We start from the raw sequence: 72089 nt of genomic DNA, 5'->3' as shown, positions 1-72089 counted from the left end.
TTTTGGGGTTCATACCAGCTGCGTCCGCGGCGCGAACCCTGAGTAACTCTGAATGCTGGTAGGGCCAGATATATTAGGTGTTTAACTTAATTTTGGTCTTTTTTTGTCAAAAAAATTGTTATATTATAAAATATATAAATACTAGATCAATCCTCGAAATATCGTCCATGGTTTTCGATAACCTTGAGCTATCGATCGGACAACATACGAATGCCATCGCGAATAAAACTTGCAGGCTTTGAGGCGATGAAGTCATGGACGAATTTTTGTATATCGTCCAGAGTTTGGAAGCGGCTTTCCTCAAAGGCGTGCTGCATGGACCGGAACTGATGGTAATCGGAAGAAGCCAAGTCCGGTGAATAAGCCGCGTGCGGGACAACCTCCAAGCCCAAGCTGAAAATCGTTTTCTAAGTCGCGCGAGCAACATGAGGTCGAGCGTTATCATAAAGCAACATGACTTTCCAGCTTTCTTGCCCAGTAAATGGCCTCTTCTCATCAAGTACCTCGCTCAATTTGTTCAATTGTCATCTGTAGCGTACTGTAGTAAGTGTCTGACCCGTTTCCAAAAGTTCGTAATAGAGTATACCCTTCATATCCCACCAGATCCAGAGGAGAACCTTCTTCATGTGAATTTTTTGTTGGGGAGTGGGTGTCGATGGTTGTCCGGGATCCACCCATGACTTTTTCCGTTTGGGATCAGCCAAAAAAATATATTTTTCATCTACCGTCACAATTTTTGACAAAATTTTGTTTTTGACACTTGGCGAGCAGCGAAAAACAAGTGCTGATGGGTTGACCGATGGTGGATTCAGTCAGTTCGTGTGAAACCCATCTTCCTACCTTTTGTATTTTTCCCGTTGCGTGTAATCGTTTAGAGACTGCTGCTTGAGTAACTCCTAGCTGAGCTGCAAGCTCTTTTTGGGTTTGCGTTGAGTCTTTGTCGAGTAATTCTTGCAATACAGCATCTTCAAATTTCAGAGGCTATCCAGAACGCTCTCGATCACTGAGATCAAAATCACTTTCTTTAAAGCGTCTATACCAATATTTACATGTATTATAAGACACAGTATCCTTTCCGAGAGTAGAACAAATCGATTCGTGGGCTGCAGTTGCATTCTTTTCTTGTTGGAACTCGTACAGAATACAGTGCCGAATGTGCTGCGTATCGGTCGCCATCGTATATACTACTCTTTTGTGAAGTTATGCAGCTCTTCCAGACATAATATATATCGTATTAAAAACTGTAAGGTTCACTCTTCAAAATCGGAAACGGGCGCGTAAATATTTAAATGTTAAATAAGATAACCCACTCAATGAAAAAAAAGCTCAAGATTAAGTTATACACCTAATACACGCCTTACCACTGAAAACATTAAATTTTGTCTTATGGAGGGAGGTGTCGAATGGGGAGTCCCGTACATGTATGTGAACATCTATATTAATATGAGTTGATTCAAAGAGATTTAAGTTTATTAGCCGATTGCTCAGCCACAATTTTACAATAAATTAATTAAAGGCCGTGGTTGTATACTGAAACCAAGATGATTGAGCAGGGAAAACTCGAACGCCAAATAATGATAAGGAATTATAAGAAAATGATAAAAATAGCTCCTACTATAATGTAACCGGTTCGTTGTTTGAAAGAAGCAGTGCATTTCACCAGTCTACCATGGTAGAAAAAATTATTTAATTTAAGATGTTTCTTTCTTGGAACGAGTATTATATACTTCAACCAATTTCAAATAAATAAGATCTTGCGGTGACTATTAATCATTTTTTCTTGAGATGCATTTACTTAAATCAAATAAAACAGTCCTCGGCGTCAAGTCACATATATTCACCACAAAAATGGAAAAGTTCTATTTTTTTAAACGTAATATAATCTCCAGTCGAGAAATTTTCTACTTTCATGAATTGATCGAAAATTCGTACCTAGGAGATGATTACATTGAGGAATGCATTGAATGTTGTTTTCTCGAATGAAGCCGATGTTTAAATTGAGCTTTCCGTACATCATATTGAACGAATTTTGTGATATCCAAGTTTATTGTAAACTAATGCAATTTTTAACTTTTGACTAGAAAGAAATCAAGCACTCTCATTATTGCGACAAATAGAAGGAACTTCAATTCTAGAGAATTCCGATTTCTCCTAATCCTATGTATCTCAAGAAGAGATAACTGGTATTCACCATGAAAATATGCTTATTTGAAAATTAACAACCAAATGATGGTTAGTTCAAATAAAATTCTCTTGATAAAATTAATTTTTTCTGTCAGTGTGCTTGAGAGAAGCGCTGCATTTCACTAGCTTATCCATCTACTTATTCCGATTCATCCAGTTCAATGACTTGATTCATTGATTCACAAATAATAACTATCCCTATATGGGGATTTAGATATAAATGAGTTTCAAAAGCTTGTCAGTATTGATTAAATTTTTTACACTTTTTCCAACGATATTTTGGGAGTTAAAATATATATTGATCTATGCCATGCAGGGTTTTCTTTCCACAGAAACCAATCTAAAGTTAATTGAGTAGGTATATTCCATTAGAGAAAGGTGGGACAAAGTGGAACATTTTTAATCGACTGAAAAGCCCATTATCTTCCTTTATAAACAGAGATATCAAGAATGGAGCAGGGATAGCCAAATTTGTAATATTTTATTACGGTTAACATTGCAGTCCTTAATTAGATAACATCACTCTTGAAATTTTTTGAGTAATTAAGTATCATCAATTCAAATAGTCAAATTTTTAACTACTTTATCAATCAACTAGGCAATCATGCACGCTGTCGCGCACGACTACCTTCAAGTGAGCGCTGTAACACACAACATCCTCGTAATCATGGAAATCATTGATTGATCCATTAACCAATCGTAAGGCGAATAAAAAGTTGACAATCAAAACAATCATTCATTGTCAATCAACTTTATGAAAAAGGATAATTGAGGTAGGAAGATTGACAATTACTTGTGTAATTGAAAATCCCCTTTCAAGAAATTTGAATTATTCACTTAGTAGTAAATTTACAGTTTCCCGAGTCGAGGATTTGGTTCTGATTGGACGTACACAGGTCTTTCAAGATCTCTCCAGACCTAGATTGACCTGGTAAGTCCTAATCAGTCTGCGACGTAGTTTTCCGGAGACCTTTCGAATTCTCAGTTCTTTTCGGCCCTGAGAAGTCCTCTATATACTACCGAGACCGCGGGATTTCACGAAGGGGTGGAGGGGAAGGCATGTATGCGGAGGGTTGAAATTTGTAGCCAACGAGGAGAGAGGGTTGCAGAATATATTTTAGCCACCCTCATCTCTCCGTTTGCAGGCTGTGTTTACATAAAAAATAGTGAAGGATGATTCTGTATTTATTGACCCCCTGATGCCAATGAAACCCTCGGAGGTGACAGAAAAGACGAAAAACAAATTTTTATTTTCACATGGGTCAAGGGTCAGGGTGAAAGCTGATTTTCGCCAAAATTGAATTTTTTCGCCGAGTGAAAGTTGATTCAGTATTTTCAAACGATTCTGATGCCTATGAAATCCCCGGAGGCGCGACCAATGTCGAAATAAAATTTTTTTTTCCACCCGGAGCCAAAGGGTCAGATTTTCGGTTTTTCCAGGGGAAAAGTCGACTTTCGCCAAAACAGAATTTTTTAGCTCGGTGAACGTTGATTCCAAGAATTTAAGCGACAGGCTATTCAAAACTCTCAAAAGTATGTGGAAAAAGTGAAAACTGAAAAAAAATTTTTTTCACCCGGAGAGCCAAAGGGTCAGATCTTGAATTTTTCGAGGGGGAAAGTTGACTTTCGGCAAAATCAAATTTTTACGCCAAGTGAAGGTTGATTCCAATAATTTAAGCGATGGGCTATTCAAAACTCTCAAAAGTATGTGGAAAAAGTGAAAACTGAAAAACAAAATTTTTCACCGGGGGCCAAAGTGTCAGATCTTGGATTTTTCCCGGGGAAAAGTCGACTTTCGCCAAAATCGAATTTTTTCGCCAAGTGAATGTTGATTCCGTATTTATTGACTCCTCTAATGCCAATGATACCCTCCGAGGTGCCAGAAATGTCAAAATAAAAAACTTTCATTTTCACTTGGAACAAGGGCCAGATTTGTTAACAATTTCATTTTTTATTTAGACAACGCATGCAAGCGGAGGGACAAGGGTGGCTAGAATAGATTCTGCAACCTTCTTCCCTTGTTGAGTAAAAATCTCAAGCTTCCGCATACATGCGTCTCCCCTCCACCCTCTCGTGAAATGTCGATTTTCGAAATTAAAAAAAAGCACAATAATTGAATTTTTTATTTCAATAATGCATGCGTCAACAGGGATATGAACCCGGATTTAATATAGGCCCATCGAATTCTGGGGATCGACAAGGATTTGGAAAGTCTGCATACAAGCCCTGCTTACACCTAACGAGTGCTGAAATGGGACATAACCAGAGGTAGAAAGGTTTCGGAAGCACTTGGGAAGAGGCTTCCCAAGACCTATCCAGTTCTGGGAGTCTATTCTCGAGTCGGTGAGTGGCTGAGCGTATACGTTCGACTCGTACGATTACACACGGATCTCCATATGAGATCGTAGGAGTCAAACGTATACGCTCAGCCACTCACCGACTCGAGAATAGACTCCCTGAACGGAAAGACCTAAGTAGAGCTTGTCAGGTTCAATTATTCGATTCGGGTTCAGATTAACAAATTTTAAATACATCATTATTCGTAAAAAATCAGATTATCAATATTATATTATTTGAAAAATTGAATCAACACATTTTAAACCTTCATTGAAGTAAGGGTCAAATTCTTGTAATATTACAGAAATTTAATATTGATGGGGATCCCTGGAATGGCGGTAGATCACAAACGTTCCATTCTGCCCCACTCTCCCCTATCACTTACATTATTTTGACTAAAATACTACTTTCCATTTCTCAGTCATCACAATTGCTTCTTGTTTTCAGTTGTTTATCACTTTTCACAAGTATATCTGGATAAAACTTTCCTGATTCTTTGAAAGACGTATTTTCATGAATTCTTCTCTGGATTCTTCACTAGATTAATACTAAAAAAATCACTGATTCACCAACAAAAATGAAAGATTGGTCTGAAAAATAATTTAATGAGGCGTAAGAATCCAACTTGGAAGATATAAAAGAGTAAAGAAGAGTTCGCAGAGGTATACATAAAATACCTACGGAAAGTCTTTTCGCTATACAGCTCATTGGTGATTGATAGAGGGAGATTGACGGTTGCGTCGCAATTCCATTGTTCAATGGTGAAGTTACATACGCGGAGGCCCGCCATCGGTCCTCCGAGAGAGCCAACCAACAAGTGGAGCCGGCAAACTGAATGAGGAGACTTATAAGCTCCTTTTTTTCAACTTCTTCGGCTCCTCTTCGTGCCTCTCCTTCACTTATTCCTTTTAACCTCCTTTTTTCAAACTGATATAAATCAACTCTCTGAGTCTCGGAGACTTGCTACTGCGAGATTCAACGGCTACTAGCGAATTAGTGACGCTTCGATGATTTTGATAGTAACGGAGTGAATTTTCGATTCAGGTATCTCATCATTAGTTATTAATGAAATGATTAAATTCCTTGTATCGTTGCTAAATTACTTTCCGTTCTATCTGTCCTTCTCATTGTAAAACAAATGAAAGGACAAAATCCTGAAGGCATATTTTCAGCATAAATTTAGCTGAAAGTGACTGAGAAAATAACAATGGTTAAGAAATTCCTTTGATAATTTTCTCCTCGTTGGGTGCGAGTGCATTACTGCATGTCTGATGAGGACGATCTCCGCACCCTTCTTCAGCTCCATTTTGTATATAATAATGCAAGACCGATTGTCATGAGTGAAAGAGCAAAACAAAACAAAATCCTACGTTGCAAGGAGCCAAAAAGGGATTTTTTGGTTTATAAACAAACGTTTCTTTTCTGTCATTGGAAAAACAATGAAGACACAAGTGTTAGCTTGTTCTCGCGAAGAGAGAATAATGTAAGAAGGTGGTGGGGAGGTGTAGCACAAGGGAATGGAGAAAGAAGCAGCAATAGCCTCTTCTTCGAGATTTTGCTTATCGATTCAAATCGCGTGCGGTGCGTATGAATGAACGAGTGAGTGGGCGAGCCAGAGAGCCACCGGTTGAATGGGGGAACCCCAGCGGGCACCGACGAGCGCTGTGGTGCCCCTTATGCGTCCTCGGTAGCTGTATCCACCCTCACGTCCTCATTTCACGCTTCTTCATCACTCCATTAGATCATGTGTGCCAATCCTCTATTGAAGGAATAAATATGCAGTGTTCTTTCGCCAAGAATAATAATTTTTTCATACCTTCGAGTAGTGTAGTAAGTATCTTGAAACTCACCGAGATTATATAACCCGTCGTCATTGGTCGTTCACACAAATTTCCGAGTTCAAACACCCAAAAAAAGTCGGTCTGAATCAGACCGCAAAATCAGCCTAAATCAAGTCGGACTGAATCATGCCGAGAATTGACTTGTTTCATGTCGAATTGACGGCATGAATCAAGTCGGACTCGGACAGATGTAAACCAAAATATCGGTCTGATTCAAGTCGATTTTTCGACTTGCTTCAGGCCAACTTCGGCTTGATTCAGCTCGATTTTTCGGTTGGATTCAGGTCCATTTTTTGGTTTGACTCATGCCGATTTTTCAGTTTGATTTCAGTCGATATTGCAGTTTGATTCAAGCTCATTTTTCCGCAAATTCTGTGGGAGGGGGGGGGGCTGAATTCTCGATGTAATAGGAAATGATTGGTTGGGATTTGAATGAGGTAGATCCGAACTGTTGAAGGGAACCGGGATTATTCTCAATAAGAATAACCAAAAAATTTTTACTGAAAATAATGGATAGTCCCTATGGACTCCAGGGTGAGGGGGGGGGGTACTGAATTCTCGATGTACAACCCTCCCCTCCCCGGTTTGGGGTGGTTAGCGGGGACATATTAACCTTAATAAATTCTGAAAGCAGAGGATGATTGGAACTCGTTTGGTAAACAATGGTACACCAATACCATGGCCAATACCAGGCATCGATTAAATTCGAATGTACGTAATTAATAATTTTTTTTATATATTTCCTTTTGGAGACTCTCCACCAACTACGTCCACGTCGTGAGTCCTGGGTTACGCCAAGAGTTGGTGAGGATTGAATTCTTCACCAGGAAACTCCCGATTCCTTTAAGAACTTGGTTACCTCATTTGAAAGAAAAGAATTTTAATTCTCCAATAAATGAAGGTATTACCATATGAAATTATTTATTGTCGTAAGAAGGTGCGACGGAGTTAAAGAAAGAATACCTTATGTCCATTAAATTTAATTTAATAATAAACCAGATGGATATAATAAGAAAGGACCACAGCAACACTCCACTCAAGAACCCACAACTTACAGGGTTTTGCTTCAAAGGAGTACATAGTACCTTTGAAGATATTCGAATACTAATGCTATACCAATCATTACCAAACCATTATAACAATGGATTTGAATACTAGATGTGAAATAAATGAATTGAACCGGCTAGCGATGCTATACCCCCCTCCCCCCACCCATCCCGTAATCAACTTAGCTCATCGGTGAGTTTTGCAAGGATATCCCCGAAACTAAGGGAGATAGCGAATTTTTACCGAAACATCGGCTTGACACGTTTCTATTTGATATAAACCACTTNTGATTCTGTATTTATTGACCCCCTGATGCCAATGAAACCCTCGGAGGTGACAGAAAAGACGAAAAACAAATTTTTATTTTCACATGGGTCAAGGGTCAGGGTGAAAGCTGATTTTCGCCAAAATTGAATTTTTTCGCCAAGTGAAAGTTGATTCAGTATTTTCAAACGATTCTGATGCCTATGAAATCCCCGGAGGCGCGACCAATGTCGAAATAAAATTTTTTTTTTCACCCGGAGCCAAAGGGTCAGATTTTCGGTTTTTCCAGGGGAAAAGTCGACTTTCGCCAAAACAGAATTTTTTAGCTCGGTGAACGTTGATTCCAAGAATTTAAGCGACAGGCTATTCAAAACTCTCAAAAGTATGTGGAAAAAGTGAAAACTGAAAAAAAATTTTTTTCACCCGGAGAGCCAAAGGGTCAGATCTTGAATTTTTCGAGGGGGAAAGTTGACTTTCGGCAAAATCAAATTTTTACGCCAAGTGAAGGTTGATTCCAATAATTTAAGCGATGGGCTATTCAAAACTCTCAAAAGTATGTGGAAAAAGTGAAAACTGAAAAACAAAATTTTTCACCGGGGGCCAAAGTGTCAGATCTTGGATTTTTCCCGGGGAAAAGTCGACTTTCGCCAAAATCGAATTTTTTCGCCAAGTGAATGTTGATTCCGTATTTATTGACTCCTCTAATGCCAATGATACCCTCCGAGGTGCCAGAAATGTCAAAATAAAAAACTTTCATTTTCACTTGGAACAAGGGCCAGATTTGTTAACAATTTCATTTTTTATTTAGACAACGCATGCAAGCGGAGGGACAAGGGTGGCTAGAATAGATTCTGCAACCTTCTTCCCTTGTTGAGTAAAAATCTCAAGCTTCCGCATACATGCGTCTCCCCTCCACCCTCTCGTGAAATGTCGATTTTCGAAATTAAAAAAAAGCACAATAATTGAATTTTTTATTTCAATAATGCATGCGTCAACAGGGATATGAACCCGGATTTAATATAGGCCCATCGAATTCTGGGGATCGACAAGGATTTGGAAAGTCTGCATACAAGCCCTGCTTACACCTAACGAGTGCTGAAATGGGACATAACCAGAGGTAGAAAGGTTTCGGAAGCACTTGGGAAGAGGCTTCCCAAGACCTATCCAGTTCTGGGAGTCTATTCTCGAGTCGGTGAGTGGCTGAGCGTATACGTTCGACTCGTACGATTACACACGGATCTCCATATGAGATCGTAGGAGTCAAACGTATACGCTCAGCCACTCACCGACTCGAGAATAGACTCCCTGAACGGAAAGACCTAAGTAGAGCTTGTCAGGTTCAATTATTCGATTCGGGTTCAGATTAACAAATTTTAAATACATCATTATTCGTAAAAAATCAGATTATCAATATTATATTATTTGAAAAATTGAATCAACACATTTTAAACCTTCATTGAAGTAAGGGTCAAATTCTTGTAATATTACAGAAATTTAATATTGATGGGGATCCCTGGAATGGCGGTAGATCACAAACGTTCCATTCTGCCCCACTCTCCCCTATCACTTACATTATTTTGACTAAAATACTACTTTCCATTTCTCAGTCATCACAATTGCTTCTTGTTTTCAGTTGTTTATCACTTTTCACAAGTATATCTGGATAAAACTTTCCTGATTCTTTGAAAGACGTATTTTCATGAATTCTTCTCTGGATTCTTCACTAGATTAATACTAAAAAAATCACTGATTCACCAACAAAAATGAAAGATTGGTCTGAAAAATAATTTAATGAGGCGTAAGAATCCAACTTGGAAGATATAAAAGAGTAAAGAAGAGTTCGCAGAGGTATACATAAAATACCTACGGAAAGTCTTTTCGCTATACAGCTCATTGGTGATTGATAGAGGGAGATTGACGGTTGCGTCGCAATTCCATTGTTCAATGGTGAAGTTACATACGCGGAGGCCCGCCATCGGTCCTCCGAGAGAGCCAACCAACAAGTGGAGCCGGCAAACTGAATGAGGAGACTTATAAGCTCCTTTTTTTCAACTTCTTCGGCTCCTCTTCGTGCCTCTCCTTCACTTATTCCTTTTAACCTCCTTTTTTCAAACTGATATAAATCAACTCTCTGAGTCTCGGAGACTTGCTACTGCGAGATTCAACGGCTACTAGCGAATTAGTGACGCTTCGATGATTTTGATAGTAACGGAGTGAATTTTCGATTCAGGTATCTCATCATTAGTTATTAATGAAATGATTAAATTCCTTGTATCGTTGCTAAATTACTTTCCGTTCTATCTGTCCTTCTCATTGTAAAACAAATGAAAGGACAAAATCCTGAAGGCATATTTTCAGCATAAATTTAGCTGAAAGTGACTGAGAAAATAACAATGGTTAAGAAATTCCTTTGATAATTTTCTCCTCGTTGGGTGCGAGTGCATTACTGCATGTCTGATGAGGACGATCTCCGCACCCTTCTTCAGCTCCATTTTGTATATAATAATGCAAGACCGATTGTCATGAGTGAAAGAGCAAAACAAAACAAAATCCTACGTTGCAAGGAGCCAAAAAGGGATTTTTTGGTTTATAAACAAACGTTTCTTTTCTGTCATTGGAAAAACAATGAAGACACAAGTGTTAGCTTGTTCTCGCGAAGAGAGAATAATGTAAGAAGGTGGTGGGGAGGTGTAGCACAAGGGAATGGAGAAAGAAGCAGCAATAGCCTCTTCTTCGAGATTTTGCTTATCGATTCAAATCGCGTGCGGTGCGTATGAATGAACGAGTGAGTGGGCGAGCCAGAGAGCCACCGGTTGAATGGGGGAACCCCAGCGGGCACCGACGAGCGCTGTGGTGCCCCTTATGCGTCCTCGGTAGCTGTATCCACCCTCACGTCCTCATTTCACGCTTCTTCATCACTCCATTAGATCATGTGTGCCAATCCTCTATTGAAGGAATAAATATGCAGTGTTCTTTCGCCAAGAATAATAATTTTTTCATACCTTCGAGTAGTGTAGTAAGTATCTTGAAACTCACCGAGATTATATAACCCGTCGTCATTGGTCGTTCACACAAATTTCCGAGTTCAAACACCCAAAAAAAGTCGGTCTGAATCAGACCGCAAAATCAGCCTAAATCAAGTCGGACTGAATCATGCCGAGAATTGACTTGTTTCATGTCGAATTGACGGCATGAATCAAGTCGGACTCGGACAGATGTAAACCAAAATATCGGTCTGATTCAAGTCGATTTTTCGACTTGCTTCAGGCCAACTTCGGCTTGATTCAGCTCGATTTTTCGGTTGGATTCAGGTCCATTTTTTGGTTTGACTCATGCCGATTTTTCAGTTTGATTTCAGTCGATATTGCAGTTTGATTCAAGCTCATTTTTCCGCAAATTCTGTGGGAGGGGGGGGGGCTGAATTCTCGATGTAATAGGAAATGATTGGTTGGGATTTGAATGAGGTAGATCCGAACTGTTGAAGGGAACCGGGATTATTCTCAATAAGAATAACCAAAAAATTTTTACTGAAAATAATGGATAGTCCCTATGGACTCCAGGGTGAGGGGGGGGGGTACTGAATTCTCGATGTACAACCCTCCCCTCCCCGGTTTGGGGTGGTTAGCGGGGACATATTAACCTTAATAAATTCTGAAAGCAGAGGATGATTGGAACTCGTTTGGTAAACAATGGTACACCAATACCATGGCCAATACCAGGCATCGATTAAATTCGAATGTACGTAATTAATAATTTTTTTTATATATTTCCTTTTGGAGACTCTCCACCAACTACGTCCACGTCGTGAGTCCTGGGTTACGCCAAGAGTTGGTGAGGATTGAATTCTTCACCAGGAAACTCCCGATTCCTTTAAGAACTTGGTTACCTCATTTGAAAGAAAAGAATTTTAATTCTCCAATAAATGAAGGTATTACCATATGAAATTATTTATTGTCGTAAGAAGGTGCGACGGAGTTAAAGAAAGAATACCTTATGTCCATTAAATTTAATTTAATAATAAACCAGATGGATATAATAAGAAAGGACCACAGCAACACTCCACTCAAGAACCCACAACTTACAGGGTTTTGCTTCAAAGGAGTACATAGTACCTTTGAAGATATTCGAATACTAATGCTATACCAATCATTACCAAACCATTATAACAATGGATTTGAATACTAGATGTGAAATAAATGAATTGAACCGGCTAGCGATGCTATACCCCCCTCCCCCCACCCATCCCGTAATCAACTTAGCTCATCGGTGAGTTTTGCAAGGATATCCCCGAAACTAAGGGAGATAGCGAATTTTTACCGAAACATCGGCTTGACACGTTTCTATTTGATATAAACCACTTTTCGACTTATATCAGACCTGGAATCCGGATTGGTGTAGTCCGAGTCACTCGGCCTGAATCAAGTCGAAAATCGGTTAGTAATTATCTCGTAACTGCGTCTTAATGGCATTAAAACCAACATTTCAAGCTATGATGGAATTCATTTGAAGCATGATATTCAAAGATATTCCCGCAATTCTGATTTTCAAAAAATACCTTATTTTCAAATATGTCAAAATAAATATCAAAAGGACATACAAACAATTTTTTCAGGTCATCATTCAATCAATTCCGACCATTTTTTTCAAGTTATCGTGGAACAACCGATTTTCGAAAAAGTTCGAAAATTTAAATAACTAAGCGATGAATTAAATTTTAATTAATGGCGATTAATAGGGCTGAACAATACCTACATTAAAAAAAATCAATTCCATCCATTCATTAGCGAATAATTGAAGAAAAACTTTATTACATACGTATACTGAGAGAAAAATCTGAAGTTCGATTTACAATAAGAAAATAGTTGACGCATTTTGGTGAACGATACGATTTTTTTTGTATGCGGCACATAACATTATAGTAACTTCACAAGCGTAATTTTTGCAAATCAAAATGCAGTTAAACTAGCCAAAGTTCAAAAGTAACCACGACAAATCTATCGTGAGAAGAACTATAAAATAGTTGCAATGACTACATTCCATTGTAGTAATTACTTCTCCGGCCATAGTTACCGTAACCCACGAAAAATTATTCAGGACTTTTTGACTATAATTCGATGGTGATGGAATATACAGGGTGTCCTATGGGAATGTGTGAAAACTGTTTGATTATTTTTTTTTCACTGGAAACAGGGAAAAAGAGAAGGAACACAGTTCCTGATAGCGGAGAGTTGTCTTTTTTATTTCACCGTATATTCATTATTATTATTTTTTTTTTACGGCCTCGGAGTCCCTTTTTCGGGTCCCATTCGGCACTCTATCCAACCCTATGCATGCGGCTGTGGATTCTACACTGTACCGCATTCGCACTTCTATAGAACATAGAAGTAGCATGGGGAAACCACAGAAAACCCATGCCGGTACAGGCGGTCCCTCTATTAGCAACCTCTCACTCGCCGGAGCCTTCCGTTGAAAAATTCGGTTCCGCGGGGAATCGAACTCACAACCTTTCGCAAACTAGACGCGTCTAATTCACTCGGCCATCGACGTCGGTGTATATATATTCATTATTGAAACATGTAATTCACCCAACAAAGATAGTAGCTTACAAAAATTGTACGTGACAAATGCGATTAATAGTAAATGTTTTCGAAATGAGAGCCATCAACACTGGCGCAATAATCCAAACGTTTCCTAAAACCGTGGAATACACATTCTAATGTTTCCTGTGGAATACCATGAACAGTCTTTTTAATGTTGTTTATTAAATTTTCGATTGTTTTTGGCTTGCTTGCGTAACAAGAATCTTTTATGTAACCCCACAGGAAATAATCACACGGATTCAAATCTGGTGAATAGGGTGGCCAATCTATTCTCCCTCCACAAAATTTTGGATATTCCAAACCAAGAACTCGACCGCGATAAACTGTTTTTGAATTTAAAAAACTTCGTGAGTACGGTGGGGAGCTACTCCATCCTGCAGAAAATAAAACCCATTGACAACCCCTCTTTTTCTCGCATGAGGGAAGAATTTTGTTTCTAACATTCTTTTGTACTCATTTCCGGTTACGGTAGATTCGAAAAAATGTAGATAGACACCCTTCAGGGAGAGAGCAGCCCAAACAGTAACTTTCTGTGGATGAGCAGATTTCGTAACCAAAAAATTAGGTTTTTCAAATCCCCAAAACCTCAAATTATTTTTGTTCACGTAGTTGTCTAGCCAAAAGTGTGCCTCGTCAGAAAAAACAATTGCTGTTTCATGCAGCCCGTCATTTTCGAATATTTGTGTCATTCTTCCACAAAATTCATTTCGTCTTAGAATCGCCTTCTCTGTCAAACGCTGACACATCAATATTTTATGTGGATGAAGTTTCAAAAAAACGTGGAGGATGCGATGCAACGTTGATTTGGTCAATTTTTAATCTTGAGCGGCTCTCCGAATGGACGAGTTGGGTTACGATCATTCAAAGTGCCGTATTCCTCGAAATTGTCAATTATTCTAGAAAAAGAAGATTATCATGACTAGGAACCAACGGGATTTCTACGAAAATTTGTAATGTGTTTTGTTGTGTCACACAATTAATATGAAAAAAAATTTATTCTAACCTCCTCAAAGTGGTTTCGCTAGCAACTCGTTTGGATTCAAATTTAGTACGAAACCCCCTAAAAGCTTCACAGTATTTTTTCCCTCTCGAATAGAAGCACTCGATGAGATATCTTTTTTCTTAAATTGTCAAATCACTCATTACTGCTAACAAACTAAGGCTCCTGCAACAATTGGAATAAAACTGACTGGCCCCTAGTAAACGTAACACAAACGTAGAGAGTCAAGGTTATTTTGGATGAGTCGGTAGATGAGTTTAGTTTTCACACATTCCTATGGGACACCCTGTAGTGAGAAGAATTATATTTTTCTCTCAGTGTACACACATAAATACACATGTACGGACGAGGTTTAAAAATTGAGGTTTAAAAATAATTTTCGAACTTTTTGAATTATACTGGGTCGATATAGGGTGACCAGGCCAATTGCTGGACGGTTAAAGGAAATTCGAGTTTCGTGGTAGGATCTAAAATAAAAGAATCACCCAAATGGGGATATGATGGCTTCCATACCTTCAAGAATGTTTTAATTAGCAGAAAAAAATTGTTTAAAGTGAAAACAACAAAACAAAGAATAATTAAATTGAGAAATAGTTCAATGTAGCCGAAACCCCCAATTTGTGGGCGACTGGGTCATATTTTTTTTTATTTATTAAATGTTGATCAATAGAAGAAAATAATTGATCATATGATTATACACAAGGGATATTATGGAGAGGTAAAATAATTAATACAATTTTCATTTTATTTGTGGAATATTCAATGCAATTTGAAATCGTCCGGAAACTAACCCCCGTCCAGAAATTGACCGTTTACCCTAACACAAAAAATCCAAAACTTAATTTTGAACGATTACAATGCTTCCATTCGGAAGCAAAAATACAACTTTATGGTGGAACTGTAAAAAAGTTATTTGCAGATTGTAAAACGCTGTTTTACGAATAGTCTGATAAAACAAATCTACACCTGGCCCGGATTTTTTCGTATTGTATACGTGACCTATGCAAAACACTACTATTATCTGTAAACATATCGCGCCACATTAGGCCATGCAAATTAATTGATTTATTGAAAGATTCTATCATCAGGGGATTAATAAACAAAGCTGACAGTGCTAAAAGATACGGAAGTTTCATCCAGACAAATATGAAATTTTGTATTAGTACGAAAAGGCTTGGACTGTACGATTCGAACTGTCTCAATCAATTCGTCTTTGCGGCTCACTGTATTTGGCGTAATAAATTCCATTTCTCTCATATTATGTATTTTTTAGGACTCATAAAGAAAAAGTACAAGCTTCGGTAAAAAATAAAAGCCGCTTTTTCTTCCGTTCCTTTTTTTGACGAATAAAGTGAGAAAAGACGGTTTGAGTCACGACGAGGGCAGTGTTAAGAGGGGACTGATTTATGGGGCGTTATGAGCGGCCATAAACAGCATCAGTGCAAGGCGCGAGCCCCAGTTAACCAGAGACGGAAGTCAGGCTCGTTATTAACGTCGATTCGTCTTTTAGGGGGGCAACACAAGTTGATAACGAATATATAACATAGAGTCCTTTTAATGATTCGAATTGGCGAAATTTTTATACTTCTATTTTTAAAAACAGTGAATGACGACGCAATGGAAAAGTGGACAAATTAATTTAATTCATTTAATGATATTTTTATTAAGATTAAATAATAGGGAAATTGTTCGTTACAATAGAAATACTCTTTTCCATCAAATTGTGGTTCTTTTGAGATGGTTTACTCTTTCCCAACTAGGGGATGATGTAACTCCGTTTTAAGGTTGATTTACATAGAAAGACGAAACATCATCCACAGGTACACGGATAAAACAAATGATTTCTTTTTTTCTGCCAATCAAGTTTATATCAAATCAGAATTTATGCTGAAATTTTATGTAGAAATTTCGAGCACTGGTTTGTCTGAAACAAATTTGATTGGCAGAATTGTATTTTCTTCCCTGTTTAAGGGTAAAATATTGCCTTTTCGGGATAATCGACACCGAAAAAATGATAAATCAACCCTATTTGGTCCCCTAGATGGAATCCCTTCAAGAATGTGTCTATACTATTACATTTACACTCATCATTTTTGGTCTGTTATCTTTTGTTCTTATATACTTATTCTCTGAAAACCGCAGCACGTTACATTATGTTGGAACTACTTTTCACCAAAGACCTCAATCAAATGTCTTCTGATTCTGAAAGTTATTGCAAAAATTTGCTGGATTTTCAATGTAAATTTCATTGCAGAAAGTTGAAAAAGTGCTGAAAATTTATTCAATAACGTTTAATGTTTTTTTATACTTTCCCATGTGTACTATGAAATCCTCAAGTAAATTAAAAAAGTTGAATGATCATTGAATCGCCTGAATTAGTGTATCCACACGGAGAGAATTGAATAGCAAATATTGCCATGGCCACAGGAAAGATTACTATATGATAACATAGTAAACGGGTTTTCAACTGTCGCTACATGGGGTCCTTACTATGTCCCATGGTAATGCTTAGCATGTTCCATAGTAGGGCTTACCATGCTCCATAGTAGTGCTTACTATGTTCCATAGTAATGCTTACTAGGTTCCATAGTAATTCTCACTATGTTCCATAGTAATGCTTACCATGTCCCATGGTAATACTTATTATGTTCTATAGTAATGCTTACTATATCCCATGTTAATGGTTACTATGTTACATAGGAATGTCTACCATGTCCATAGAATAGGTTACCATGTGAATGGAAAATGGTCCTATGAACAATTGCCTCTTGATGCGTTTATAAACTCGAGATGCTTAAGGCTTAAACTCTATAAAAAATTAAACAAATTCAACTCTTCATTTGAAATTTTCCTATTAAATTTTACAATATTTTTCTTCAAAATTTATATATTTATTTAAATAATAAAGCTTCAATTATACGGAATCAATAGTGCATTCATTAGAAGTAGATAATCAATTAGAAATAAATAAACAATTTATTTGATTCAAACAGAGAATCATTACACGTCAATAAATTCTTTTCCTTCGCCATCTAAACAATGATTCCACATTCCTAACTAACAAAGTCTTTAAATGTATGAAGAAAACATTTGTTTATATTTCTAAAATTATTCATTTAATATGAATAAAATGCAACTGCAATGTTAATTTAGGTTTTAATGAGCTTTATTAGGAGCTTCCTAAATAAATCCCTTATTTCATTCAGAAACATAATCTTTTTTAGATAGTTCTTACAACAAGAAAATTCTCGTTCTTCAATTGATGATATTTCTGTGTCTAACATTGATGTACTCCTGTTTCATTCCTGGATGGTATTTAATTATTTTGAATAATTTCATTATGTGTTGTAGGATATTTTATGTAACATAGGGAGCTCTACTATGCAACATAGTAATTATTGCTATGTCCATAGTACCTATTACCATTGAGGAGCTTACTATGCCCCATAATAACCATTACGATGTTCCATGGTAGCCATTACCATGTCGATAGTAATACTTCCAAACATTGGTAACGTTTACTATACTGATAGAACGGTTTAGTCGAACCAAACGAGACTTTTCAACTATTACCAGAATTCGTGAACTATTAACGAATCGCGGTAACAGTTAAGAAGCCTCGTTTGGTGCAACTGAATATACGGATTGCGACATGGTAATCTTTACTATTTTATTTTCTCCTAGCAAGTGCCAAAAATTGGTATTCCTCTAATGTAGAGTTGACACTCTGGTTCAGTGGGATATATTCAATTTCGTCTGGACTATTCATTGGATTTTTCATTCCCTGTTTTTCTCGTCCAATGTTGATACGTCAAATGACATCCTTTCGAAGCCATAAAAATTTATTCTCACCGATTGGTCTCCCCGGTACGGCGATAATGCTGACTCTTATAATTTTAATTGACAAATAATTTTTTGCCCCCCATCCCACAAATATCTCAGCCTCCTCTCGTCTACTCCCTCGACGCTCTCACCTCCCTTTGTTTATCCTCTATATTCTTTCATTTGCCGGCGGAGTGATCGCGCTGTGGAAGTAAAATGCTGCTTTTCCGAAAATGGCAGTGGAATGAGGGACGGGTATAACGTTCAAGTATAAACGGACAGTGGATCGGTGCTCTCTCGCGCGCGCCACGGGATTCACAAACGAATACGCGGTACCATTCAATTTGGTATAGGATATTCTCTCTGTATCCGCCATCGCACTTCGCATGTATCCTTTACTTGTCTTTTTTTTCTCTGTGTCTCGTGTCTCTTCTGTCGATCAGAGACTACACGGGGACTCGTCTCACCGCATTTCACTTTAGTGACAAAAAGACGAAGAGGTACTAATAGCTCTGTCCTCCTCATTCCTCTTCCCCTCTTACCAATCTTTAATTGGTATTACATCGAGTTATTAAAGTACATAATTTTTTTTATCATGTTCATGTTTCTTAAATTTATGTTTCTATCTTGCTCCATTCAAAACGCTCCGCGAATTTTTAGTAGCAACTATTTTTTTTTAAATTGAGGCAAACACTCAAAGGGCTAGAGAATTCATTAATCCTTTAACATCCATTCATCTGTCAATTATGAGCAAATGGGTGGACTTCTACATGAAGAAATAATTGTGTGATAAGAAGAATCAACAAAAAAGATCGATGATAATTTTTCGAAGCTTTGTAGAAAAAATCATGTGCAAAAGTAATTGAACATTACAAGATTTAAAAATAAAAGTATTCCAGTATTAGCTCTCCGATTCATCTTTCAACCTTTAATTGCTACACACATTTGGTTGATTGAAGTACACATTTCTTCATGTAAAATGATCAGACTCCATGTTCATATTTCTTCATCATTTCGTCATTTTTAAACGTTCTCAGCAGTAAAAAATAAATGTATCAGCGTTAACCGTTTGAGTATCTCCGAGGGATGACAGAGAGGCCCTCTCCCTTCTCCTTATTCACCTGAAAGATAAAAGAAATGAAGAATGCATCAGAGTAGACGCGCGACGGACTCGATTAATCGGTACTGGAACTTTGATGAAGGATCCGTAGGGGGGACGTTTTACACGGAAGAAATTTCTTACGAGTCCATTCTTATTCTATTTTTGAATGGTTCCCTTATTTATTTATCCGCTTTTTTTTTTCATTCCTACGTTATTTTTTCCTACTACTAGGGTTTATTTCAAGTCGTTCCATTCTTCATTCTTACTTTGATTCAGGGCGACTTGCAATTAGTACGAATTGACTATTAATCCAAGTTGATGTTGAATGTTCTCCGCCTTTTATTTATAATCATTCTATGTCCAACCTTATATAGAGTCAAACTGCTAAACTCGATGTGCGCTCGTGGTGTTGGAGGTTCATACGTGGAACGAGCTAACGATTGAGAAAAGTCCACGCTCTCTGTATTTACGCCGCCCACTGAGAGGAATCAAGATGAGAGACAAAGAGTCACCGAGTGAGTTTAAACAGAATTGAGAACAAAGTAGAGTGATACCGATCTGTCCCCTTACTCGACGTGATTTTATAGTTCAACAATATTATTATTCCATTCAAAAATGAATTTCAAGTGGAACAAGAGAGTTCTTGGTAAAAACATGAGGAGACCAGTGGAAGGTAAAAGTCGGTGCAAATTCAGAGTTTTTAGAAGGCTACTGATGTAGCTCAAGTCTAGGTGGCGACTGGTTTACGGTTAAGGTGGTAGTTCTTGTGTAATTCGGTTATTTCATCATGAATTAGGAATGCCAGGTGACCTTTCACTTCAATTTGTACATTCAAGCGAAATTTTTTTCTAAACTGAGAAATCACCCAATTAATGAAATTGATTAATTTAATATTAAGAGTGTATAGTATTAGATCGATTCCTCTCAGATTAAAACTGACTCGTTACAAAAATTGTCTTGAGAAAGATGTCAAATGAGATTATGTCGATTGATTGGCATCGCCTACACCTGAGGTGAAGGAGAAATGAACCCTAAATGATTGACCGTTACAAATTACGAGAATTTGTCCCCTACAGAACAATCTGTGACAGTGAGGCTGGTCCTTTATCTGGTTTTCACGCTAATGTCTCTCTTCCTGTTTAATGAACTTTATATGTTTTACACTCATTCGAATGTCTATTACATAAGCTTTGAATTGACCTGTAGATGATTTCGTTCTGATCATTTTTTATCAAGTTATAGCACTTTTAGGCAGAAATTTGTTTTTCGTGCTTTTACTTTAAAATCAATTTTGGCTTGATTTTTCTATTTTGCGTCAAATTAATCGAAATATTCATATACCATCTTGAAGGGTGCTATTCGTTCTTCAAATTATGATATATTGAATGCCATTTTGTTAAATTTTCATAAAGTTATTGGAGATTGTTTCTCTTTTGAACACCATGTCACACCCTGAAATTCCCTCTTTCCATGCATTATTGGCTTTTTGCAATTGATCAATGAGGATGTATTTACACCAATTTGAAGATCTCAATAAGATGTTCAAAATGACATATGATCTTCCCCACTCCATCCACTTGATCAATTGTTATGGGTGATTATGTTTTGAATTTCGTATGTCACAAATTGAAAATTGTCATTTCTTTCACACATTTTGTCCTGATAAACTATCTTTTGGCTCAATTATCATTAGAACTTTCATATCAATTGTAGGGGAGGGTAGGGCAAAACGGACCGGGAGGGCAAAAAGAACCCCTAGGGCAAAACGGACCACTGACAGAAAATTGGTAATTTTTTTTTTCTTTCCTTCAAATGAGGAATACTCAATGTGTTGAATGAAAAGTGAGTTTCTTAGATCGTAACCGTCACTGGGGTTTTATAGACAACAAGTGTCATTGAACCGCAATTTGATCAGATTTGCTAATCACCTCAAACCACAAATGACTTTGAATTTGCTCCATTCGGAAGTACACTGATAGAAAAGGTGGAACGATTCAGTTGCACCAGTAATAGTTAAAAAGTCTCGTTTGGCTCGACTAAACCGTTCTATCAGTGCAAAAACAAAAATTACCAATTTTCTGTCAGTGGTCCGTTTTGCCCTAGGGGCCCGTTTTGCTCTGCGGTCCGTTTTGCCCTACCCTCCCCAATAGTTTATTGAATAAACTTTAAATCGGGAGGTGAATCATTTAATTTCAACAATTTTTCACAAAGTTATGACTGTTCGTCAAAAATGGATTTTTTCATGTTTTATTCGAAAATTCAAATTTGGCTGTATTTTTCTATTCTTTTGAGTGAAATGAGCGGAAGATGAATATATCATTTTGAAGGGCACATTATTCGTTCTTTAAATTGTGATGTATTGAATACGATTTAGATAGATTTTCATGAAGCTATTTTAGATCGTTTCTCGTTTGAACGTCATGTCATACCTTGAAATTCGGTATTTTCATCCATTATTAGATCTTTGCACTTGACCAATAAGGATTTATTATACACCAATTTGAAGATTCCAAGTAGATCTTTGAAATGACGTGTGATTTTTCTCACTAGATCCGCTTGATCAATTGTTATGGGTGGTTATGTGGCAATTCACGATTCCTTCAGCGTTTTAGTGATGGATTGTTGCCATTTCCGCCAATATTCAGTGGCATTAATGAAGTCAAGAATTAATCGAGTTTAAAAAACTGATTGAAGAATTAACTTCCCGCAAAAATGTAAAAAAAGTCCAGGAAATACTACCGGGGAAAGAAATTAATTAATAAAAAAAAGCAGGAATTTCGATAGTGACCCTTGTGAGGTTGGCCCGCAAAGTTGGAGGGAGGTGAACAAGTAGCATGACACAAGACAGCGACTTTTATTGTCGCCACGGGGTTTGGTACGTTAAGGGGGACAGGTCTCTTCCCCCACGCAAATAAAGATGGAGCATCCCCCGTGGCACGTTCCACGTCTCTCGTGCGGTAAGGTTTTCGCGAAGAGTGGGGAGGCAAAAACCGAAAGCGCGGAGAAATGTGGAATCGTGCGCAGTTGTTGGTTTGAGATCAACCCTCTTGCTTCGGTTTGTGGTGGGGGATGATCATAAGGGTTGGTTAGAACCGGCTCGGGGCCACGAGGCCAACACGCGACAACACAACATCACATTCGGCTGCTGTGCGTGCAGTCAAAAAGTTCTCTCCAATACATATATTTACTGAAATCGCACTAGCTAAATAAATAAATTGACTGAACAATGGCTATTTGTTTGTTCATTCTCATCAGAAAGTAGTTTCACGCTTTATTTTCCGAAAAAGAAAGTTTATGGATTTGTTGGTTATTTCATTTAAATTTTAGTGAAGTTATTGGAACTGATAATGAGTGAAGAAACAAGAATGACTTTCATTTGTTGATCATTATTCAACTAAAATATTGTTTTATTTTTGTGTTGAAGGGAAACATTAAAAATTTTGATAATTGTTCATTTTGAAAGAGATATGAATAGTGAATGAGAAAATAAACAAAAAATTGGGTTATTAAGACATGGACGTGGAGAGTTACAGCAGAATGTGGCAAACGACCGCGAACTTGTACAGCGCTTACAACCCGCATCCCGCAATTATGCAGCTGCAGGCGAGCAATAACGAATTTCATTCGTGGTTTCATTCTAGGAAGCCACCCATGGACGACGTGGGCAACCCAACATCCGTCAACGCACGGTGAGTAATTTTGCATAAATAAACAATCTCACAATGAAGAATAAATGAAGTCACCATAAACGTTTCAGTTTATGATGACGTACAACTTAACAATTTTTCTTAATTAAAACTATTAAACCCATTAAAACCATTAATTATTATAATTTCTTCGAATGAAATCTGAACAATAATTACTAATTACTAACCATAAAAAAATTAATTGACTTTTCCTTTTAATGGATGTAATTCATTGGTGGATATAATTGAAGGAAAAAATTAAATCATAGTAATTCGAAAATCATTGATGTAATGGTTTTTCGTTATTCGCGGCTGGCTTTAGATCGTAATCATGCCGTTTATGTGGTAAGAATGAGTCTCAGGCTGATGGGCAATAAGGATCTCCAAGTAAAGCGGTTCCCAAAGAAGCCCCTTATGATCCTATCTCTCTATATTCTACAGCGATTTCCTTTACTTTTTTTACTATTCTCTTCTCACCCACCTTCGTACTCCTCTTCGCCACTTTGGGGAGCGGCCTATCGTGCCGTCGTAACAATTGAACCGGTAATAGAATCACATTTATTCTTATTACCCGAGGAGGTCAACCGGCCGACTAAGCCAAGACCCTTGCCCTTTCTCATTGTCACTGTCTTTGTCTTTCTTTCCTACACTACTTGCTTTCTCCAACGAATGGAGCTTCCTCGATTTTCGATCGTTCCACCTTGCGACTTTCATGAATTTTCGATTACATTCGTGACGAATACTTCTTTTTATATCTGAACTTCTAGTTTGAAGAGAAATTGACAAGATTCAAAAGGGTTGATTTTAAGGCTTTCGGTAATTTATCTTTTGAGGGAGGCGTTTGGTATTAAATGTTAGTATGTATTAGGAGTATGCAAATTTACCCAAATTACACCATTATACCGTGGAGGCACCAGTACCCGAACGTATAAGAATTTTCCAGTAATAAAGTGCGTTTTTCTCATTATTCAGCGGCAGAATCGCCAAAAAAATTAATTCTTTGTAAACCTGAATATTATTTGCGTGGAAAACAATCAATTTGATATAAAATTCATGCGCCTGCGAATAATAGTACAAGAAAATTGACGAGTCTGTCGAAACGTCAGTACCCGAACGGTCGAATGGCTCTTGAATCAGTACCCGAATGACCAAAAGCCCTAAACCCGAACGATGCAGTTTCTTGTGCTCGTAAACCACGTTAAACGATTCTTCTGACGTGTCGAGTTAATTAAAGCCCTTACTCAATTAGTTATAAATACAATTGTTATATTTTTCTCATAAAGGGTCGTCTCTGGTATTTGGTAGTCCGCTCACTGCTCCTCAGCTTCGCCCAGTTTTTAGAGCTACCAGTGCGTTCTCCAACTCTTCTAAACTGTAATTTTACTCCTTTCTCTTTTTTAATTTTCCCCTGTGATAGATCAATCATTAAACAATAAATTTAATTCTCAAAACAATATTTTGATGAAGAAAAGGATTAATAAGGTGCGGGAAAATTTGTTTGACAGGTGAGGTCAAGTAGATCGTTCAAGTATAGTCACGTTCGAGTTTTCAATGCGTCAGTACCCAAACATCAATTTTTCTACGATTTCGCGAGTTTCTTTCCCTATTTTTGGATTTCAATCACTTAATTGACCCTTTTCTTCACCGTAAATAATGATTTTATTTAGTTATTGCCTACTTTTTCCACTTGACACACGCTACACCGACTAGCGACTCTAACCAACTCGGTTAAGAGATGGCGCCTGAAGGCATCGTGTCAGTGCAGTCTGTCACAAAATTGAAATTATAAAAAGATTCCTATTTGAAATCTAAAAAATTGCGCTTGGGTCCATCAGATTATAGTTTTCTATTTCTATCATAATTTAATTAAGAGTAAAAAACGGGAAGAAAACTGTATAAAAATTTAGAAATGAGTCATAATTAATAGTATGCGTTCGGGTACTCATACTCGCTCGGGTACGCCTACCTCGACGGTACCCGTGATTGTCAGTAAAAGAAATTTATTTTCTGATACCCGGGATAGTTCTCGTTCTGCACCCAGTGATTTTCCCCATTTTAATCAAATCCAAAATATTAAAGGAAACCTCCTCGCATTGAAAGATACTGTAACTTGCAGAATGAAAGAAATCAATATTTTGAAGAAAATTAACGCACTCATTGAAAACACTTTTTTCGTAACTAAGCAAAAAATACCGTGGCAAAGTTTGAAATAATTTATTCTTAATAAATTCAATTTGATTAATTGATGTTGAGCTTAATTTCATCATTCTTTTAGAGAGATCACATATTGAATTTTGCGCATGGCGATAAAAGTCAGATTTGTCGAGTCTCGAAAAACACCACCCAATGCTCATAAGTATAACCCCAGGGGGTGGACGCCACAAATCTTAGGAACTTATCCCCTGCACGAATATATAAAAGGAAAGGATTAAAATCCGATATTCGTATACATCTGTTATTCAACATTGGTAAATTTATAACATCATAATTTAAGAGTTCATATTCATTGCACGTGATTTAGTGTCAACCTAAAAAACACTTGTACTTGAATAATTCGTCATCAATTTATTGAGTTTTAAAAAGAGAGTCATAGCCAACCGGGCTTGCTGTTGAATTTTTTTCACTCTGTGAATATTCGGAAGAAAATTATTAGAGCAATAATAAAAACGGAAAAATACAAGTCCCAAAAAAGTATCTGCGGTCATTGTCTGGGATTAGAAGATAACGTGCCTGAGGCGAGGAACACGTGCCACGGTCCCTGAATTTATACCAGGGCTGTCGGGTGGAATTCCTAACGAGCAGGTTCCCTTCCACTGGTGCAGCACAATTCAGGAGCAAACCAACAGCCCTATAACGGACTCCGGTTCGTGACTGGACGAAACTGGGGTCTTTGCCACCTATGGTGAGACCTTTGCTAGATTTCGAACGTTTATACTTCACTTCGTTTCAAGTGTATGACGTCATTGGGTTCCTCGAGTGGTTGAGCATCAGCTGGATCACGTTCTCATTCGAGTGAATGATATAAGAAATTTTTTTCAACTAAATCATTTTTGTCTGAGAGTTTTAATTTGGGATTTTTTAAATGAACAATTGCAAATGGATTCATTGTCTCCTGAGAAGGAAGGTACGTCGAAACGCACAAGTGGTTATATTTTCATAGGAATATATCGTCTGTATTCTAGTTGAAAGAATCGGTTGATTGAATCAGCGACTTCTCGGAAGAATTTCTAACCTCTCTATGTAATTTAAACGGTATTGTCGTCAACTTTATGCTATGATTTTGAGTTTGACATTGTTTGACGTCACAGTCTCTCTCATTTAAAAGGGACATACGGTTTATGGCGTCTAATGATGCCGTGAGATGAGACCCTAAAAAAGATCGTAGATGGTTCTCTCGTTTCGTGTCATCTCCACATATGAGAGATGTTTCTTATCTCATCTCGTCGACTGTCAAAAGATTCTCCCGCAGTTTCCTGTTCCGTCTTGTACCACAAGGAAAAAATAATAGGAAAAATAAGGGTCAGAAAGTATGAAGGTTTCGTCTCTCATTCTCTCGACCAACTTTTCTCGTCTCATCTCGTCTGTTCATTTTTATCTCGAAACACTGTCTCCTCTCGTAATGCCTCTCGTCTCGTTTCTCTCGTTTCTCGCGGCATCACTAATGGCGTCATTTCTCGAAAGTTGTGTCACACAAATACCGAATTGATATCGCAAATATCTCGACAGCCTGTCGCCTCCTGCGTCTATTTTCACGTCATATAGAGGCGCGCGGGAACGCGCCGTCTGACTAGTATATTGAAAACAAACATGTAAGAGAGACCGGGGCAAAGCGGGGTAGCTAAGACAAAGTGGCGGGTGGCAGAGCTTCTATCATATTTATATTGCTTTTTAGTAATCACTATTCACATTCTAAAATTATCAACTCGCGTCTCCAACGTTTTACAGTTGGGGACACAGTGGGGTAGTGTCCAAAAACTTTAAAATAAAGTTTTAAAATGGGTTTAGCCAATTTCTCTATCTAAGTCTAGATCATTGTGAGAACTCAGTTTTAATCAAAATATCCAATATGGCAGAGTTCTTCCATTTAAAAAAATTATTCCTTACTATCATTGGAGTTTTTTTTAGCTTTTTTTGACTTCTTATTGATTCCTAATCGACCCTTCGCCAACCCCTTGGATTTCTCAATTTTGGCCATTTTTTTATGTACCCCACTATACCCCGGCCACCCCGCTTTGCCCCGGTCTCCCCTCAGCCCTCAGTCCGTTTCTACCTTGAAAAAATTTGATTCTTCCATGCAGCACTTTTCATATTGTGATCAATTTATTTAGTCCCCAGATTAATTCATTCAATAGTGGCTTTCCAAGGAATTTAATGTTAGAAATGTTTGGGCTTTAGTTTCTCATTCGTATTTGAAATAGCAGCGTGACACATGGAACTTCGGCCAGTCACACTGGTAACATTCAATTACAGAGGCGGGAAATTAAATCAGCTTTGCCTCTATTTACTGAGACCTCGACAGTGTGCCACATCATTCTAGCCGGTCTTTTATCTGGTCAACGCGGTCCATGGCCTTATGATTTCTTGCATTTTATTGATTATTTTCCATACCTGCATTGAAATGCTCTATGATTTTTCGGAGGATGGATGAAATTAATTTATTCCTGTTTTTTTATTCAAATGAAAAATTAATGAATGAAATACTTTTGCGTTTGCGGATTACAAAAATGTCAATAAAAGAAATTAGAAAAAAGTAGTTTCTGAGGGTAACGAGTGCCTAATGACGTACTTAATTCGCCGATAAATTCCGTGGGTTATCCGTTCCGCTTCGGAACTCGATCGGCACGAACCGAAGAGACGTGCGCAGGACAGTATTTATTCGTTTTTCATGGTCTCCCGCGTATTTCGAACACGCTGAAGAACATCACGTGGTCCAGTAGAGAGAACATCGTTTCCCCTTTCCTTTCTTTCCTCTTCTTCATCATTGCGAAAGATTCGCGATGTTTTTCCTGGTGTATACCACCCGGGTAAGTTCTCTCAACGTATATCTCCACTCGCTCTGGAATGCCCTTCGTCCCATTTCTCTTATTTTTATTCTCTCAATCTTTTTCTTCATGATGAAGAAAAAACAACATCATTCTAGTTTGCCTCCGATCTTCGATCCAGAACTAATGAAAATACCCATTATACTGGTCAATTCCTTGCAGGTGTTTTGCAGTAAAATATTTTTAAAACGAACGCTCCAGAAATTGCGCTCATCCTTGGAATTTCATTCTGTTGGGATTTTAAAGAATTCTACAATTTTGTATGCCAATTATTTTTGCTATTCAATTAAATTCTTCTTGAAACTTCTTCTCGAATTTCAATGGATTAATTGATCCAATATACGTGTATGAACTTTTGAGGAATTAAATTATGAAGATTCATTATTAGAATAAATTTAACATCCAACTTGATTTAAGTTCCCGGTTACCAACTAGTAGACAGGTTTGCATGTTATTGAGTGAGACTCCATTCAAGCTGTTGATATCAGCATGAAATAAGTTGATTTTCGACATGATTCACTCCGACTCATATCCAACCAGATTCGTTAATTTCATTATTCAATTCAGCACTACCAATTCGTTGATTTCATTACTGAATGTGGTAGTGTGGATACGAGCGACACAACAGGCGATGATATTATGTACTACCGCTCGAGAATTTTAATTCTGTTGCCAGAATAATATTGTCAGGTACTGTTGTCAGAGTCGTCTGAGCAGGTGAAACCTAATCAAAACTTGGTGAAAAATTAATGTTTGAGCATTTTCGATTTTTTGTATATTTTTGCTTCCAAATGGAAGCTTTGTAATCGTTCAAAATTAAGTTTCCAATTTTTTGTGTCAAGGTAACTAAATATGGTCTAAAAAGTCTAAATATGCGATTTTTAGATGGTGTCTGTATGTTTGTATGTGTGTGTACTTTTTTTCAATTTTTTTTCTCGCAATTTTCTTCATAGGAGCTCGATGAAATTTCATGAATTTTTCGATGGATATAGACGTTAATAGGCTCTATTTATCAACACCAATTAAAGTTGAATTATTCATAGAGTTTGTGAAATATTGGTATTTTTTCAAAAATCAATTTTTCGACGCTCAGTCCAAGAATTATCAGAATGAAATGAATCATGGCTTAAAAAATTTGTATTGATTGCCTCTTGATTCTATCAGAATATGATGCGGATTGCATCTATCACTGTTGAGCTACAGCATACAGTTTGTGAAATTTCTTTTCATTTTTTTCATGATAAACTGGAAAAATTAACAGTCATATCAATGAAATCATGACTCAAAAAGATTGTTTTGATGCTTTCTCGATGCAGTGCAAAGATGATGAAAACAGCATAACTATTTATTAAGCTGCATAGTAGCAATATGAAGCTTTAGGTCATATGAAGGTCATATGAGGGTCATATATGAGTTATATGGAGGTTATATGTGGCAATATGACGGTCATATAGGTGTCAGTATTCAAAACAATAAAAAATAAGAGTAATAAATTTCAAAAATAGGGAATCCATGTGGAAGCATATTGCTAATTTGTTAGCAACATAAACTATACCCATATACAGAAAATGCGATTATCCACTTGTTTTTCTTCATTTTAGTGGTATAATTCAGGAAATTTGGATAGTTTGGAGTGTGCAGTACTTTAAGTACTTGATTACTTTACAATTTATTTAGATTCTTTCTTTCAATGCATAAACTCAATGATTGAATGAACTTTTATGTGAGGTAACTTCGGTTTTCACGTGTTAATTAAAAGGAAAACTAATTTTTTCTATGACCCACATGAACAAAAAAATCGCTTGTGACGTGAGAGGTTTTCTACCTCCCTTAATTGAGTCACCAGTCGACTCAAAAACTTTTGCTCAACTAGCTACGGTCAGAGCTCACGCGGATTTCTCTCAAGATTTAACGTGACGCAACTAGGATAGGATTTGATTAGGTATTCTTCGTATAAAACAATCGAGCACCACTGTTACATTAATAATTGACAGTATATTGAATAGATAGGTAAAGTATAAAATCAACTGTTAAATGGGTTCGGTTTCGACGCGGATCTACTATAGATTTTTGGCTAGGAGAGGACGTCAGTCCATCTTCAACTCCTGCCGTACTCTGCCCTATTCCAGAGCTTCAAAGTCGTTGCTGGCCGAAAATGCTAAATAAGTGTTCTCACGGTTTTTCTAACTAACACGGCCATATGTCCATCACTGACAATGGCTAAGACAATCAAACAGCTCCATTCTGAGAAGCTGGACTCAGGTGTCACCGTGAGACTGCTTATTGAGCATTTGGGACTTTTTCTATCTAGAAAATATTAATTGAATAAAATCGACGTGTGAATATCTCCACACGTCACACTCCCACAATTAAATTCTTCTTACTCCTGTAAGAAAGTCTCCAATGTGTTCCACACGAAGCAAAACTACGCGATTTTACTTCACTTCACATTACAAATTTAAATCTACGACAGAAAAATGTCTTCAAAAATTGATTTTGCACATGGAAATCGTAACATTTATACTGACATTTAAAACTTTATGAGCCATGACATATTTAACTTATCTTAAACCCTGACGACCGAACCCTTACAAATGAAATGAACATATTTGGTAGTTTAATAGGATAAAAACAGATTAACTATGTAGTCTCTCAAAACNAAAATATTAATTGAATAAAATCGACGTGTGAATATCTCCACACGTCACACGCTCTACGCCCCGATAGAGATATGTTAATAGTAATACATGTATTTCAGTAGTGTGAGGTTAAAAAAAATGATCAATTTTTTTGTTGGAACAAAGTCTCAAAATTTCAAAATCTTGAAATTTATAACATTCTACAGGCTTGATTTAACATTATATTTTTGCTAATATAATTGAGACTTTTCTTTAATAATATTGTTACGTTCATCTGAACAGGTGAAACCTGATCAAAATCTGTTCAAAAACTGATTCAGTGTTTCAAAGATCAGACAGCTTGAAATCACTTTGATCGAATTCGGATTTGGTCACCCTGATTTCAATTTGAGCAGGGCATACTGTCGCACTGATCATTCCTCTACGCGTAATTTTTTTCTTTTTAATTTCTACCAATTACATTGGCAATAAACGTCGGAATGGATCGAAAGCTATATTTTTAGTTAGTATAAAGTGGGGAAAAATAGGATTAGGAAGTACACGTAAAATATTATTTCATTTTATCCGACTTTTGTACTTTTTATCTATTCATTACTTTACTTTAACTAATTCATATATTCTATAACTAATTTAGATTCCAGTGTACTCATGTGGCTATGTCCGTATTGTCTCCCCCTTTTTTCAATAGAATTTTGATCAGTACATATGACAAGGTTAAAGTCAAGATCATGACTATACTTTATGCAATGAACTTTCAAATCCTTCTTCTGTGTAAAACATAATTTCGGCCAAGAGAATTGCACCATGAGGTCATGAGTCAAACTTGACGACTTCATTTGTATGCAGGGAACCTTGAGGAAAATGCCCGATTAATTTTGAAGCTCGTGTGGTATTCGGGGGATTATTTTTCCAACCCACATGTCGGGCAATATAATTCGACCATGAGACGAAACTCACAATTGAGAAACGAAAGTTGTGCAATTAACACAACGACACAATTGAATTCAATCTGTCAGTTTGACGAGATGTTTTGTTTTTTATATAGTAACTACCAGAGAAAATTATCAAAAAATTATCAGTTGAAAATCCTGCAGCTTGTACCACGTGATTTCGAATGGGCCAATTATATTGCCCGATATTTGTATAATACCCCAAGACCTTCAAAATTATCGGATATTTTCCGAATGTTTTGTTGCATAGCAGGGAGAGGGATCAGCAAGTGACGGTTATATTTTAGAAATATCTGAAGGTTCTCCCCTGTATAAATTCTGTATTCATTCAATATGAAAGTCTCCGACCAATGATTCACTGAATCGAAGCTTTTACTATGTTTGGTAGTTTTCTCATCTTTTAATACGAAATAAACGATTTCTTGTGGCAAGAAAGTGTCACTTTATTGCCGAGTGTTCGTGTTCAAGTCATTTTACAGGATTCTTACACGGTTTGACTCATTATGCGGAATTCTTATCCCAAGCTTTTTATCCTTAAGAGAAGAGATGAGAGATTTGACGCAAGAAATTAACGTTGTGACATTATGTCAATAGTTCTCTCCGTGTGGTGGAGTCACTGGACTTGAAATAGGTTGAAAATCGGCTAGAATCAAATTGATGTCAACTTGAATCACTGATGGTGCTTGCCTCTACGATCGGTAGAGGATATAACCATATCGAACAGAAGAAGAAGCCTTGAATCAGTACTTTTATTGGGGTATTACATGACTTCAGTAGCGAAGTGGTCAAACGGTTTAAGTCGACTGAGCTCTTAGCTGTGTTTTCGAGGAATATCTCCAAATTAAGGAAGATAGTGAAATTTTCGCCAACATATTTTTTAAAGCTCTCACTGTCCTCTACCGAAAAGGTCATAACAGAAATTTTGCTATCTGCCTTAGATTGCGAGATCTCCATTGAAAACTCACGAATAGTCAAAATCGACTTAAACCGTTTGACCACTTCGCTACTGACTTTTATTCGGAAGCAAAAATAATAAAAACTAAAAAATGGATTTAGAACACCTGTAAAATCATCTTGAGTACCCCCGACGTTGCTCTTCCGTTCCTGCTCTGTTTGTAATTGTAATTGACCATTTGTAATTGTTGAAATATAGTCCGTGCTTTTCTACCTCACTCAGTTTCTCTATATCTCTTTGAGTTTTAATTCTCATTTTTTATTTTTCCCTTTTTGAATCAGTCAATTCGTAACTTCATCGTCAACGGTCTTCAATTTTATTGAGAGAGTTTGTAATTAATTTGTAAGCAATTTTTTGCCACTCACATTGTGCAAATAGAACGAATTTGATACAAAAAAAAATAATTACTTCACTTTCGTTCTCATCACTGCAAATGGTGTGTAATAGTTATAAAAAATGCTTCTGAAAGCCGTAGCGCAATCTTGTTATGATCGTTTTTTCATGGTACGTCCTAAAAATTCCCTCTCTGTCCAATTTTACGTTCGGTAAATTCACCATACTCGTTATATGTATAGCCGTCTTTCTCTTACACCAAATTGCTTATTAGACTTTGGAAAAGTTGATCCACCCAGGCACTATAATGCGGGGGCCCCCGGCTTCAAAATTAGGCCTATATTCCTGGTAGAGGGATAGCCCTCTTGATAATCTCTCTTTGGTCCATCTTACGTAGAAATTTCAACCTTTTTTTTATAAATATGCCTGATGAGACGCAACTGTATCTCTGTCATCTACCTTCCCATCATAACCAATAATTTGTTTATGTTTTCATTCTCATTTCATCCAGGGAACCTTTATTTTCTGTTTTTTTTTTCTAAAAAATATTTGTTTTGCGTTCACTCCACTTGATTGGCTTTCTTATAGCGTCTTTCTTTACGTGTTTATCTTGAAAATAATGAAGATGAGTTTTTATCAATCGACTTGTTTCAGACTAAATTATGACATTTTTCTTAAACAATTGAATGTCAACTGACAGAGCGTTGAGGGGTTTCCTTGCTTGAACAAGATGTCAGTACCCAAAAAAAATTTCAAAATCAGATCTGAAACAAGTTAATTGAAAGAAACACAACTTTATTATTTTCAGAATACACTAAAACGGTACTAATTTGAATTGCAATAATAAACGACACATTATCACACCTGCATTTGAGAAAAAAATTCGACCAATAGAACTTTTTTGAGAATTCCATGAGTGACGAAGATGAATGTTTATGTGTTACAGATTTGAGGAGAGGCACTACGCTTTCGAAAGGTAGGCCAAAAAATTTAAGATTTAGTTGATGCCCAGATGGAAAAAAAGCTCGAATAACAACGAAAATATCAAATGATTAGAGTTATGCTGTATAAAATTAATTAATAAATATTTAAATTTATATTTTTTTCTCTCTGCATTGAATGCAAAGAGGGAAGGCTTAATCTCATCCAAAATTGAGTAAGGAAAATCTCCTCTTAAATATATGGGTGGATATGATTTTTGAATATAACAAAAAATAAATAAATAAAAATGGGGGTGGGAGGATACCGCAGGATGCATCGCTTGGCAATTCTGCCGGGTTGCATCCAAAGTAATTATTGCGCCACACGTCGATTAACTTTTTGTCTGGGAGCCCCACACGGCTGAACAGCTTCTACTCTATGATTTCGTGCCCAGGGAGAGGAGTGCGCATCGCGAAAAATATAATGACGTTCGGATTCTCAACATGGTATACCCAGGGACGGGAATTCTCTCCCTCTCCTTCACTTACTTTCTTTTTATTGTTTATGCATCTTCCTTTCCAACTCTGTTATGGTATCATGGCTTCACTTCCACCAATGTTTTAACATCCAAACAACATTTCAGGGCCTCGCCCAATAATAATTCTATTAAGAATGCAAATGAGACAAAATTTCGTGGGTAGACAAATATAATCGTTGAGGCAACGGCGAAGATAATAATTTCGTGATTATTGCTGTAACGAAATAGTTTTCTTGCGCACCGTAATTTGTTCATCATTTCGTTGCTTTATGACGGTTATTATTGATTTTGCGAATATTCATATCATTTTTAACCCTTTCTCTGAATTTAAAAGCTGCCAGTATACGATTTTCATTCTTCATTTCATAATGAGAACTCGTAACAAAGTGGAAACATTTTCAGGCAGTGAGTTTCTTCGATGAATAAATATTGTCATTGAGACAGGCCGTTTATTTTAAAATGAATAATCGATGGTATAAATGTAAATTTCACTGCAATAAATGAATTGACTGAAGGCCAATTCTACACCTAGCGCAGCCTGGGTCAATAAGGGCTGCCAGGGCTTAAGAAAATTCCTTAGTTCACAAATTTATTCGATAGGAACCTCAAAAATGTTCTCGGGAATCGACTCGTTTCCACACAATATAAAATAAGTAGAAAAACAATGCAAAATATGAATTAAAATACGAAGTATAACCACACGGTATAACTGCCGGGCGTATAGAGTGTCAAGCTGGCGACTTGTTGCCTATTCCCAGGCGCAGGCGTTAGCAAAAATCGATACTTTAGGGCATGAACCCATAGTGACGACCCAATCACGCCGGACCACCTTCTCAGGTGTCGACGAAATTCAAATTAAAACACGTGAATGACAAATTGAATGAATCACCATAATCACCTGTGATAAATTAATATTCGACATATAGCTTGAAATAATTTCCTAAAGCAGCTCGCGAGATCCCAAGAATAGTAAATCGTACCGACGTGAACATGGAGAAAAAAATTCCATAAAAATTACCAGAAAAAAAAAGTGAAAATTACGTTTCGAAACGTAATCCGCGAGAGAAGTAAAATTCAATAAAAAGTGTGAGTCAGAACTGAAAATGTACGAATCGCCACGTAAATTCTACGAATTGTTCCGTAAAAATTAACCATCCGTCTGATGACTCACCGCTGTGGGGACAACAAGTCGTTCTGTAATTTTTCCCCAACAATTGAGAAATTTTACGGAACGGAACATAGAAATAACTCACCAGCTTCATAAAAATTGTTGAACGTTCAAGAATTTTTGATTTTGGAGGCATAATAAGTCGACAAGTTTCTGTAAGATTTTACTTCTTCGGGAAAAATTACGTGACAATTTCGTACTTTATTCGGTGATGAATCTGAAAATTCACTGAACGTTTTAGATTTCTTCTCTTCCATTCCTATAAAAATTGCCGGAAAACGATTCCCCATTGCGGATTACATGAATTGTTCCGTAATTTTTGCTGAATATTTCTTTCCGTGAAGGGAAAAATAATACCTCCTCTCACATCATGATGCAGGCCAAAGTTTTCTTCTTAGCAGGAGAATTAAATGGAGCGAAAACTGAATGGAACGAATCGCAGTTAGCTACTTCTTGAACTTTTTATCAACAAATTTTGCATACGAAAATGGTGAAATTCTCAAATAACCATTTCTCTATATTCTCATTACATTGAATCATATATGTGACCATCTACATGAAGAGGGCGCACTCGGTCAATATAGAGTTTTCAGGCCCGATGCCGAAAAATGTCGAATCGATCGATGTCCATAATAGTATATTTCGTAACGAGTGCGAAAACATTTTTTCACGAGTGACGAACAATATTTTTCATCACAATGTGGCGGAAATTGGACTTTTAGGCACGCGGACCGTGCCGAAAAGTTCACTTTTCGTCACAGCGTGATGAAAAAAATTTTTCTGCCTCATATGATTACAGAAAAAATCAAAATCAAAATCAAATGTATCTTAAAAAGAGATAACTCGTATTCACTATAAAATCATATTTATTTGAAAATTAACAACCAAATGATAGTTGGTTCAAATCAAATTCTCTTGATAAAATTAATTTTTCATCATGCTGTGACGAAAAGTGAACTTTTCGGCATGCTCCGCGTGCCTAAAAGTCCAATTTCCGCCACATTGTGATGAAAAATATTGTTCGTAATTCGTGAAAAAATGTTTTTTACCTCGTGGGATTATATCACTCGCCTTCGGCTCGTGATATAAACCTCCCACTCGCCAAAAAACACTTTTTTGCACTCGTTACGAAATATACTATTTTCTGTCAGTGTAGAATCCACAAAGTGGGTCCTGTTCATATGGACGTCCACATATGATTGCCATTTCACTGATTTTTTTTCACATTCACAAAGTATAAAAAGTTATCCATACAGAATGGATAAAATTCACTGTGGAATGATTTAATCTGGAAAGTGTCACTAGAGGTACTCATGCCGTGTGTTTTCTTGCATTCCAGTGTAATGCCCCCATAATTACACATAAATATTAATCAACTCGTGTTCATTGCCAAGTGAAAAGGACCTCCGGTGACAGCTTGTAAAGAAAAAATTAAAAACTCGTGGGTACAAGAAAAAGAAAAAAATGGAAGAATTTTTTAGTGATCTCTTTTGTTATATTGTAATAAGAGCTGTCCTTTTGTTTTTCAAATGAGCACTCTTTCGAGGGCCCCCTTACCTCCTGGACATCAGAGAGACATAGAAAAAACTAAAAAGATGAAAGGAGGAGAGGTGGTATAGCTTTCCGGTGGGTCGACGAACCCGTTTATTTCTCCGGAACCATTACCAACGAGTTGAGACGAGAGCTTCCGAGGATCATCGGCCTGATCTGGATCACCCGACGGGTCCTGGAATCGATTGAACGTTTATTGTTCATTGATCTTGTTTCACAAGATCGTCTGTCAATCGATACTTCATTTTTTATCTGCTTTTTTCCCCCAGTAATGATACTATTTAAATTCTACACTGATGCGACATTGTCCAGTGAAAAATGGGTTTGGAGTATAAAAGAACACAAAACATCTTGATTTTGCAATTGGCTTGGTTCGAAATAGAATTCTCTTTTCCATTTAGAAAATACGAGATAAGAAATATCATATCATTAGAATGAACATTTCTCTAAATTTTGTGAGGAGAAAAAATTTGAATAGAAAACTAGTGAATTTTCATAATTAAATGAAGGTTCGAATAGATTGTCTTTCGAAAATTTGTTCTGAAAAAAAAAAATTTGAAAAACTTACAGGGAAGATTTTTTAAATCGTGACTGGAAAAAATTGCTTCAGCTAAATGTAGTTTTTTTTCCTTGTTGCGAGCGGCAAATGAAATAAACCCCCAGCTACCATTCAAAAGGCATTTTAAATCTCTGCTTGAAGAAAGAATTTCTCAAACAGTGTATAAAGGAATTCCCCCTCTGCCTTCCGATTCCATTCAGAGTATTTCCACTCTCCACCGAGTCCATTTGTCTTTCCATGTGGATCGATGAGAATTCGAATAGACAGAACTCTCAAACGTCACTTTATTCGGGGAAAAGAAGATTTGGTTTACGTTATTTATTTGTAAATTAATCCGATTTTTTTTATGTCGATTGAGCGGGAATGTTTGAGGAGAGGGGAGTTTAAAGGTGAATCCCAATATTGTCGGCTTATCGGATCTCGGATTTGCGGTTACATAGGACTCGTCGCCTACAGCCATTTGACGACCCCCAGTCTACTCCCTTTCACTATCACATTATCTCCCTCCGTTTTTTTATTCTCTTTTTCAAACACTTCCCGATCTCCTTCAATTCCCTTTATACTCCATGCGAAATCCGGAGCATCCGAACATTTCATTCTTCATTTTCCATCACATTTGTTTTCCCACGCAGATCAATGTTGTACTTCTAGAAATTTGTTGAATATTTTGATTAAACGAAAAAGTGATATTTGTGCATTTCGAATCAATATATGACAATATATTTGTGGCAAATTGTGAATTTTTTCCCAAGATATGAAAGTATTGTATACTAGGGGGATGTACTTAGAGGCCCCCTGCTTGCTCCGCTCGCCAACCCCCATATCACCCCCATCATCCTTATTCTGACCCTTGTGACCTTAATTCTGACCCTCATTATACCCCTCGTGACCCTTAATCAGTTCCATATGACTTTTAAGCTAACCCTTCTGACCCTTAATCTGTCCTGGTGACCCTTATGCTGACCCCTGTGACCTTTATTCTGACAGTCATGACCCTTATTTGACTCTCATGACCCTTATTCGGACTCTTGTAACTCTTATTCCGACTCTCGTGACCTTTATTCTGACCATTATAACCCTCATTCTGACCCTCATGACCATTATTTTGACCCTTGTGACCCTTAAACTGACCCTCGTGACCCGCATTCTGACCATCATTATACTTCTCGTGACCCTTAATCTGACCCATATGACACTTAACCTAAGCCTTATTTTGACTTTTAAGCTAACCCTTCTGACCCTTAATCTGTCCTGGTGACCCTTATGCTGACCCCTGTGACCTTTATTCTGACAGTCATGACCCTTATTTGACTCTCATGACCCTTATTCGGACTCTTGTAACTCTTATTCCGCCTCCGTGACCTTTATTCTGACCATTATAACCCTCATTCTGACCCTCATGACCATTATTTTGACCCTTGTGACCCTTAAACTGACCCTCGTGACCCGCATTCTGACCATCATTATACTTCTCGTGACCCTTAATCTGACCCATATGACACTTAACCTAAGCCTTATTTTGACTTTTAAGCTAACCCTTCTGACCCTTAATCTGTCCTGGTGACCCTTATGCTGACCCCTGTGACCTTTATTCTGACAGTCATGACCCTTATTTGACTCTCATGACCCTTATTCGGACTCTTGTAACTCTTATTCCGACTCTCGTGACCTTTATTCTGACCATTATAACCCTCATTCTGACCCTCATGACCATTATTTTGACCCTTGTGACCCTTAAACTGACCCTCGTGACCCGCATTCTGACCATCATTATACTTCTCGTGACCCTTAATCTGACCCATATGACACTTAACCTAAGCCTTATTTTGACTCTCCTAACCCTTAATCTGACTATCGTGATTGTTATCGTCACACTCGTGATCCTTATTCTGACCCCTATGATACTGATTTTGAACTTCATGACTCTTATTTTGACCTTAATGAACCTTGTTCCTTATGACCATTATTTTTACCCTTGTGACCCTTAGTTGTGGAGTTTTAATTCCGAGTACCAAATCTTCATCACCAGAAGTCGATTTGGATTTTTATAATATAAAGAGACATCGAATATCTATAATATTAAACCCCAGGGGTTGAAAATTAATCCCAGAGAGCCGGAAATGAATTCAGATTTAATCCCAACCTGCGGCCACAGCAGTTTCCTAAGCTTGATTGGTAACATATTCCTCATCATAAACATAAACAGTAAGTCTGGAGTTCAGATTTTCAGTAGGAAAAGCAATAAAGATGAATATTTGAATAAACTCATCTATCCAAATCTGTTGTTCCAGATGTTTGGGTAGAATCTTTCGGTCATCTGAGATTTAGAACATCCCCTTGACCAGATAGGGGTCCTTAGAGAGGGGTGCTTTGTATCCCCTACAAAATGAAAAATGTAGAAAAATCAGTGGAAGAAGAAAAACACCGACAGCCCAATACATTTTAAATGTGTTCCGGCGCATTTGTGGCCCTGCATTTTTTTTCTTTTCATTCCTTTTCTGTCATTTTGGTAAAGGGGAGTCCCGCGTGTGGCACAAAGTCAGCCCCAATATGCCCCGTTATTTATCGCCAGATTTATGGAATAAGTATAGCAAAAGGAAGAGCTCACCCCTTGAAAAAAAAAGTTGGAAAACCTGAAACACTTGTGTATGTGGTTTACATTCATTATTAATGCCTTTGGGTATACACAGGGGTGTCTTCCTTTGAATTTTAGGATTATTCTGATGGATACCACCGCATCTTCACACATGTACCGAAAAACTAAATAACAATAGCATAATAATAACATTTGGGGAAATTTAATAAATTAACACAATTTATTTGTATTGAAAAATGAAAAATCGAGTAGCGGAGGCAGATGAAAAAAATTCTGACAACCCTTTGTTAGGTTAATGATTGAAACGAAGTTTTACGCCGGGATAAAATTTTCTCGTTTTTCGAATAAAAAATATTTTTTTAATATTGTCATCATATTTAAAAAACTATTTCGAAAAAGAATACGTTGGAGATTTTTCAAAAGTTGATTTTTTGATTAGACAAAATTTGAATCTCTAATTTTTAGCGGTCGAAGACTAAATTTGACCTACAAAATCAAATCCCTGAGGAAAAATCACACGGAAAATAGTGGTTTGGAAGTTTTGTCTTCGAAAAACGCAAAAGTTTTTTCCCGAGGTGAACCTCCCCTGAATAAACTATTCAATAATTCAAAGAGTCAGTCATGCCCGTGAATTCGTGAAATTCCGTGAATGTATACAGTTTTGATTAAAATATTTTGTACCATAAGAGCAGAAAAACTTGTAAAAACTCTAAACTCAATCACCAAATGTGAAAAAAGTATAATCAAAATTATAATGGGAAGATTCTTGAAGAAATTTGAACTTATGAAGATATAGCCTCACTAATCTGCATCGGCAGATTGCTCTGAGAATTGACACGTGGGGAGACTTGGTTGAGCCTTCACTTCCATCTCCCCTGATTCCCCTCAATTTCTCACTGCTTATTCTCACTTGGTCTCTTCTTGAACCCTCGGCCATTCGCCTTCCTTACACCTTCGTGCCACAAGACACGAACTCGATGCATATATTAAATCCACTTTAATTGAGACGGCGCTCGCTCCCAAGACAATCAAAGTAGTAGCAAATGTAATTTTTTCGATGATAAGGTGGAAGAAAAAATTTATATTGATAGAATTTCTTCTCCATTTTCTGCTCCTCTACTAGAGATAGAAAAAAAAATAGGTGATCCGCTGTAATATGCAAATTCTAAATGAATCCCCTAGAGGAGGAAATAAATCGATGAGCCTTAACTGTGCTGCGTTTTAGTTTATCACTGTAGCAGTCCCGTGGGCCAATCTCCGTGTGTATACAGTTTCACTGTTTGGCTTATTTGGAAAACACTGAGACAGAGTCGTAAGTCTTATCGACTGTCGTCTTCATGGTTCACCGCTTCAGGCGCAATTGGGGAAAACTCCTTGGGTGAAAAAGATTAATGGTTATTAAAATACACGATTCGACGCATATTGAAGACTTGTACCACAATTTATGCTCCACAAATGTCATAAAAGTGAAATTGTCGAATGATTTTGTATTATATTTCGTGGGGGCACCAGTACCCGAACGTATAAGAATTTTCCAGTAATAAAATGCGTTTTTTTTCATTATTCAGATGTAGAATCGCCAACAAAATTAATTCTTTGTAAACCTCAATAAGATTCGCGTAGGAAAAAAAAACATTTTGATATAAAATTGATGCACCGGTGAATAATAGTACAAGAAAATTGACGAGTCGATCGAAACGTCGGTATCCGAACGACCAAAGGCCTTAAATCCGAACGGTGCAGTTTCTTGTGCTCGTATACTACGTTAAATGATTCTACTGACGTGTCGAGTTAATTCAAGCCATTAGTCAATTAGTTATATGTACAATTGTTATATTTTTCTGATAAACGGTCGTCTCTGTTGTTTGGAAGAGTCTGCTCACTGCTCCTAAGCTTTGTCCATTTTCAGAGCCTTCTCCAACTCCTCTACACTAATTTTGTTCATTTTTCTTTTTTAATTTTCCTCTGTGATAGATCAATCATTGAACAATAAATTTAATTCTCTAAATAATAGTTTAATGAAGAAAAGGAGCAGGAAAATAAAAACAATAACAACAGCATGTTTTTTTTATAAGGTGCAGGAAAATTTGTTTGACAGGTGAGGTTATGTGGATCATTTGAGTATAGCCACGTTCGAGTTTTCGATGCGTCAGTACCCGGACACCAATTTTTATACGATTTCGCGAGTTTCCTTCCCTATTTTCGAATTTCAATCACTCAATCGACTCTTTTCTTCACTGTAAATAATGATTTTACTTAGTTGTTCTCTACATTTTCCATTTGATACACGCTACACTGACCAGCGTCTCTAACCAACTCGGTTAAGAAATGGCGCCTGGAGGTGTCGTGTCAGTGTAGTCCGTCACAAAATTAAAATTATAAAAAAATTTCTGTTTTAAATCCGAAAAATTGAGCTTGGGTTGAGCAGATTATAGTCTTTTGTTTCCACCATAATTTAATTGAGAGTAAAAAAAGGGAAGTAAAATGTGTAAAAATTTAGAAATAAGTCATAATTAGTAGCATACGTTCGGGTACTTCTACCTTGACGGTAAAATGCGAATAGAGTGTATAAGTTGTCTCGCAATTTCGAGTATTCTAATGCACTGGTGGGAGTCAATTTATCAGGTGACCACAAAAAATACTAAAAGGTAGATTCTTCTTCCAATTTCATTAAAAGAAAAGATTTTTCACCCTCTTAATATTTTTGTACGATTTCCCTTGCCTCATTTTCTCAAGCATGTCAATGTTCGAGAAAAAATTACGAAACAAAGTGACGAGAAAGAATGAAAAGCGATAAACAAAGAGTCACGTTGAAAACTCTCCAGTAGTGAATTAATTTTCGGTAGCTGGAGAATACAGGACGTGAGAAATGGCCGAGACAAATGCGGAAGAAAAGAAAAGACGTCTGAAGTATATAAGTGTGTAAAGAGAGAAGGGGAGAGTGTGTGCGAGCAGAATAAGAGGGGAATTCCTTTCTTGCCTTTATTCTTTTTTTCGGTGTTGGCGCGCCACCGATCTCACGGCCATTGATAAGGAAATGCGGTACATGGACATGCTAATGCATGAAAATTCTTCGTTATTCCATAGTTGAAAAATCCATTCATTCTGTTCTTACGAAGAATGAAAAATCTCAGTGAAAAACCAACTCCATTCAATGTCTATTCGTTGCACTAATTTCACCAATAGACTTAACCAATTTTTTTCATCCGTTGTTCAATTTTGTTGGAACATTTTTCACAATATTTTTCATAAGAATTGATTGGAATGAAAAAAAATTCACCATGATGAACTTTGTTATTAAATAATTTAGGATTATCGAGAATAGATGGACGAAATGGAATATTCGGATCAATTAATTAATGCGCCCTATCATGGTCGTACATCAGGTTCGGTAATTAAACGAGTAATTATAGAATCTTGAGGCGTGGCTCACAAGAGGCTGGATTATCGCACGTCAGGGCATAAATATGGAGCCGGGCGTGAATTAAAAAACCCCCTCTTTTTTTCATCCTTCTTTTTCACCCCCGTCATACCCGTATTTAACGCAACATTTTTAATTACTCCCCGAAAATAGTCTGGAATTTTTATTTTCTTTTTTCCTTTACCTCCAACTATCTCTGTCTCTTTCTTAAAACTACTGAAAAAAGAAAGACACTGAACATCCTCTTTGGCATCCGAAGGGTGTACGGTGTTAATTAAACGCTCGCAGAAATTTACTGTTTATTTGCCCCACACCCCTGCAGAAACGAGAATATGCTACACTTTTCAAACCACCATGATACCCAATTTTTTCGCTCCTCAACACTGACAAAAAAAATAGTTTTATCAAGAGAATTTTGTTTGAACAAACAATCATTTGGTTGTTAATTTTCAAATAAACATGATTTCATAGTGAATACCAGTTATCTCTTTTTGAGATACATTTAATTGGGAGAAATCGAACTTCTCTAGAATTGAAGTTCCTATTATTTGTCACAATAATGAGAATATTTGATTTCTTTCTGGCCAAAAGTTCGCTAACTCTAGAAATTCGTTGGTTTACTCAAAAATCTAAATTATTCTCGTGACTAAATACGTTATTATCTCAATCACCACGATCCTACGTAGTTCCAAGTAAAATATAATGGAAGTGAGTATTTCGTATGTCGAATCAGGATGAATATTGTTACGCGCAAAAAGCTTAGAGATTGTAGTATGATGTCGTTGAGTTGAAAGAAGGTTATATTTCTTGACTTAAAAAAATCACATTAGTTTACAATAACAGAATCACAGATTACGGCAATTCTACACAAACTTGGATATCACAAATTCCGCTCAATGTGATGTACGGAAAGCTCAATTTAAACATCTGCTTCATTCGAGAAAACAACATTCAATTCATTCCTCAATGAAATCATTTCCTAGGTACAAATTTTTGATCAATTCATGAAAGTAGAAAATTTCTTGACTGGAGATTATATTAGGTTAAAAAAACAGAACTTTTCCATTTTTGTGGTGAATACATGTGACTTGACGCCAAGGACTGGTTTATTTGATTCAAGTATCTCAATGTATCTCAAGAAGAAATAATTGATATTCACCATAAGATATTATTTTTTCAAAATTTGGTTCAAATATATAACGTTTGGTCCAAGAAAGGAACATCTCAATAAAAATAATTTTTTCTGTCAGTTAAGTCAAAATTTTCAGCAGAAATTAAAAAGTATGTTTATTACAACGTAAATAAGATTTTTTGTATACTTCTACGGCAGAAAAGAAAGATAGTGTTGGTGGTGAAAAGTATTATGGTCTGTTGATTTTTCTCCCATTGCGAAAAAGCATATTCACTAATACTTTCTGATTCGGTAGGCGAAGCGCAAAACTTTATTCCGATAGGATCAGTTATTCATAAGCACAGGGCCGTAAACAAGTCAATACACAGGCCCCTTCGTTAACATATTGATAAACTTACTTTTATCAACGTTCCATGAATACATTTTCATGTTTTGGAGTTCTATTCTTTCAAAAAAAGAGAAACTAAATTCCCCCATCAGAATTTTGTTGTGTATTCTAAATGAAATCAGTATGATGAAACGATAAAACGGTTCAAGTCGATTTTACTATTGGTCAGTTCTGAATAAATACACTCTAAAAAAAGATTACTTCTGATAAGTAGGAAAACTACTTGTATTCAGTACCGAGGGATTTCTGGAGAAAAGGTAATTTTTTTACTTGGTTCAAGTCGAAAATCGACTGAATACAAGTTTTATGCTCCAAGTACAATTGGTACTGGTGACAAGTACCAACTGTACTCATCATCAGTACTAAAAGTACGTGTACTGAGTACCGAGCTGTACTTCTCAAAAGTAGAAAAAATACTCGAGACAAGTAGTAATAGCACTCAAATCCAGTACTAATGGATTTTCGCGGAATATTACAGTAAAATTTATCATACACTAGAGATCGCTGAAAAACGAAGAATTAATGCAAATAAAATTATTGTTTATTGTTCATTTGCCCCTCAAACGCTTGAAAATTGAAATGTAGTCCAATGTAATAAATTCTCGAGCTACAGAGATTTTTTTTTCAAAATTTTTCAAAAGATGTGTAGAATAACAATTACCAATTAATTTTTCCAAATTTAATTTCCAAATAGTCCTTTTTTTAATAACAAAAAATGTAATATTCATGCGAAATAGCCAGTAAAATGATCCTCAAAATAATTGTTATATTTTATATTGAAAAAAAAATTGAAGTATTAATCTTTTGAGCTATCTTGTATAAAAATTGCAATTTCGTTATGCGACAAAGAATAAAATTGCCTATTTAGAAGTCGAATTCAAAAAAATTATCTCGTAATTGTTATTCTACACATCTGTTTAAAAATTTTGAAGAAAAAATACGTCCGTAGGTCAAAAATTGAGTACACTGTGCTATTTTTCTTCATTTTCAAGGTCTTGGGGGCAAATCAACAAGAAATAATCATTTTTTTCCCCACTTATTCTTCGTCTTTCAACATATATAAATAATCGATCATCAATGTGTAATAAATCTTACTGCAATATCTCGCGATTTTGAAACTCATCGTAACCTCCCCTTGATGAAATTTGTTAATTGTCATCTGAGAATGATAATGATAATGATAATTAATGATATGAAATCCCTCAACAAAATAACCAACCAAAAGTACTGGAATCAAGTCATAAAAGTACTCGCGAGAAGTAGAAAAATTACTTGCTCCAAGCATCAAAGGTACTTGTGAGAAGTAAGACAAATACTGACAGGAAGTAATAAAAGTACTTCCTCCTAGTACTTTTCCTACTTGCTTAGCAAATATTGTACTTCACCCTAGGACATGAAAAGTACTTGGGACAAGTAGTTTCCCAACTTTTCACAAAAAAATATCTCCCAAGTAGAATTCAGTACTAGTGAGTAGTAACTTTTTTTTAGAGTGATATCTCGGAATTTAAGGCATAAAAATGTCGCTATTTCCCTTCAGAAACTCGGCTAAGACGACATAAATTGTTTAATTACTTTGCTACTGAAATGTTATTTTTGACAACTAAAAATTTTCGATTTAAAAATCAGCATGAATGTTAATTGTTAAAACGAACGGTGCTCGACATCGAGAATTCTCAATATCACATGTTCAGTGTGATCACGTACCGTGTAACAGACCCTCGGTGCTATTATGATACTTTCAATCGTATATACCAATGTAAATCAATAACTGAACTCACGCGGATATTGCGATGTCCCTCCCTCAGAAAAAGCTTATAACACACTAATACTCCTTGTTTTACAATTTTTTTTTGATTGTCGTTTTCCAATCTTTGCATTCAGTAATCACTTCTCTCTCACATGACAACGAAAAATTGTTCACCGGTTTTGATAGGCTCTTCTAAAAATGGATATTCTATCATAAGTTTTAGATGATCGAATGAATATTATAACGAAAAATTACGATAATTATCCCTATCTTGTCTTAGGCAGCAATATGACGGAGTGAATATTCATGCTTTGGTCCCACGCAGTCTCCTCCGTTGATTATAACTATCGTCTTCCCTCAATCATCACTCATCCAAGATTTTCAAGAAACTCTCCCTTGCAATGCTGGCAATCAAACTGCCATACCTTTTGCAAAAAACCTTCTTCTCCTTGGATTATATTCTGATGAATAGATTGTTGGAATTCATACATACGAAATTAGTACACTTTTTTTTCAGAATCAATAGCTGATGATATTCGTTCAATTAATTTACTCCTATCATTACGTCTAAGATTCTTTCTCAATACTTGGAATTAAATAGTCGGATGACCCAAGAAAAAGATCCGACAGCGGAGATGAAAGCAAACCCAGGAGAACCCCTCATTTTGCATCACCACCCGCTCCAGTCCACCCCATTTGCTAGCTTGAAAACTCTCCAACTATACATATACCCCCTTCACGGCTTTCTATAGGTGCTCTCGCCAATCTGCTGCTCCTCACGGAATTTGCATACATAAGCTATTAAGCAGCTCTTTTCATTTCCTCCCGTTTACGACAGTTTAGTCAGAATAATGTTTTACAAGATTGCCGTGCGAACGGGTTTTCCCCATTCCACTGATTGATGATCAGTAATATTTCATCAGATGCCATCTTACACATTCAAGATACGATTCTTCAGATAATAAAAACTCCTCGTGATCAATATTAATGGGAAGTGATTCAAAACAAATCATCATTTTTGCTTCCGAATTGGAGCATTGTATTTGTCAAATCTGAAATTTCCATTTGGTTGTGTGACGATGACTAATTATGGTCTCAGGAGTTCGGATATGCAATTTTTAGATTATGTTTGTATTTTTCATATTTAGTTTTCAGACTATCATTCCAAAAATAATCGTCGCAATCTTTTTAATTACGGCTTGAAATATTCGTTCGGATGTTATCTCGGTGGAGTTTGAAGATAGTGGTGATCGCATCATTTTCTTTGAAATTACCCGTGTAGAAATCTCTCCACTCAATCCCTGCTTGCTATACAGTCAAGCCAGGGCTAGGCGGTCAGTCCGAGCGCGTGAGCAGAGTTTCAGCCACATCTCCACTTGAATTTCCACACGGGTATAGCTTTAAAAAGCATTTAATCGAGATTTAATCGGGATTTATTCGGAGTTTAGCCAGGATTTAGTCAAGATTTAGTCAGGATTTATTCAGGGTTTAATCAGGATATAGTCGCATTTTAGTCGGGGTTTAGTCGGAGTTTAGTCAGGATTTAGTCGGGGTTTAGTCAGGATTTAGTCAGAGTTTAGTCAGGGTTTAGTAGGAGGTTAATCGGGGTTTAACCAAAGTTTCATCAAGGCTTAATCAATGTTCAGTAGAAGTTTAAACCAGTTTAATTTTAATTTAGTCGGTGTCTGTTAGATGTTTAACCAGAGCATATGGAGCTCATGTTAGACATTTGGACATTTAGGGATCATATTAAAGTTTCATAGCTTGGTTGGGATATCTTCTTCCCCAATCTCCCATTCAGAAGCAAATTTCTAATTCATTAGCAAAACAGTTATACTGGTTTTAAGTACAGTTTAAGGAAAACTATTCAGGAGAAAAATAAAATTTAAATAATTATAATCAACATTGATGTGTCAGGAGCATGAACTGTTGTGATATCAAATTTCACATTCATTTCGTTTTCACTCAATCTGTCTAATTTAAAATAAATTCAGTTCACTAAAAAATTATATCTCAAATTGTCTTTAAAAAAAACTATTGAATTTTCCTGATGTTAAACTTCAGGAAGGATCCCTACTAATCTGAAATTAATGACAGAAAACTGAATATGCACTTTTTTATTTTATAATTCGAGTAATCCATTCGGAAGTAAATCACTAATTTTTAGCAAAAAAACTATAGTTGATTTACACCTATACAATGGGCCACTTGTTATTATTTACTTCAAGGAACATCATGTCATATTTTTTTAATTTTCCTGATGAGTAATTTTCCACAAATCAAGAGTCTACTCTACACGCATCAGCTTGACAATCAGTTTAAGTGATTTCAGATGATCATCTTATTTGTTCTATTTAAACAATCACCTTCTTTACAGAAACTTGCCTCTCCACCGCACATCCATCGACCCTTATTTACTCAATCTGTATCTCATAACGGGGGCCAAATAATCGTACACGATACGGAAAGTGTCTCTTAGTTATTGCAGCACGGCCAACACCATCATCTCTCCCCATTCAACGTAATTAAACTTCGGAGTGGAGGGTGAAAGGTGGTGGCTTTCGAAGAAGAAGGATATTCTACTTTCCCCCTTCTCCCACCGTATCCTGGGATTTTGTGGCCTTTCTTCATCCAATTAATGTTGAGAAAATTATCCAGTGTTGTCTTACCACTTGCTGCTCCCAATTTCATTTGCATGATAAATTATCAAACGATCTTCTTTGACATTCAAATCAACATGTCTTATCAGTAATGTAATTAAAAATTGTTGTTATTGTACTGAAAAATGAATTGCTAAGAAATAATTTTTGGCAGATGAAGCCGACAATTCCTATGTATAAAGAAGTTGTTTGAAATTGATAAATTTTGGAGAGAAAAAAGGTTGATTGAATGATCCATCCGTGGGAAGACGTTGCTGGTCGAATATCTTCGTGATTGTCCGGTCGAATGACTCCACAGTTGGTGGTCAGTATAGGGGGTGAGGGGAGAGTTGAAATGTCAATGGGCCTGCATTGGAGGGGTGAAAGCACCCAGAACCCATGGATGTCGTTATGCAAAGAAGATGGTCACTACGGTAATCCCAGCTTCCCCAGTATCATTCAAGAGGTCACCGCATTTTGGACATCCTGCGTGCCCATTCTGACCAACCACTTGTATTTTACCATTCTTATGTCTTCTACGGTCGAGCAAAAGTCTGATTGATGTTACACGTTATTGAAAACAATATCCACATGACCCGGGTAATAAAACTGTGGGGGATATCATTGAGAGTTTTGCTTTATGGACTCTATTTTCGGGAACGAGTCATTTAGACCAACACATGATCATTCCAATTTCAGATGTTATTATTTTCATAGCTTCGATTGGGAAGACGAATAAAAGGTACCGTCCGTTACTTTTTGGCGCCAATACACTTTGGCGTTGATATGCTTTGGGGCACATCGTAATTTTGGCGCATATGAAAAAATTTCTTTAACAATTGAACCGCACACGGTGTCTTGAATGAGGCAGTGTGACCAAATTTGGAAATTGATCGTGTACCGTGATTGCGATGAAATTGTTAATAATGTAAATACTTGGAAATTAATAATATTCTGTGACTTAAATTATCTTTTGCGTTGAACGAACAAGGAAATAGGAAGTGTAAATTCGATAGAAAAAATTAATCAAAAAATTAGTAAACTGATATTGTTCCGTGACTTAAAATATTGTTATCTGGTGCGTTGGATGAATGTCAAGAAAAAAATTAATTTGATAGACAAAAATATTAACGCAATAGTGTGTTGAAACTTAAGCAATTACATCCATGAGAAAATACATGCGTCTATAAATATAAGTGTATAGAAAGTATAGTTTGTGAAAAAATATGGAAAACACATAAATCGATCACTTGCAATAATAATTCTTTTCATTAAAATATGAAAATGTTTTTTTTTCGAAAGATATTCAAGTTTTGTTATTGATGACATAAGACCTCAAAAAATCGACAACATATTCAACTCCTGATAATATTCGTTCTGAGAGTTTGTTGTGTTGGAATAACTGAATTTGCTTATCATTGAGTGACGAATCTGGGACAATTAGTGGGCAAATGAGAGGCTCTAGGATGTCCCTGAGGAGCCATACAAAAAGCCCCACTATCCCTTCACTGCTGCTAGGGAAGCAGTTTACCCACAACATTAATAGTGGTCCTTCTGATCTGAGATGCGATGTCATAAAGGGAACATTCTTCAACCAAGATAACCATTCCCTCTCTATTCCACTAATGATTTTTCCATCTTAATTTCCGTTTTATGACTTTGTATTCTTATCTTATCAATATTAGATGGATGATATTATTTCCTATATTTTCGTGAAAAATACATGAGGGATCAATGGTATATACCTTCGATACACCTTTATCCAGTGAATGGTGGCATCTAGCAGTTTTGGATGAATCATTTATTCTTTGACCACATAAAACGAGTGCCCACCCTCCCTCACTGAGAAGCATAAACGCCGATGGAGGCACATCCAGTGGAAAAGTAACTGTTGGCTGTATATATACAACACCAACTGGTCAGTTTTATGCCGGCGCAGTAGAATTTGATCAAACTTCGTTTTGCGGGCACTCGGGGAGCAATAAGAGGGGGCGTCCAGTCTCTAAACCCCCCACCCCTCTCCTTCTACTCATACTGATGTCGACCCTAAAACTGCGGCCCCGAAGGGCTCGTGCACTCTACGTATACATAAAGTCTGACTGATGAATCAGCCTGGGACCTGTCTAAGCATCTCTCTTCGACATTTTTCGTTTCGATTAAATTCTTGCGCCTTCTCTGTCACTTTCATTTCGTTGAATGGGTATACTACAATATAATCATGCCTAAAGATCTTACGATCAGGAACTTAATCGGTTCTTTCGATTCGTAAGCATATTCTGGGAATCGTTTGAACATCATTACAATTGCATTTTTCCATTGTTCTCGTTTTTTATTGACTCGTTTATCCATTTTTGCTTCCGAGTGGAGGCATTGTATTCGTCAAATCTTAAATTTCTAATTTTTTTTGTGTGACGATAACGAATTTTGGTTTCAGGAGTTTAAATATGCTGTTTTTAGATCATGTATGTATGGGAGCTTTTCGACGAGACCCATTATTGATCTCATTTTATCTAGAAAAATGGAAGAATATCTGTTAAGTTGATTGGAGGTGTGATGTCTCAACAGCACAGATAATTTAAAATTAATTTTAAGATGATTGGTCAATTAGGCTTTCAGGCACGCCAAGGAAATAATTTGTTCTGTCAGACGGTGGCAAGCGAGCCCACTGGAGTCCAGTCCTATTAGCGTCACACGGATTAACGACTGTGAAACCCAACGTACAAACTGTTTTCATCAGTAAATATCAATTTGCCGGTGGTTCTTTTTTATTCTGCACTTTCAATTTTTCATTAATTCATACTTTTTTGTTCGGTGTCATTCGTTTGACAGACGACGGCTTATTAAAGATTTAGAACTCTCACCGCGTGTCCCTGGAAGCACATAAAAACTGGGACTGGGGACGATTCTTTAATTTGCTTGAGAGAAAAGAGGCAAAAAACAAAAGCGCCATAAAAACATCGTAAAAAGTTTTTTTTTTCAACGAGTTTATATTTTTCGCATTTTGTATTTCTGTTATTTTTATGGCGAAGTATATGCAGATTCGTCATATTTATATCATCAAATCCCAATCATCTGCGGAAGGAATAAATTCATTGAAACGCCTGAATTGAGAGACCGTACAGAGCTAGAAAGAAATGAAGTCCCATAATGTGCAACACGCGAAGAATGTAACACGTTACATGCATAATGAGCCATTGGTATACATCCAGCTGATTGATATATGTTCATGAACGCAAACATACAAACATATAATGATACAACCTCTAGAGGAGGATGATTATTAATGCGAATCGTTTGCCTTTGAAAAATTGTAATTCCAATAAACGTAGTAAAATTATGAAAAATTTCCCTTAAATTTTCATCAACAATCAAATTTTGTTTTCAATTGTACATATTTTCTCTCTAGGTTACACCATTCGTCATTATCAGCTCCTTATTTTTTACGATCAAAATAAGACGGGTCCTTGCCATCAGTGATGCAGTAATAGACTTTACGAGACATCGCGAGACAATACTTTGCAGGGATTGTCTCAGTCTGAGTGAACACGGAAATTTTTGGTCTCGCCTCAGTCTCAAAATATGCAGTATCGACTCCTCTCGTGATGACTCCGAGTCAATTTATCTCATTTCACTTTCCGGGATTTCGCGTTTTCATATGTAGAAGACCGAGACGAGACAAACCGAGACAAAAACCGAGATTTCACATTAAAACACGAAAAACTTGAGACCGAGATGGGAGACCATCTCTCCAAAATATTGTCTCGTGAAGTCTCTCGCGGCACCATTACACGGAGAGAATATAAAATTAAAAATTATAATGTGAACATAGTAATCGAGGACTATACCGAAACAATTTTTAAATTTGATATATGTTCACCGAACTTTTACTCGTCTCAAATGAAATTTTACTTTTATTCTACCACTTTCTACTATGCCGACTTGAAATTTTTACTATGTTCAACAGTAAATTTCGAGTGTGGCGAATATGGTCCTCGATTACTATGTTCACATAGTAAAAAATAATTTTATATTTTTTCCTGTACTTGTCATGGTTTTAAAAATGCAAAGAATTGAATATCCGACGATTCAGAATAACCACAGAGGTTACCGTCAGTTCGACAAGAGTTGGTGGGGAAGGGCTACCCCCTCATGATAAACTCCTTAATAGTATAGGTCTATATAGATTGTTATGAAGTTTTTCCTTCGCACAGCACTCGTATCTGAATCGGTATAATTGTTTTTGTCGCAAATATATTCTAAACGCACATCAAACTGATCGTGCTTCACACACTGATGGAATGTTTCATTTATTCCAAACGAGATTCGTTAACTATTAATGATTGGTAGAGTTGAATATGACCAAATGAATATTCGTTAATAGTTAACGAATGGTTCACTTGAATGGCGAAAGTCAAGTCAACCAAGACTCCTCAAATATACATTCGTTAACTATTAACGAGTAAACATTTGGTGAGACCGAATAGACCTTAACCTCCAACCAAAACCCATTCGTTAACAATAACTAATCGGTTCTATCAGTGCATCACGCACTTATCAAGGTCGCGTTTTACTGTACCCACACGGAGAGAAATGTTCAGGAAAAATTGCGGAACTCACAATTCAGTCACCGATTACGGAATCGACTCAGAAAATTTAAGTGACGGTATCGTAATTTTTCACAGGAGATTCAAATAAAAATTACGGAATGCTCCAGAAAAATTCCGTGACAGTTCCGTAAAATTTACTACAACCGTATTTCGCTCCGGAATTACGAAAAAGATACCTAATTTTTATTGAATATTTCTCTCCGTGCACTTGAATTTCCTCGACGTACCCCATATAATGGTAGTATTACCAAACGAGTTGGTAAATGACGTAAATGAAGTGCCGATTAACAGCTCGGCGTGGAGCAAATTCTTTACTTTTGCTATTAGCATTGGAAAAATACAACAGATTTATCAAATCGATCTTTCGTCGTTCATAAATAAACGAAATGCCATCCTATCGTGTAATGCAAGGCCAACTTTCTCACCTTATTATCACGGTTTGACTTCGATGACCATTTCGTCATAAAACACATGAAAGAATCGTTAGAAGATTCCTGCATGGTGCAAAACTGTCTGCCAGATACGATTTTTTCTTTCCAACTGAGGGCAGAAAAAAGACAAGGCAAACGCATAGTTGCGAGAGATGCTAACATTCGACCTTTGAACGCAGCGCTAAATCAACACCCAACCGATCGGAAAGTACGCGCGCAAGGTAGGCACCAACCGAGCAATTATTTGCCTCTAGATTTATGAGTATGCGAAAGAAGAGAAGTGAAATAAAAGAAAAACCGTTTGGTGTATGCTAGAGTTTCGCATCAACTTCTCATATTTCTATTTTTTTCATCTTGTTTTCTTTCAATTTTTTTACTTTCAATTTTCTCGCGCAGTTGAGAATCACTTTGTAGTTCGTAATTACATGCTCTCGTGTTGAATCTCTCAATAATTCAAGTTCCGCCAATTACTCCTTGTCGAGCCGTAGATCAAATCATGAAAAAAACAATGGGAAATTAATTGATTGAATTAAGTTGTCAAGAGTTGGACCATTTCAAAAAAATTATTCAATCCTTTTTGAATTTTACTTTTTAGTCATTGGATTTTTTTTCTTCCCTCAAGTTGACAAAAAACAATGGAAGATCAAGGTGAAAGAACCGCGCAGTTCTCCGAAAGACTCTCTGAAGACACACGAGATCTCTCAAGAAGACGACGAACGTCCAAAAAAGTATTTTTCGGCTGGAGATCCTGCGGATCTTTTTGTTAGTGAGAAAAGAGCAGTAAAAAAATGGAAGGCAAGATGAAACTGTTGTGATAAGGGAGAAAAGTGAGGATCAACGAAAAAGAACCGAGTCATATTCCAGGAAAAAAAGTGACTGTAAGAATGTAAGAAACATTTCAAAGAAACATTGATCAACAATTTAATGAAATTGTTTTATTTAATACGGTGAGTGGTCACTTGGCTTTTTTCTTCGTATTTTATCCTGATGCAGGTTTCAGTCGGGAGTCGTTTAACGAACGCGTCGTGTGTCCCCTCTCAAGTCCATCCAGAGACCAATATTTGTAGTCTCTGAGGGCACTTGAGAACGTTCGAGCAAATGAAGAAATGGTAGTTTATAGGTACTCCCATGGTGATCACTAAAAATACTTCTATACCTGCAGTATTTTATCAAATTAGAGGATAATTATTTTCTGTTTCCAACACACTTGGATTTTCGCGAATTTCCATAGTTATTTTCTTTGTAGTTGAAAAAAATTGACCAAATATGAATGCAATCATGATTAAAAAATATTTATTATTATTTTTATTATCATCAGCATTTTTGATAGACCAAAAGATTTACTCCTATCATATTGTCACCAGAAGTATCAGATTTCTCGAGAAAGAATGAATAGTTACGACTATCATGTGCCTACATCAGTTCTGCAAAATTCATGCGTTTCAGTCGTTTTGCACCTCCTTTTCGTTCCAAGTATAATGAACTCTCGAGTCCATCTTTTTTTTGCACAAGAAGGCTCGCCCTTTTCTCCTTTACCTCGTTCGTCCATTCCTGCTGTTTCGCCTTCTCCCCCGGGGCGAGTTTCTACCGATGTTTGTTGACTGTGGCTGCTATGAAGCTGGGACGCAAAGAAGATGAAGAAAAGACAGCATACATGCTGCTTCTTGTTGTATTCATGTCAAAACTGTTTTTTTTATTTTTGTTTTTAATCCATTTAATGATTACTGGATCATCTGCGATAATGAAAAAAGTGGATGAATATTATAAAGTCGCGATTTATTAATAAACGACGATATATACACGGAGAGAAATTTTCTAGAAAAATTCGATTACGAGTATTGGAAAAAATTACAATCCACGGTTAGTGGCTCTAGTGGTCACGTGGGGAGTGTGTGGCTCCGGCGGTCATCCAAGCAAAGCAGCGTTCAGTCTGCCCAGTACTTGGATGGGTGTCCGCTTAGACACACCTAACCGCGTGGGACTACAGTCGCTAGGCACGAATGTAGAGAACCACTGTGCCCATTGAGTCAATGACCAATGGACACAGTGGAATCCCTGCATTATCGGTCGGCTGTACGACTGGGGTTTTCCATGGTTTCCCTTGCAGTCCTAGTTACAGTTAAGAGTAAGACGGCCCATGGTAACGCAGAAAAAAATTCAGAAGAGAGAAGTGGGAGAGGCAAGGCAGACGAGTGGGGAGCCTATAAAACCGTAATGGTAATAGGAAAGAAATATGAATAAAAAATAATAATACAATCCACGAGCTGTCAAAAATTATAGTGCTGTTAAGGTAAAATCTCTTGGTATTTCTGGTAAAATTTCTGGGGACTTCTGTGAAATTTCTACAAAAATATGGGGAAAAGTTCACGTTTTCCCCAATAAAATTTCTAGTGCCGACACTGGAATTTTTTACTGGCCGTCATTTTGCGCCTCTTTTCCCGTGCTAGCACTAGAATTTTTCTGAAAAAATTCTCTCCGTGTAGCAGTATTTTATCAAACTTAAACATAAAAATCAAACTTAAACATAGTTTGGAGGAAGACATGTCATCCTTGTCAGATGACAATTCATTCTAAAAATTGTAGACTGAATTTCACGCAGAAGAGACACTAGCCAAGGATGATCTATGATCATTGATACAGAAAAGTATTCAATACTCGATTCTACTGTTGTTTTTGGGAAATTGCTTCGTACAGATGAGGCTCAGATTACGTCTAAAAAATACCCCCGGGACAAAAAAAAATCCCGTCTCCCATTTATAGAATACCACTTTCGAAAAATATGTAACGACGGGCCTGTAAAAGCATGGGTCGAATTGCCGGTGAAAATATAATTGATTAGATAACAATAAATATTTCATCTGTCGATTAAGAGTATACCTTCGTCGCTATGAAACGCGGCCGTCAACTCGGGTCACGTATTCAAACCGCGAGTGTAATAGTAGATTATGTCATTAGGCGATAAAAGTATTATCTGGCGAATATGACTTTATAATCCGAGCCGAAGACGAGGATTATAATCACCCTCGTCAGATAATACTTTTATCGCCGTGTGGCATGTAATATTCTATGTCATTGGGCCCGAAAACCGCGATCTAATCGAGCGAAGCGAGGTTAGAATCGCGGTTTATCGGGCCTAATGACATAAAGTAAAATTTTACACTAAACAGGGGAAAAATACTCTCGAATCAGGTAGCCGAGTAGAAATTTTAGTACTTGGCTGGTTCGGCCCTGGTCCGCTGCGCCGTAGAAAAGATCCGACCCTGTTACGGTTACCACGTCAGGGCCTGATAGGACATGTAACGCAAAGCATGATCAGGCCCTGATTTCTAAACCCGATAAGGGCCATGACAGGCGGCCTGGTTTCACCCTTACCTGGTATAGACTTTGCTACAAATTAATAAATTGCTAACTGAATTATTAAATTGGGCCAGAAATGATTAATAAATAAATAAAGTCCCAGAATAGGCGGGTCGAGAAAAAAAAGAAAAAAAAATCCCCCAGAGCGGGACTTGAACTCGGGGGACCCTCCGCGTAGTATTTCTGTACCCTATCCACTCGACCACCGTATCATTTCTAAAAATAATCGTTTGCTTTGAGTATATCAATAATACTCTCAATAAAACTGTAGTATTGAACTAAATCTAGAATAATATCAATTAGTATAATTTTCCTGATCATCATCTCCCCTCCTCTCCGACCCACCCCCATTTACCAGTTCCACCCCGACCCTTTGTTTGGTGAAAATTTTTCTAAGTCTCGTACGGCATGCCTTATCCGGACCTGATCATTGCCGGATCAGGTTCGCCGTATTGAACTTATAGAATTTTCGAAGTTAAGGATTCCCGGCATATCTTACCTGGTCCTGATCATGGCCGGATCGAGTTGGCCGTATCCGGTATACTCAACAAGCACTCGTGTTCAATCAAAACAGGCTGAAAAATACCCCGAAATTTCCCTTACCAGACATGCCTGATGTAACTTTAATTTTTCTCCATCACGGTACGCTCAAAAGGCCCTGACTGGGGCATGATCAGGTATGCCTACTAAAAGTTTGGAATTTATTGGTAAGGTGAACATGCAATGGTCCCCTGCAGGCCCTGATCTGACATGCCGTAATCAGGTATGCCGTATCGATACCGGAGCAGGGCCTTCTCTGCCAAAAGGTCTGCCTGACGAATTTTCTACTCGGGCCGTCCGAATTGACGTAAATTCGAATTAAAACAAATTGAAGTAAATTAATTTTATTTTTTAACATAATTCATAATTTTAAGTAAATTAAATTCAGACGGTGCGTCGTCAGTACATGCCATCTCTTATAGACGCAAGGTATTTCAATGCAGTCCCCGGAGTATAATTCGGGAATTGAGGATTAAATATTCTGGATTCCAGAATATATGATCCCGGATTCCAGAATACAGATATTCCCGATTCCGGAATATTATATACTCGATTCGAGGATATTTTTTTTCATGAAATTTCACTTTACGTATGACCTCTGAACTTGACACACGCCATGCAGAACACAAGCGCTTTACGCACACTAAACGGTTCCGAAACGTGAACTTTTCAGGCAGGTATTAACGAATTAGTATATTTCGATACAAGTGCGGAAAAGTGTTTTTTGGCTCGTGGGGGGTTTATAGCCTGAGCCGAAGGCGAGTGATGTAATCCCACGAGCCGGAAAACACTTTTCCCACGAGTATCGAACGATTTTTTTCATCACAATGCGTGGGAAAGGGACTTTTAGGCACGCGGAGCGTGCCTGAAAAGTCACTTTTCCGCACAGCGTGATGAAAAATATATTTTGATACACGGAGAGAAATTTTTGATAAAAATTATCCTACCGTTCTATAAAAGTGTATCATGAGTCATTGTTTCCTCATTTCTATCCCGAAATTTAGTAAAAATTAATATATGATGATCAAATTTTATTCTACGTTAGAGAAATTTTATTTTTATTTTGTTTTCAGTGCCACTTTATGCACAAAAATCTGTCAACGAAAAGGGACTTTTCCAAGCACGTCCCGAGTGGAAATTCAAATCAGGATAAAATAAGAAACTGACCAGTAAAAACAGACTTTGATCAGTTTTGAATCAGACATGTAACGCTTGCTTGGATCCATGCCCAGTAAAAATTCTAGGATTCGATCTTTCTGAACAGTACCGGATCCGATACGGATCTACTCGAGATTTAACTGATCGGAATAGGATCACAATTCACTCTGGCACATTGGATCCAGTACTCCATTCAGAATCTCATCAGATCCTGATACGAAAGTCTAATCAATAAATTATGATCAGTATTGGATCTAAAACTAATCTAGACCCAAGCTATCTGAGTGAAACTTCCACTCAGGGTATTTCAAAAAAGTATTTTTGATTTTTTTCATTTTTTTCGTTAATCAAATGGGAACAAAAATATGAGCATGACGTCACGATCTGCGCGACCCTCCCCCCTCCCGTCACACATCGTCACAACATCACACTCGAAATATGAGAAAATTGGACTTGCACTTGTGATGAGAATCCGACTTGACTCGACTCGCATTTTCGATGACTCACAGATCCCTAGGAGCAAGTTAACGAAAACTTTTCCCACGAGCGACGGTACTATATTTCATTACAATGCGTGTGAAGTGGGGCTTGTTCGCGAACGCAGGAAACGATTTTTTTTCATTTTTAACTCTAATATCTAATCATGTTTTGACATGCCAAAATCATTAGTATTTTCTCTTGATCATATATTACGATTTTTGGGAATGGGACTAATAACTGTAAGCTTAGAAACCGCAGCACTTTTTCGAATTCATGATTTTTCGATTTCTCTCCGGTTCAACTGGTGGATTTAGACCAAACTAGTGTTAGAGTAATTCATCGGTGGAAATATTACAGTAGGATCTACTATTGTCGATGGAAACATAGCGTTAGGTATGCTTCGCATGTAAACAAAATATTGATCTTGTGTTTTTGATTTTCATGTTTTTCCGGGATCATTTTCGTTTGATCGCTGTATGAGACAGTGCTAACACGGTTTCGATCTCTCCCTAAATAAAAATAACTAATAATACAGAAGAAAAAACTGAAAACGTTATGTACACGTGGTAGGGGAAGCATAAAACTCGCGAAATATTATTCGCTATTTGTACTAAAAAAGTAAAGTTTCAGTCGGTATATGGGATCGTAAATTTGCGGGTGGTCTCCGGTCTGAGAGATGGATGCATTTTTTTCTCCATCATCACAGGGGTGGGTTCACAGTATATGGCTACGTATGTAATATTTGCCAATTTCTGAAGCCGTAAAAATGAATGCCTCCCTGAATTTTTTCAACTTCTGTTGCATCATAAGTGATTTTTATAAAAAATAATGCAATAGTCTCTTCCGATTGAAATGAATTAATCAAAACAAAATATGGATGACTAAAAATAACTCTATACATTTTTCAGTAGTATACACGGAGAGAATTAAATAGTACATATTACCATAGCCATAGGGGAGATTACTATGGTAACATAGTACAAGGTTTTTCAACTGTCTCTACATAGTAATCCTTACTATATCGCATGGTAATGGTTACTATGTTACATAGGAATACCTACCATGTGAATGGAAAATGAATCTTATGAATGTAGGAAAATGAATCCTATGAAAAATCCTATGAATGTAGGAAGTATCTCTAAAATACCGGATTGAAATTCGCGATTGCCTCTCGATGCATTCATAAACTCAAGACGCTTAAGGCTTAAACTCTTAAAAAGATTAAACAAATTAAACTCTTTATGTCAAATTTTCCTATTAAATTGTACAATATTTTTGTTCAAAATTTATATATTTATTTAAATGACCAAGCTCCAATTATATGGAATCAATAGTGCATTCATTAGAAGTAGATAATCAATTAGAAATAAATAAACAATTTATTTGATTCAAACAAAGAATTATTCCACATCAATATGTTTTTTTCCTTCGCCATCTAAACAATGATTCCACATTTCTAACTAATAAAGACTTTACTTGTATGAAGAAACCATTTGTTAACATTTATAAAACTATTCATTTGATATGAATAAAAATGCGACTGCAATTTTAAGTCAGGTTTTAATGGGCTTTATTAGGAGCTCTCTAAATAAATCCATTATTTCATTCAGAAACATAATTCTCTTTTCGATGGTTCTGAAAATACGAAAATTCTCGTTCTTGACTTAATGATATTTCTGTGTCTAACATTGATCTAGTCCTGTTTCATTCCTGGATGGTATTTCATTATTTAGAATAATTACATTATGTGTTATACGACATTTTACGTCCCGGGTAGAAATTCCACCGGGGATTCAGCCGCAACTCGGGTGAGCGCGAGCTCAGCCTCGGCTTGCCGCTTGACCCGAGTTCACGCCGCGACACGCCGCTCCATACCGGCTCACAGTCGAACGCTCATCAGACGGCATAACCCGGCACTTGAGTTTGAGCTGTGGCTCAACGCTTAGAACTCAGCTCCGATTGAGTCGTGTCGTTTCGAGTGGAGGATGGAATAGAATGATATTTATGCATTTTTAGAATATCGATTTAAAATTTGAATACTTTGGAAAATCCTTGTCTTCTTACTATAAAAAAAAAATGGAATTCCACTGAACTTTCTATAAAATTTGAAATTTACTGATTTTTCCCTCTGTCATCGAATATAAAACCTGGCACTTTCTCTAAGAATTCCTATTGAATTTCTATTGGAGCTCTATGAGAATTCTATTTAAGTTTTATTGCAATTCTATTGAAAAATTCTATTTTTTTTTGCGTCAATTCCATTGAAAATTATGCAACTTTCCCCTGCATTTTTAATAGATATTTGTTTGTAGAAAAAAATCCATTGATTTTTCTAGATAATTTATTCTGTTAGGATTTCTTCCACAGAAACTATTGGGCATGAATTTTCCAAGTTTTGTTCCTGCATTTGATTAAAAGAAAAGAAGAAAAACCGAGCGGAAAAAACTTAGAAATCTTACGCCTAAGAAAATCTATAGGAACATAAAAACCTATTTACTTTCTTGCACCAAATTTTACCTTAACAAAAAGACTCTATGAAGTTGCATAATCTCCTATAGAATCGGCGCAAGAAACGAATAGAATTCTAATAGAACTTCCAGAGAATTCTCATAGAATTCCAATAGAAATTTAATAGAAAGCGCTAGGTTTTTCTGTTGAATTTTTTCATGCGTGTTATTTTGGCATACCTGTATTCAACATTTCCCTAATAAATCGTAGAATATTCTTAGAACTCGTAGGCCTATCGAAAAATGAAGAATATCCTCTCCTGTAGCGTTGATAATTAATAATAAAGGTTCGTTAACGTTTTTCAAGTGATTATTTTTCTTGATTTTGTTTGTTGTATTCGCGAGAAAAAAGAAAGTTTTGACTACGTTTCAGTGAATTGTTCTACCTTGTATTTTCAGATTAATCCCATTCGATTAGTTAATATCACGTTATTTCTGATGAGCTTGTGATTGTTCATCTGAAAAAGCATGCCATCTTCACATTTATTCGATTGTTTTTTCGCTCAAATCACGATGCCATCGGACCTGTCAAATCATTATTGAGGTTAAGTATACTGGGATTGAGTAATTGGAGATGAACCTGAGGTTGAGCAGTGGCCATTCAACTAAAGCCCGGCGAAGCGTTTCGCGTAATATTCTAATGCTGGGCTGTAAGCGCGTGACGCGGCTCAACCTCGGGTACATGTGACGCGCGTGGAGTTTATCCCAAGCTGGGGCGGAGTGGCGTATTTCTAGCTGGGATACGGGTTCCGAGCCGAGCTCGAGCGGCGTGATTTCTACCCGGGGTAACATAGGGAGCTCTACTATGTAACATAGTAGCGCCTACTATAACATAGTAATTATTACTATGCCCCATAGTAACCATTACGATGTTCCAACGTTTACTATGTACGGATGCCGACATGGTAATCTTTACTATTTTATTTTCCCGTGTAGCACTCATGAAATTAAAGTTGAATCCATTAGATGTGGATCTCAATAGCCAACTACTCCTCCACCGAAAGACGTCCCGCTAAACGTAGACGTCACTTCATCCTAAAAGATACAATCTTTCCACCTTCTTCATCATCATCAACATCATCAAAACCAACTCAAACCCCATACTTCTTTACTTTTTTTCCTCTTTTTTTCTCACCACTCCTTCTCGAGTTACTTCCGAGGATGCGTTATTGCGTTTCACACTTTGCCGACAAAATTCCCGTGAAAATAACCCCGTCTTCCAAATTTATATGCTTACGAATTTTCTGTTCCTCCTCGTTTATTTATTATTTTTCTGACCACCTGTATGGGTAATATGTGTCCTTTGTCAACGCAAAGTGGGACACGGGTGAGTTGTATATTTTACGAGCGCAAAATACTCGAAACGAGAATTAGTCTCAAAACCGGATTCCCAGAGCTAGAGTAGAACAAGTCTATTATGAAAAAAAATGAATGTAAAGAAGATATAAATAACAAAAATGTCACATTATATTTTGAGGTCAATGTACTTACGCAATCGTAGATCAAGAAATAAAATTCAAGAACATTGTGAATATTTGGTGGAAAAAGTAACATCAATGGTTTTAGCTCAAACTACGATCGGTGCGGAGGCGGATGTGTTTGACCACAGATGAGTTTTACGAGTTTAGTCCTGCTGGCACGTCCCGTTCCCGGCGCCTCTGAACGACCGATTATAGCTGCTGTGCGCAGTTCGGCCCCTTTCCACATCCTCTCTTTCTCTCGCTCTCTGATTTCCATTGGATATCACAGCGTGACCAACGGAAATAAGAGGTATGTGGGTGTTTCAGGAACACTCTTAGGAGACTTTTTAATTGATTATGACGTTATTAATAAAAAGATGGAGACAAGTTGCGAAGGTCATTTAAATCAAAAGAATAACACGAAAGTGGATGGAAGAGCTTTTTAAGCACCCTTCATTCTTCATTCATACAACTTGTGTGAAAAAAATTGCTCTCTTAATTAAATCAGTTCTGATACGATAAATTCATTGGAAGCAGTTAGGACAGACCGGGGGAAAATTAAATTTGAGATTTTACATACATGATTGATTTTTCTGCAGTTACTAATGAAATATCCCAACATTAGTAGATTTAACCCCTCACGGACGGGGCCCTTTTGTTTCCAAGTGTGGAGTACGTTCGATACAACTAAAATGTAATGACTTCTAATCAACGGAAAATTATGAAACCGATATTCCATTGAAGCTACAGTATTCCTTTTTTCGTTGTTATTTGTTTGATTGAAGTGAATTCCATAGTTTTTACCCAAAAAAAAGTCGGTCTGAATCAAGTCGAACTGAATCATGCCGGGAATCGACTTGTTTCATGTCGAATTGATGGTATGAATGAAATCGGACTCGGACAGATGCAAACCAGAATATCGGTCTGATTCAAGTCAATTTTCCGACTTGATTCAGACCGACTTCGGTTTTATTCAAACCGGTGTCGACTGGACCCGTTTGTACTTGAAATAAACCACTTTCTGACTTATATCAGACCCGGGATTCGGATTAGCCTAGTTCGAGTCACTCAGTCTGAATCAAGCCGAAAATCAGTTAGAATCAAACGGACGTCGACTTGAAACAGTACTTTTTTTTGGGTATTGGAAATGATCAATTTTAAAGAGTCATTCATATTTTCATGCGTCGATGCATGGCATTGACTCCGTATGTCGGTGTTTAAAGCATAAATATAACCCGAGTTTCGAAGATTACAATTTGAAAAAAATCTAATCGGACGTTAATAAAAATAGAAGCATTCTGGTCAAGTTAGTACTCAATTCTTAGTCTAGTATTATTGGTAATAATTAATCAATAAATGCCAAAATAACCATGACCACGACGAAGTTTGATCCTTGTGAGGTAAAACGGGAGAGACTCTCAATTATTTCACTCGATTTATGATCAGCCTGCCATTGTGCTTAAAATTTCATACACAGAGAGAAATTTTTAGTAAAAATTATCGTGAAATCCAGGTAAAAATTACCCGGGTGGAAGGGTAATTCTGTAGCAGTGTATTTTTGGAGCAATAAATATCCTTGGTGTGGATAAATTTTAATGAACATTTCCGGATAATATTTGTTCTTATCTGAGTAAAAATTGCCAATACGCGCGGATAAAAATTATTACATATCTTGGTAGTTTTTACAAGTATTTGGATAAAAATTACTGTTCCAGAATGGTAAAAAATACTAACCTAACCTACAGATTTCTTTCACGCAGAGGTTAATACTCCAAAACACTCGAGTGTTACCGACAGAGCTCAAAATGTTTTTACTATGAGACATTCTACTGGTAGAATTTATTGTTTGGAAGAGTAAAACGTGTCGCATGTATCTGGTTTGTTTTTCGATGCGCACGATGGGTATAATTTAATAGAATTGGGTGAATAAAAATTATTCTATGACTTTTATAATAATTACCAGGATAACTATAATTTTTATCATTCACATAGATATTTTTTGTCTTTGTCTATATACATTTTGACAAATGTATAGACAATTTTTCGTTCCTTCGGCGAAAATTACCATACGGAATGGTAAAATTTATTTAACATATGATAAATTTTAGTATTTAACATCAATTTTTGTCGAACTTCCGGATATAAATCAGAAGAAAAATTTCAATAACATACGTTTATCCTTCTGGAAGGGTAATTTTTACCAAAAATTCTTCTCCGTGTAGACAGCCGACAATTTTCAGAAGATAAATATCGAATGCGATTTAGCGGAAAATTTCAGATTTCACAGAAAATTCCAAATTTTTAAGCTGCATTAAGACAAGAATTTCTCAACATATTAAAAGTTTCTACGAAAATATGAATGTTTAGTGCTAAATTACGCTGAATTTCCGATTGATTGAACATTCAAGATTATATTTAGAGAAATTTTCCTGATTTCTATTGAGTTTCAGGGAATAATTAAGCTTACTTTTCTAGTTGTCTTTAATTCCCCCATGAGATTCTGAATTTTCTGTGACGAAATTCCTTAAAATTTTAATGTACCTAAAATGTGATAAAAATTCCCTGAAGGTGTATCGGAAGAAAAAATTGAGTTATGACGAACTTACAAAAATTCATAACGGTAAGATGAAATATCTGCATGAGGCAAGAAATTTTCTCATTCTCGTAAAACTAGAATATTGCTTATAACGACGATTAGAGATTGTCTTAGATAGAAGTTCCTTTTTTTTATTCGAAAACTGATTTTCCTACTTATGTAATCTATTAAATGATGTTACATCGAAAAAAACACTGGACTCATTCATCTCATTGAAAAATAAAAAAAACAGAGGGGTCTCATTTTTGGAGCACGTCTGAAAAACTTCGCCAAAAAAACTTCGTTAAATAAACCTGGTTAAATTCAACTTGGGAAAGTTAACTTTTGGTTAATTGAACTTTTGTCAAATTGAACTTCTGTCAATAAAACCTTTCGGTTAAATATTGTCTTTTGTAGGAATATAGGTAAAATCTGTTTGTGTTTGGAATTGCAGAGTGTTATGATCCGTTTTGCTTGGTTCCTTGGGAAAGAAACCAAGCCATCGTAATCGTTTAAATTTAAGTTTCAAATTTTTAGGGTAATTAAATATGGTCCAAAAACCCGAGTGAAAATTCAAATCAGGCTGGAGTCCGAAACTGATCCGTAAAAACTGAACAAGGTCAGTTTTTGACAAGACCTTGTAACGCTGTTGAGGAGCCAAATCTGATCTGAATGTGCGGATCCCAACTGTTCGACTGATCAGAATACGATCAAGAAAGACTGAGTCCCGACGGATCCAAATATTTTCGGCAGTAACTGGCTGAATACTTATCGGAAACGCCTGATCAGAAAAGGTGGACTAGTATCGGATTTCTGTCTTACTTCTGATCAGCCAACCTGATCAAAATTTCCACTCGGGAAGTCCGAATATGCGATTTTTAGAAGGTGTCTGTATGTTCTACATATATATGTATATATGTAGCTATGTATGTGTATGGACTTTTTTCAATTTTATTTTCACAATTTTCTTAATACATTAAAAGTTCAAGTTTTTCACGTGGATACGTCTGTAGTCTCAATATAGGGATTTATTTTGGGAAACGGTCCTTATGTGCAGCGCCATCTGTCGAGATTCTAGAAAATTCTAGACATTTTGAGGTAATTCGAGAAGTTTCTTGAAATTTAGCAAAAATTCAAAGAGTTTCTAGAAATTTCGAGGAAATGTAAGGAATTTCTAGGAAATTCGAGAAAGAAGGAAAGACCATGGACGTATCCACGTACAATTACAGCTGTATCGAAGATACAGCCGTCTGCAATTTTTTTAAGCTTTTTGAAGTTTAGGTTGTTCGAATTTTTTTTTCTTCAAGTTTTTTTGTTACCAAGTTGTTTTGATCAAGTTTTATTGACCAGGTTTTTTTTAACGAAGTTTTTTTAACGAAAGTTTTTTAGACATGGACCCCTCATTTTGTCCCGGAATCTCATTGTGCCACGGTCTCCCCTAATGTGAATGGAACAAATAGCATGAAAAAAAAATTCTATAATTAAAAATACGAGACCTTGTACAACTGTTCATGTCAAATTAATTTTTACTTGTGCGGAACATTGAGAATTACAAATTGCCGAACTACAAATCTCGAAGGGAAAATCCAAGAAATGGTGGTAATAATTCCGGAGACACAGGTTATGAAGTAAGAAAATGAATTTCACATCTTCATACATAAACTGCAGAAAGACTGAGAGACGAGTTTAAGTTACTTCGGGAAGTTAATCGTGGGAATAGAAAGCTGGTGTGGAGTTTTTGATATAACACGGAATTGAATCGCCACCTTCTCGTGTGAGTTTAACCCGCACCAACGATGAGTGGACGTGTTTCAATTCCTCTGGGATTACATTCCTCTTGGATTTTATACAATACCAGCAATTTTATAAAAACCAATGAATGAGTTCATTCTGCTTTGTCCCTTAATTCGTATTCATCAAACTCTGATCAAGGGATTTTATTCGTTTTATAACTTCAGGCCAAGCAATATTTATGTCAGCGATTGACACAATTATCAATAGAAAATGAGAATTTTCTTTAGAGAGAGCGATAGCTTTCATCCATCAAAAAACAGATCAAGTACAGTAAACAGAAGAATATAATCAGTAATATTAGGAAATCAAATTGTCAATTGATCAATAAACGAACAAGACTAATTTATTAATGAATCGATAAATCATCCGAATATATCATAATATTGCGATAGAAGAAATGGAGAAATCAATCATCGATGAATTTATTGTTTCCAGACATTATGAAACACGTGAATAAATCACCCACTAATATCCATTGAATACCGGTCACGAGTTTACAAATAGCATCGTTTAACGTCCTTTGAAACAGGTGATGGGTGATCCTAATGCTCAACGTACAGCCTTAAGTATCATCCGCGCTTATATTCTTCTCCACCAGCTTTTAATTTTTTCTGTTTGTTTCTTTTTCCTTAACGTTCATACGAACTCGTGCGCGTCCGGTCGAGTTCACGGGAGATTAACCGGCCCTGTTTTCCATCCATCCACTCAACGATAATACACATTGAGCAGAGAGGCGCTAGGCTGTGTTATTAATTGCAAAACAATGATCGTAAATCATCAGTATACCTCCATCATCTGTGGGTTAATTTTCAATCGCCTTTGGTTCATTGCACGTTATATTAAAAGGTTATAATAGCGAGTTGGTAATTTGACGAGGAAAAAATGATGATAATTTGAGCAAATAATTCTGAGTTTCAAGCGAGCAGTTAAATTCACCTTTTTCTCCTCAATCGCAAGTATACTGATAGAAAAAATTATTTTACGCCACTCATGCCTGAAACCGGCTGGATTACACACTCGACGCTTCGCGTCTCGTGTCTAATTCAGCCGGTTTCAGGCTTCGTGACATAAAATTTTGTTCAGTACTTGTTGGGAAATTTCGTCCTTAACGTGTGTGGTTACATCACTCGCCTTCGGCTCATGCTGTAAACCCCACACACGTTAAAGACGATATTGGCCCACATGTGTTGAAATATACTATTTATTGAGCTCTTTCTTTCTTGGAACAAGTATTACACACCCAAAAAAAGTCGGTCTGAATCAGATCGAAAAATCGGTCTGAATCAAGTCGGACTGAATCATGCCGGGAATCGACTTGTTTCATGTCGAATTGACGGTCTGAATCAAGTTGAAAAATCTACTTGAATCAGACCGACTTCGGTTTGATTCAGACCGATTTTTCGGTTTGATTCAGACCGAATTTTCGGTTTGATTCAAGCCGATTTTTCGGTTTGATGCAAATCGAATTGCTCCTAAATTCTCGACGTACATTGTCGATGAGGTCCCCTTTGGGAGCCTCATACATGGGGGGCGGGGGGTGTACCTACATCAAGAATTCAGTACACATTCAGATTTTGCAAAGAGGGAGAGGAGGGAGAGTTGTGAATTGAGAATTCACAACCAAAAAAATTGAGTACGTGATTTTTTCAAAAATATTTCCAAAACTAAGGGGAATAGCGAATATTTACGAAAATTTTGNGGGGGGGGGGGGGGGGGGGTGCATTGAAAATTGGCAACCAAAAAAAGAGTTGGCAGGTTTTTCAAAATATCTCCAAAACTCAGGCAGATAGCAAATTTTTACGAAAATTTCGGGGAGGGGTGCATTGAAAATTCATAACCAAAAAATTTGAGTTGGCGGATTTTTCAAAATATCTCTGAAACTAAGGGAGATAGCAAATTTTTACGAAAATTGAGGAGCGGGGAGGGGGGGTGCATTGAAAATTGATAACCAAAAAATTGAGTCAGCGGGTTTTTCAAAAATATCTCCAAAATTAAGGGAGATAACGAATTTTTACGGAAAAAGGGGGGTGGTTCTCAATTGTTTCAATTTGTCGAAGTTGCAAATTTGAAATTTTTGGATTTTTGAAATTTTAGAAATTTTTAAAATTTTTGAAGTTTTTGAAATTTTTGAAATTTGAATGAATTGAAAAAAGAAGAAAACCCCCCACTTTTTCAGTAAAAATGAGCAATTTTCCTTAGTTTCATAGATATTTTAGAAAAACTCACCGACTCCCTTTTTCGGTTTGACTCAAATCGATTTTTCGGTTTGATTCAGCCCGATTTTGCGGCCTGATTCAGACCGATTTTTCGGTTTGATTCAAACCGATATCGGCATAACCCGTTTCTACTTGATATAAACCGATTTTCGACTTATATCAGACCCGAACTCCGAATTTGCGTAGTTCGAGGCAGTCCGTCTGAATCAAACTGAAAATCGGTCAGAATCAAACCGACGTCGACTTCAATCAGTACTTTTTTTCGGGTGCACTTGAACCGATTTCAAATAAATAAGATCTTACGGCGAATATCAATTATTTCTTCTTGAGATACATTTACTTGAATCGAGTTTACTTGGAATAACGTATGATCGTGTTGATTGAGATAACAACGTATTTAGTTATGAGAATAACTTTGATTTTTGAGTGAACCACCGAATTTCTGGAGTTAGCAACCTTTTCGCTAGAAAGAAATCAAATACTCTCATTTTTGCGACAAATAAACAGAACTTCATTTCTAGAGAAGTTCGATTTCTCACAATCAAATGTATCTCAAGAAGAGATAATTGGTATTCACTTTGAAATCATGTTTATTTGAAAATTAACAACCAAATGATAGTTGGTTCAAAATTCTCTTGTAAAAATTATATTTTTCCGTCATTGTAGTTTTAATCATGTAGTCAGTGTAGTATTAATAATTTTTCTAATAATTTGCACATTTGTTCATTCAACATTTTCAATTTTATAATTGTAGATTCGAGAAATAAGTTTTCCTATTTACTCCGCCATAAATATTTATCCTCAAGAGATTGCAATTATGTAGCATATTCTCGTTGATGATTTCAAATTTGTTGTTACTTACTTTTTTTGTGCTGGAATGGAGTGAACATAATTCTTGGGCATAAATGTAAACTGTAATGTGATGTTGTGGGCTTTAAGAGTATGACCAAAAACGAGGATTTAACATGAGTAACCCGCCTCGTTAAACCCACAGCGAAAAGCTTTAGTGGAGTTCTTCAGAGTTAACCACCAAGTTTTCACTAATGTTTCTTGTTTCAACTGCGTCCTAATGCGTTTCATTAATCCAACTAATTTGACTTCCATTTGGTTTCAAAAGAGGACGGATAATATTCCCCCTTATCTAGATATTTTCATTTACATTTTACGCTGGATGAACCAACTGAACTTTGTCATTCAAACAGAAATAAATTGGTAGTAGTTCATCAACTGTAATGTACTCTACTGTTTTTTTACTGTTTTCGTTTATTAAAAAATTCTCATGTTCAATTGAAATTCCTCGTATGGAACTCTATGATATGATGTGAAAAGAAATATTATATTACACGGAGAGAGAAGTTTCATAAAAATTATCTAGAAAACCGTACGAAAGGTAATTGTTAGAGTGAAATGTAATTCAATGAAAAAAAACCTGTTTGTGAAGGATATTTTGACATTCGTTCGGTAAAAAAACACAAGGGGATGAACATAGCAGTGAAATTTTA

The sequence above is a fragment of the Diachasma alloeum genome, unplaced genomic scaffold, assembly GCF_001412515.2.
Source record: "Diachasma alloeum isolate Michigan unplaced genomic scaffold, Dall2.0 Dall_scaffold_00214, whole genome shotgun sequence".
Lineage (NCBI taxonomy): Eukaryota > Metazoa > Arthropoda > Insecta > Hymenoptera > Braconidae > Diachasma > Diachasma alloeum.
Note: the sequence above shows the minus strand (reverse complement) of the source record.